General features: G+C 44.6%; 2 long non-coding RNA genes across 4 annotated transcripts; both read left to right on the plus strand.

Annotated features, from left to right (window-relative positions):
- The first annotated feature begins 653 nt into the window (after positions 1 to 653).
- Positions 654 to 28,208, plus strand: LOC139756940 (uncharacterized). Of its 3 annotated transcripts, XR_011714463.1 has the most exons (7): positions 654 to 926; positions 2,386 to 2,544; positions 7,576 to 7,734; positions 12,806 to 12,944; positions 16,542 to 16,704; positions 27,448 to 27,661; positions 27,865 to 28,208. It is a non-coding gene; the product is annotated as an uncharacterized lncRNA (long non-coding RNA). The 3 variants fall into 3 exon arrangements; XR_011714465.1 differs by lacking the exon at positions 12,806 to 12,944; XR_011714464.1 differs by lacking the exons at positions 12,806 to 12,944; positions 16,542 to 16,704.
- A 4,134-nt stretch (positions 28,209 to 32,342) lies between these two features.
- Positions 32,343 to 39,623, plus strand: LOC139756941 (uncharacterized). The gene is made up of 2 exons (XR_011714466.1): positions 32,343 to 32,420; positions 33,505 to 39,623. It is a non-coding gene; the product is annotated as an uncharacterized lncRNA (long non-coding RNA).
- The last annotated feature ends 32,466 nt before the right edge of the window (positions 39,624 to 72,089 follow it).

Raw genomic sequence — 72,089 nt, forward strand, 5'->3', positions numbered from 1 at the left:
ATATGTAAATCTATGTGTGGATATAGTGGTGACATACGTGTTGGGAAGTACTATAAATACATATGGGGTCATTGAAAACCATCGGCGAAATTCCACTTTCTATGGTGAGTGTGGTAAATGGTGATATATGTTGGTAGTCCTGGCTACGGTCGTCCTCGGAGATGTTCTATCTATAATCGCGATAAAAAATGTATTTCCAACGTCAAGAACAAAATGTATTCTTAAGATCACATTTTGTCTCAGTCGTGGTTTGCAGTAAAAAGACAAAAAGTAAAACATTATTTAGAATTTACTGACGTCAGAAGAGTTGGAATACATTATAAACGTGGACGATGTTTGAATCCGAATTGTTACATTGACTCTGACTCGGACAGACTCACGTTCAAAATATATACTTTATTATGCAACAAAAGTAATTTTCGTGCATAAACTTTTAGTAACATACGCATGTACCACAAGTACATGGAATATTAGTAAGTATATAGTCAAAAACGAAGGTTACAAAACGATAAAAGGCCATGCAAGTCATTTCACTGGATTAAGCCAACGCCTTGCCATGGAATGAATCCCCGCTTCTGCTTCGAGATGGCGGACGAGCGCGTTCGTTCCGAAACCGATGATTACTATATTTTTGGTTCAGACATTCATTTCCTGGATTGTTGTGTTGAGTGACAGTATCGCGTTAAGGGTTCCGGGAAGTGTAGCCGTGGAGGAGGCCTCAGGGTGTTAGAGAAGAGGCAAGAATCTGGTCACCGAGACACTCTGGGCAAAATTCAATTTGCTGACACAAGTCTTGTGGTGGTGGAAAGGTGGGGATATGTGACCACAGGTGTCAGGTCGCCGTCTCGGTAGCTGCCAGCTAGCTTTGTGCTTCCGGCTCGGAGTTGACTGATTTCTGCATAAACAAAGGTCTTATTTCTAGTCAGGTAAGAGTAACATTTGGAGATTTATGGTTGTAACCAATGTAGGGTGAGTGGTGAACTATATATAGTTAGGTGTACTTAATGTAATTACAACTGCTAGAAAATGTAGAGAACAGTAAACGCTGTAGACAGAGACATCGAAGTATATTGCTATTCACTCAGGTGACAGCTTATGATTGTTCATCCTGGAACGTGTAACCTGCCATACACATTATTACAGTTAACGTGGTTTTGGTAAGTTGATAGTTTAGCTCATCCGAATGACGTTCTTTGTTTAGGATTTGCAAAATACAGGCAGCAAAAGACCACCGGGTCCTTTTGAAGTTTCGTGTTGCCAGTGAAAGAAATTAGAAATTGTGGTAAGAGATCGCCCTACTGCCTAACCTCCCCTATACGTGGTCACTTCATCCGTTCTCGCACCAGCAGACCACAATAATAATGGCACATTTCCATTATAATTATCTGCTTCTTGGGAGGTTAGGTAAGATTTTCATAGGCTACGGTCAGGTGGACGGGTAGGTATTGCACTGGGTCAAGGTGAGGTAGGCTAGAATAGGTGGGTGAGTGGTGGCTACCAAACTGGATCATTGTGAGGTAGGTTTAGGTTCGGTGAGCCGCGAAGCGGTGATTACTATATTGGGTCGGGGTGAGGTAGCCCAGAAATGGCAGGTGAGTGGTGGCTTCTGTACTGAGTTATGGTGAGGTAGGTTGGGTCGGCTGCAATAGAAGTGGAATAGAAGAAGGTTGGAGAATGGTAACCTTGACGACTTAATGTAAGTTATGAGTGTGTGAAAAGGAATGGAACATGGCAGCAATGGTGAATGATGTATAGGGAATGAAATACCTGCATCGGTGTTTATTAGCAGCCAAATCCGAAGTGTCTGTTCGCGGGTAAATCTATATGGATATGGCTAAGTTTTGATAATGAAGTAGACAATATATTTGGAAATATTTCAATCATTACTGTAACCTCATTTTGATATCAAAGGTATTACGTAGATTATATAAGCTATGAAATTAGGCTTATAGGCCATATAGGTTATTACAGCTCTACTGTTATTTGCCTCAATTAGCAGTTTAGCTCAACATGGGAATAATGACTACTTAAGTTTGATGTTTGCAGTATACAAACAATAAGAGACTAGCTTTTGAAGCTCCTTTTGCTGGTAAATGATGACATCCAATTGCATCTTGTTTACCCTAAATTTTCACAGAACAAGAATAGTATGGATAACATTGCTAGTGAGAGGTTTTTGTCCCGGCAGTTGCCACCAATTTTAAGCAAATATTCAAAGATGGATGATAATAGATTAATCTATAATGTACCCATGACTTCAGCTCTATCATAACCCACACATATAGACTGGTAGATGTTATATACAACATGTCGTAATTCAACTTAATAAAATATGCCGTAATGTGTTCAAGTTGACATGGAAATTAAGATACCCCTCATTTCTAGAATTCCAGTCAAACAACGGGTTGGATATGATAAACTTCCGACCACCGTGGAGGACCACGTCACCCTCAGTCGCCTGCTGACATCGCAAGGGGGAGATAGGAAGCCGTCATGACAGCACTAAAGCGTCTTGCCTCAAGAAGGGTGGTACCTACTTCACGTGTAAGTTTGATGGTGGGGCAAACCTTCGTAGAGTGAAGGAGGGTGGTACCTCCTCCTCGTGTATGTTTGACAGGGGGATAAACTATCGAGTCAGTGAGGGTGGTACCTCCTTCACGTGTAAGTTTTGTAAGGGTTAAATCTTCGTCGAGTCGAGGCGTGAACCACCGACATAAATGATTGACATGACTGTGGCAGACGGGGACCCTCCCTCCGACTTATGTCAGGGTAGGGAGCATTTGGTTCCTCATGGAGCGTTATGCTCTCAGGATATTGTTAGCCAGGAAGCCACAGTTTTGTGTTAGGGAGTGATTCGCCGTAGCACATTAGAGAGAGAGAGAGAGAGAGAGAGAGAGAGAGAGAGAGAGAGAGAGAGAGAGAGAGAGAGAGAGAACCCAGCGCATGGCAGTAAGACACTGTTGTGTGTTAGGGAATGACTCGCTCGTTATGATGTGTCAGGCATCTTGGTCTGTCTTGGAGTGATCTGCGGCTATGTATCATGAAGGAAAGTGCCAATGCACCAGGATATGAGGTGGAGACGCATGTCAGCTGGTGAGAAGGTCGTTTGAAAGTGAACGGCTTTGATGTAAGGGGACGCGTTGGGCGTTGTTGTTTGTCATTGTTGAGGGGGGAGAGAATCTCTCGTCGTGTGCCAGAGAACAACAGTCCGCCGTGGTAAAATATCGTACATCGGGGCATAAGCCCACGACGTGTGGTCGAATCAAAGCCACTGACGTCTGTCAGGGAGTGAGTAGCGTTCCTCCACCGTCAGATAGGTAGCCGCCCTTGTGTGCCAGGGATATAGTGGGAATAGTGTGTCCTAGAGTGAGGTGCCAACATGTGCTAGAGACGGAGCCAGACAATCTGTCAGTGTGAGCAGCCATTCTTTGCCAGGGTAGTTTGTTAGGAAGTGAGCAGCAGTTTTGTGTTGTCGCCACTGTAGTAGTGTGAGGCAGAAAGCTAGCTCTTGTGCACCAGGGAGTTAGTCATGTATTGTGTCATGGTGTGAACTACCCACGTACGTTAGAAACAGAGCTACCGACGTGTTTTTGCTTCTGAAGCGTGTGTGTCATGCAGGAAGTAATCATAACGGAGTTAGGCAAAGCAGTGTTTCTTGGAGTGAGCTACCGATGTGTATCAGACGCGATGCCACAGGCGTCTGTTAGGGAGCGAGTAGTGTTTTTAGTGTGTCAGGTATGAAGCCATACCTTTGTGTGTCAGAGGGAGAATCGAATTTGGTTTGCCATGAAGTAAGCTACCGACACACGTGTGTTAGAGACGAAGCTCATCGATGACTGTTGGAGAGAGGAAAGTTTTCGAGTTCGTCGAAGTAATGTGTGGTGAAGTAAGCTACCGACGTGTATCAGAGACTGAGCCACCGACGCCTGTCGAGAGTGAGTAACTCTTCCTTTTCACCTTTACAGTGTGTCGCATAGGAATCCGCAATGTGTATGCATAAACGAATTAGTCGAAGTAGATTGTCGAGAAATGAACCAACGACGCTAAACTAAAGCGTCCCTTTAGGACATTTGATCCAGTTAATGCCAGACGATTATTTTCAACTTGGTTTATGGGTTGTGAAAATGAAGATTTACATTCGGACTTGTATTCAGGCTAACACTAGACGGTTTTATATAGGTTTTGTGGGACACATAGGTCATCATAGTAGAGTTTTACCTTGAGAATTTTCTTCTGGCCCAGCACTTGTGCGGGCTTCATGGGTCATCAAAATAAAGCTGCACGTTGGTAACTTTGGCTTAGCCAGACGATTTTATTTAGCTGTTGAGGGCACCACAGGTAATCAAAGTAAAGATTTACTCTAAGTTTATGCTGACAAATGCCAAACGATATTTTGCAGCTCTATCGAGCTCCAAGGGTCATCAAAATAGGCTTTACTTAGGGAATTATATATTTTTGGTCGATGACTGGCGATTATATTTAGCTTTTAGAGAGTGATATGAACTTTAGGTATTAGGCAGGAGGTTGTTTGTTAGGGAGCGAGTTGCCGGAGTCTCCCAAGGAGAGAGCCACTGCAGGGAGTAAAGCACCGACACGTGGCGGTGGCTGACACCCTACTGTCAGAGAGTGAATTGCCTGCATGTGTTTGGCGTAGTCGTCAGTCTTGCAGTGTGCTGACATTCTATATCAGGAGGAGATTGGCCAACACGCTCCAGGATATGAGTTGTTGACGTATGTCAGCTGGTTAGACGTCATTGGAAAAAGCGACTTTGATGCTTCAAGGAGTGAGCCGTTCTTGTTTAGCAGGAAGCGAAAACCTTATGTGTGTTAGAGAACAGGCCATCGTAGTGCACTGTCGTACATTAGGACGTATATGTATATACTCGCTAATAAGATGTTTTGAGTAGGGCATTCTGCCTCGGACACTCCACAAAAAAGGAAATCAATCAGGACAGTTGGCATACGTGGCTTGGAAATTTCCGTCTACAAAGGTTGTTTCAGGAAATACCACATTAAAAGCAGGACGAGTATATTGCTAATGTTTTAATGTGGTATGTTTACACTCTTCTGATGATTGTGTCCACCTCTCATTGCACGTTAGGGAAGTACTCTAAGCACATGTGTGGTTATTGAGAACCATCGACGCACTTCCACTTTCTATGGTGAGTGTGGTAAATGGTGAAATAGGTTGTTAGTCCTGGCTACGGCCGTCCTGGTAGATGTTCTATCTATAATCGTGATAAAGATGTCGTTGAATTTCCATAAAGGACAAAATGTGTTCTTATGATCACATTCTTTTTTTCAGTCGTGGTTAACCAAAGAAAGACAAACAAGTAAAACATTGTTCAGAAATTAACTGATGTCAGAAGAGTCGGAATACATTATGAACGTGGACCATGTCTGAATCCGAATTGTTACATTGGCACTGACATGGACGGACTCACGTTTACAATATACATTATTATGTAACAAAAGTGATTTTCCTGCATAGATTTTTAGTAACATGTGCATGTAGTACAAGTACATGGAATTTTAATAAGTGTATAGTCAAAAGCGAACGTTAGAAAATAAAAGGCCATGCAAGTCATTTCATTGGATTGAAACAACGCTTTGCGATACAATGAAGCCTCGCTTCTGCTTCGAGATGGCGGACCAGCGCGTTTATTGCGGAATTGAAGATTATTATGTTTCTGGTTCATACGTTCATCCTGGGTTGTTGTGGAGTGACAGCATCGCGTTAAGGGTTCCGGCAAGTGTAGTGGTAGAGGAGGTTTCAGGGTACTAGAGAAGAGGTAAGAATCTGGTCACTGAGACACTCGGGGTAAAGCTCAATTTGCTGACACAAGTCTTGTGGTGGTGGAAAGGTGAGGATATGTGACCACAGGTGACTGGTCTCCAGATCGGTAGGTGCCAGCTGGCTTCGTGCTCCCGGCTCGGAGTTGACTGATTTCTGCATAAACAAATGTTTTATTTCTAGTCAGGCAAGAGTAACATTTGGAGATTTATGGTTGTAACCAATGTAGACTGAGTGGCGGTGAACTATAGTTAGGTGTACTTAATGTAATTATAACTGCTAGAAAATGTAGAGAACAGTAAACGCTGTAGACAGAGACATCGAAGTATATTGCTATTCACTCAGGTGACAGCTTATGATTGTTCATCCTGGAACGTGTAACCTGCCATAGACGTTACTACAGTTAACATGATTTCGGTAAATTGATAGTTTAGCTCATCCGAATGACGTTCTTTGTTTTGGATTTGCAAAATACAGGCAGCAAAAGACCACCGGGTCCTTTTGAAGTTTCGTGTTGCCAGTGAAAGAAATTAGAAATTGTGGTAAGAGTTTGCCCTACTGCCTAACCTCCCCTATACGTGGTCACTTCATCCGTTCTCACACCAGCAGACCACAATAATAATGGCACATTTCCATTACAATTATCTGCTTCTTGGGAGGTTAGGTAAGATTTTCATAGGCTAAGGTCGGGTGGGCGGGGAGGTATTGCACTGGGTCAAGGTGAGGCAGGCTAGAATAGGTGGGTGAGTGGTGGCTACCAAACTGGATGATTGTGAAGTAGGTTTAGGTTCGGTGAGCCGCGAAACGGTGGTTACTATATTGGGTCGGGGTGAGGTAGCCCAGAAATGGCAGGTGAGTGGTGGCTTCTGTACTGAGTTATGTTGAGGTAGGTTGGGTCGGCTGGCCGGGGAACGGTAGCTCGTGTACTAGACCGCATCGAGGTAGGCTATCGTGAATCTGAGAGAGGAGAGGTTGGTGCTCAGATCACTCCTTGAAAATGTGTTCTCCATAATGGGCATCGCACATAAAGTTGTCCTGTCCTCCAACACCATGAAGTGGAATAGAAGAAGGTTGGAGAGCGGTAACCTTAACGACTTAATGTAAGTTATAAGAGTGTGTAAAAAGGAGTGGAACATGGCAGCAATGGTGAATGATGTATAGAGAATGAAATACCTGTATCGGAGTTTATTAGCAGCCAAGTCCGAAGTCTCTGTTCACGGTAACTATATATAGGTATGTAAGTTTTGATAAAAATGAAGTAGGCAATATATTTGGAAATGTCATTATTGTAACCTCATTTTCATATTAAAGGTATTACGCAGATTATAAAAGTTATGAAATTAGGCTTGTAGGCCATATAGGTTATTAGTTATATGGTTATTTGCCTCAATTAGCAGTTTAGCTCAACATGGGAATAATGACTAAAGTTTTATGTTTGCAGTATACAAGCAATGAGACCAGCTTTTGAAGCTCCTTTTGCTGGTAAATGACATACAATTGCGTCTTGTTTACCCTAAATTTTCACACAACAAGAATAGTAAGGGTAACATTGCTAGTGAGAGGTTTTTGTCCTCGCAGTTGCCACCAATTGTAAGCAAGTATTCAAAGATGAATGATAATAGATTAGTCTATAATGTACCCATGACTTCAGCTCTATCATAACCCACACATAAAGACTGGTAGACGTTATATACAACATGTCGTAATTTAACTTAATGTTGATAAAAAATATGCCCTAATGTGTTCGTTGAAATGGAAATTAAGACACCGTTCATTTCCAGAATTCCAGTCAAACAACGGGTTGGACATGATGACCATCCGTCCACCGTCGAGGACCACGTCACCCTCAGTCGCCTGCTGACATCGCAAGAGGGAGATAGGAAGCCGTCATGACAGCACTAAAGCGTCTTGCCTCAAGGAGGGTGGTACCTCCTTCACGTGTAAGTTTAATAGTGGGGTAAACCTTCGTCGAGTCAAGGATGGTGGTACCTCCTTCACGTGTAAATTTGATAGTCGGGGTAAACCTCCGTCGAGTCAAGGAGGGTGGTACCTCCTTCACGTGTAAGTTTTGTAGGGGTTAAAGCTTCGTCGAGTCGAGGCGTGAACCACCGACATAAATGATTTTGACATGACTATGTGGCAGACTGGGACCCTCCCTCCGACTTATGTCAGGATGGGGAGCATTTGGTTCCTCATGGAGCGCTATGCTCTCAGGGTATTGTTAGCCGGGAAGCCATAGTTTTGTCAGGGAGTGATTTGCCGTAGCACCTTAGAGAGAGAGAAAGAGAGAGAGAGAGAGAGAGAGAGAGAGAGAGAGAGAGAGAGAGAGAGAGAGAGAGAGAGAGAACCCAGCGCATGGTAGTAAGACACTGTTGTGTGTTAGGGAATGACTTGCTCGTTATGATGTGTCAGGCATCTTGGTCTGTCTTGGAGTGGTCTGCCGCCGTGTGTCAGGAAGGAAAGTGCCAATGCACCAGGATATGAGGTGGAGACGCATGTCAGCTGGTGAGATGGTCGTTTGAAAGTGAACGGCTTTGATGTAAGGGGACGCGTTGGGCGTTGTTGTTTGTCATTGTTGATGGGGGAGAGAATCTCTCGTCGTGTGCCAGAGAACAACAGTCCGCCGTGGCAAACTATCGTACATCGGGGCATAAGCCCACGACGTGTGGTCGAATCGAAGCCACTGACGTCTGTCAGGGAGTGAGTAGCGTTCCTCCACCGTCAGATAGGTAGCCGCCCTTGTGTGCCAGGGAGTTAGTGGGAATAGCGTGTCCTAGAGTGAAGTGCCAACATGTGCTAGAGACGGAGTCAGACAATGTCTGTGTGAGCAGCCATTCTTTGCCAGGGTAGTTTGTTAGGAAGTGAGCAGCAGTTTTGTGTTGTCGCCACTGTAGTAGTGTGAGGCAGAAAGCCAGCCTTGTGCATCAAGGAGTTAGTCATGTATTGTCATGGTGTGAACTACCCACGTACGTTAGAAACAGAGCTACCGACGTGTTTTTGCCTCTGAAGCGTGTGTGTCATGCAGGAAATAACGATAACGGAGTTAGGCAATGTAGTGTATCTTGGAGTGAGCTACCGATGTATAACAGACACGATGCCACTGACAGTCTGTCAGGGAGCGAGCAGTGTTTTTAGTGTGTCAGGTAGGAAGCCATACCTTTGTGTGTCAGAGAGAGAGAGAATCGAATTTGGTCTGCCATGAAGTGAGCTACCGACACACGTGTGTTAAAGACGAAGCTCATCGATGAGCGTTGGAGAGTGAGCAAAGTTTTTGAGTTCGTCGAAGTAATGTGTGGTGAAGTAAGCTACCGACGTGCATCAGAGACTGAGCCACCGACGCCTGTCGAGAGTGAGTAACGCTTCTTTTTCACCTTTATAGTGTGTCAGGTAGGAATCCGCAATGTGTGTGTTTAAACGAATTAGTCGAAGTAAATTGTCGAGAAATGAACCAACGACACCAAACTAAAGCGTCCCTTTAGGACATTTGATCCAGTTAATGCCAGACGATTATTTTCAACTTTGTTTATGGTTTGTGAAAGTAAAGATTTACATTCAGAATTATATTTAGGCTAACGCTAGACGGTTTTGTATAGATTTTGTGGGGCACATAGGTCATCAGAGTAGAGTTTTGCCTTGAGAATTTTCTTCTGGCCTAACACTTGTGCGGGCTTCATGGGTCATCAAAGTAAAGCTGCACATTGGGAACTTTACTCTGGCTTAGCCTGACGATTTTATTTAGCTGTTTAGGGCACCACAGGTAATAAAAGTAAAGCTTTACTCTAAGTTTATGCTGACCAATGCCAAACGATATTTTGTAGGTCTATCGAGCTCCAAGGGTCATCAAAATAGGCTTCACTTAGGGAATTATATATTTTTGGTCGATGACTTGCGATTTTATTTAGCTTTTAGAGAGTGATAAGAGCTTTAGGTATTAGGCAGGGGGTTGTTTGTTAGGGAGCGAGTTGCCGGAGTCTCATAGGGAGAGAGCAACTGCAGGGGGTAAAGCACCGACACGTGGCGGTGGCTGACACCCTACTGTCAGAGAGTGAATTGCCTGCATGTGTTTGGCGTAGTCGTCAGTCTTGCAGTGTGCTGACATTCTATATCAGGAGGAGATTGGCCAACACGCTCCAGGATATGAGTTGTTGACGTATGTCAGCTGGTTAGACGTCATTGGAAAAAGCGGCTTCGATGCTTCAGGGAGTGAGCCGTTCTTGTTTAGCAGGAAGCGAATACCTTATGTGTGTCAGAGAACAGGCCATCGTAGTGCACTATCGTACATTTGGACGTATATGTCCAATAAGATGCTTTGATTAGGGTATTCAGATGACCTTTCTGCCTCGGACACTACACTAAAAAGTAAATCAATCAGGACAGTTGGCATACGTGGCTTGGAAATTTCCCTCGGCAAATGTTGTTTTAGGAAATACCACATCAAAAGCAGGACGAGTATATTGCTCATGTTTTAGTGTGGTATATTTACACTCTTCTGTTGATTCTGTGTCCAAATCTCATTGAACGTTAGGGAAGTACTCAAAGAAGAATATATGTGGTTATTGAAAACCATCGACGCACTTCCACTTTCTATGGTGTGGTAAATGGTGAAATAGGTTGTTAGTCCTGGCTACGGCCGTCCTGGTAGATGTTCTGTCCATAATCGTGATAAAAATGTCGTTGAATTTCCATCATCAAGGACAAAATGTGTTCTTAAGATAATATTTTTTTTTCAGTCGTGGTTGACCAAAGAAAGACAAACAAGTAAAAATTGTTTAGAAATTGACTGATGTCAGAAGAGTCGGAATACATTATAAACGCGGACGATGTCTGAATCCGAATTGTCACATTGGCACTGACATGGACGGACTCACGTTTACAATATATACTCTTTATTATGCAACAAAACTAATTTTCCTGCATAGATTTTTTAGTAACATGTGCATGTGCACGAATACATGGGATATTAGTAAGTTTATAGTCAAAAGCGAATGTTACAAAATGACAAAAGGCCATGCAAGTCCTTTCACAGGATTGAGACAACGCTTTGCGATACAATTAAGCCTCGCTTCTGCTTCGAGATGGCGGACGAGCGCGTTTATTGCGGAATCGAAGATTATCATGTTTCTGGTTCATAAGTTCATTTCCTGGGTTGTTGTGGTGAGTGACAGTATCGCCTTAAGGTTTCCGGCAAGTGTAGTGGTGGAGGAGGTTTCAGGGTACTAGAAAAGAGGTAAGAATCTGGTCACTGAGACACTCGGGGTAAAACTCAATCTGCCGACACAAATCTTGTGGTGCTGGAAAGGTGAGGATATGTGACCACACGTGACTGGTCGCCAGCTCGGTAGTTGCTAGCTGGCTTCGTGCTCCCGGCTCGGAGTTGACTGATTTCTGCATAAATAAAGGTCTTATTTCTAGTCAGGTAAGAGTAACATTTGGAGATTTATGGTTGTAACCAATGTAGAGTGAGTGGTGAACTATAGTTGTGTACTAATGTAATTACAACAGCTAGAAAATGTAGAGAACAGTGAACTCGGTAGACAGAGACTTCGAAGTATATTTGCTATTCACTCAGGTGACAGCTTATGATTGTTCATCCTGGAACGTGTAACCCGCCATAGACGTTACTACAGTTAACATGGTTTTGGTAAAATGATAGTTTAGCTCATCCGAATGACGTTCTTTGTTTTGGATTTGCAAAATAAACAGTAACAGACCACCGGGTCCTTTTGAAGTTTCGTGTTGCCAGTGAAAGAAATTAGAAATTGCGGTAAGAGTTTGCCCCACTGCCTAACCTCCCCTATACGTGGTCATTTCATCCGTTCTCACACCAGCAGACCACAATAATAATGGCACATTTCCATTATAATTATCTTCTTGGGAGGTTAGGTAAGATTTTCATAGGCTACGGTCGGGTGGGTGGGGAGGTACTGCACTGAATCAAGGTGAGGCAGGCTAGAATAGGTGGGTGAGTGGTGGCTACCAAACTGGATGATTGTGAGGTAGTTTAGGTTCGGTGAGCCGCGAAACGGTGGTTACTACACTGGGTCGCGGTGAGGTAGCCCAGAAATGGCAGGTGAGTGGTGGCTTCTGTACTGAGTTATGGTGAGATAGGTTGGGTCGGCTTGCCGGGGAACGGTATCTCGTCCACTGGACCGCGTCGAGGTAGGCTAGGGTGAATCGGAGAGATGAGAGGTTGGTGCTCAGAGGTCGCATGATCACTCTCCTTGATAATGTGTTCTCCATACTGGGCATCGCCCATGAAGTTATCCTGTCCTCCAACACCATGAAGTGGAATAGAAGGTTGGAGAGTGGTAACCTGAACGACTTAATGTGTGTTATAAGAGTGTGTGAAAATTAGTGGAACATGGCAGCAATGGTGAATGATGTATAGAGAATGAAATACCTGCATCGGAGTTTATTATCAGCCAAATACGAAGTCTCTGTTCGCGGGTAACTATATATGGGTATGGCTGTTTTGATAAAAATGAAGTAGGCAGTATATTTGGAAATGTCATTATTGTAACCTCATTTTCATATTAAAGGTATTACGTAGATTATAAAAGTTATGAAATTAGGCTTATAGGCCATAAAGGTTATTAGTTATATGGTTATTTGCCCAATTAGCAGTTTAGCTCAACATGGTAATAATGACTACTTAAGTTCCATGTTTGCAGTATACAAACAATGAGACCACCTTTTGAAGCTCCTTTTGCTGGTAAATGGTGACATGCAATTGCACCTTGTTTACCCTAAATTTTCACAGAACAAGAATAGTAAGGATAACATTGCTAGTGAGAGGTTTTTGTCCTCGTAGTTGCCACCAATTTTAAGCAAATATTCAAAGATGAATGATAATAGATTAATCTATAATGTACCCATGACTTCCGCTCTATCATAACCCACACATGAACACTGGTAGATGATATATACAATATGTAATTTAAGTTAATCTTAATAGGAAATATACTGTAATGTGTTCAAGTTGAAATAGAAATTAAGACTGTTCATTTCCAGACTTCCAGTCAAACAACGGGTTGGATATGATGACCTTTCCCACCACCGTCGAGGACAACGTCTCCCTCAGACGCCTGCTGACATCGCAAGAGGGAGATAGGAAGCCGTCACGACAGCACTCAAGCGTTATCCGCAATGTGTGTGTATAAACGAATTAGTCGAAGTAGATTGTCGAGAAATGATCCAACTACGCCAAACTAAAGCGTCCCTTTAGGATATTTGATCCAGCTAATGCCAGACGATTATTTTCAAGTTACTGGGTTTATGGGTTGTGAAAGTAAAGATTTACTTTCAGACTTATATTTAGGCTAACGCGAGACGGTTTTATATAGATTTTGTGGGGCACATAGTTCATCAGAGTAGAGTTTTACCTTGAGAATTTTCTTCTGGCCTAACACTTGTGCGGGCTTCATGGGTCATCAAAATAAAACATTTGATAACATTACTCTGGCTTAGCCAGACGATTTTATTTAGCTGTTGAGGGAACCACAGGTGATCAAAGGTTTATTCTTGAGTTTACGCTGACAAGTGCCAAACGATATTTTGTAGCTCTATCGAGCTCCAAGGGTCATCAAAATAGGCTTCACTTAGGGAATTATATATTTTTGGTCGATGACTCGCGATTATGTTTAGCTATTAGAGGATGATATGAGCTTTAGGTATTAGGCAGAAGGATGTTTGTTAGGGAGCGAGTTGCCGGAGTCTCCCAAGGAGAGAGCCACTGCAGGGAGTAAAGCACCGACGTGTGGCGGTGGCTGACACCCTACTGTCAGAGAGTGAATTGCCTGCATGTGTTGGGCGTAGTCGTCAGTCTTGGAGTGTGCTGACATTCTGTATCTGTAGGAGAAGGACCAACACGCTCCAGGATACGAGTTGCTGACGTATATCAGCTGGTTAGACGTCATTGGAAAAAGCGGCTTCGATGCTTCAGGGAGTGAGCCGTTCTTGTTTAGCAGGGAGCGAATACCTTATGTGTGTCAGAGAACAGGCCATCGTAGTGCACTATCGTACATTTGGAAGTATATGTATATACTCTTTAATAAGATGCTTTGATTAGGGCATTCAGATGACCTCTCTGTCTCGGACAATCCACAAAAAAGTAAATCAACCAGGACAGTTGGTATACGTGGCTTGGAAATTTCCGTCTGCAAATGTTGTTTCAGGAAATACCACGTTAAAAGCAGGACGAGTATATTGCTCATGTTTTAGTGTGGTATGTTTACACTCTTCTGTTGATTCTGTGTCCACTTCTCATTGCACGTTAGGGAAGTACTCTTAAGAACATGTGCGGTTATTGAAAACCTTCGACGCAATTCCACTTTCTATGGTGAGTGTGGTAAATGGTGAAATAGGTTGTTAGTCCTGGCTACGGCCGTCCTGGCAGATGTTCTATCTATAATCGTGATTAAAATGTCGTTGAATTTCCATCATCAAGGAGAAAATGTGTTCTTAAGACTACATTTTTTTTTTGTCGTGGTTGACCAAGGAAAGACAAACAAGTAAAACATTTAGAAATTGACTGATGTCAGAAGAGTCGAAATACATTATAAACATAGACAATGTCTTAATCCGAATTGTTACATTGGCACTGACATGGACGGACTCACGTTTACAATATATACTCTTTATTATGCAACAAAAATAATTTTCCTGCATAGATTTTTCAGTAACGTGCATGTAGCACGAATACATGGAATATTAGTGTATAGTCAAAAACGAACGTTACAAAATGATAAAGGCCATGCAAGTCATTTCACTGGATTGAGACAACGCTTTGCGATACAATGAAGCCTCTCTTCTGCTTCGAGATTGTGGACGAGCGCATTTATTACGGAATCAAAGATTATTATGTTTCTGGTTCATACGTTCATTTCCTGGGTTGTTGTGGTGAGTGACTGTATCGCGTTAAGGGTTCCGGCAAGTGTAGTGGTGGAGGAGGTTTCAGGGTACTAGAGAAGAGGTAAGAATTTGCTCACTGAGACACTCGGGTTAAAACTCAATTTGCTGACATAAAAATTGTGGTGGTGGAAAGGTGAGGATATGTGACCACAGGTGACTGGTCGCCAGCTCGGTAATTGCCAGCTGGCTTCGTGCTCCCGGCTCGGAGTTGACTGAATTCTGCATAAACAAAGGTCTTATTTCTAATCAGGTAAGAGTAACTTTTGGAGATTTATGGTTGTAACCAATGTAGAGTGAGTGGTGAAATATAGTTAGGTGTACTTAATGTAATTACAACTGCTAGAAAATGTAGAGAACAATGAACTCGGTAGACATAGACTTCGAAATATATTGCTATTCACTCAGGTGACAGCTTATGATTGTTCATCCTGGAACGTGTAACTTGCCATAGACGTTACTACAGTTAACATGGTTTTGGTAAATTGATAGTTTAGCTCATCCGAATGACTTTCTTTGTTTTGGATTTGCAAAATACAAACAGTAACAGACCACCGGGCCCTTTTGAAGTTTCGTGTCGCTAGTGAAAGAAATTAGAAATTGTGGTAAGAGTTCGCCCCACTGCCTAACCTCCCCTATACGTGGTCATTTCATCCGTTCTCACACCAGCAGACCACAATAATAATGGCACATTTCCATTATAATTATCTGCTTCTTGGTAATTTAGGTAAGATTTTCATAGGCTACGGTCGGGTGGGCGGTGAGGTATTGCACTGGGTCAAGGTGAGGTAGGCTAGTATAGGTGGGTGAGTGGTGGCTACCAAACTGAATCATTGTGAGGTAGGTTTAGGTTCGATCAGCCGCGAAGCGGTGATTACTATACTGGGTCGCGGTGAGGTAGCCCAGAAATGGCAGGTGAGTGGTGGCTTCTGTACTGAGTTATGGTGAGGTAGGTTGGGTCGGCTGGCCGGGGAACAGTAGCTCGTCTACTGGACCGCATCGAGGTAGGCTAGGGTGAATCTGAGAGATGAGGTCGCATGATCACTCTCTTGATAATGTGTTCTCCATACTGGGCATCGCACTTGAAGTTGTCCTGTCCTCCAACACCATGAAGTGGAATAGAAGAAGGTGGGAGAGCGGTAACCTTAACGACATAATGTAAGTTATGAGAGTGTGTGAAAAGGAGTGTAACATGGCAGCAATGGTGAACGATGTATAGAGAATGAAATACCTGCATCGGAGTTTATTATCAGCCAAATACGAAGTCTCTGTTCGCGGGTAACTATATATGGGTATGGCTAAGTTATGATAAAAATGAAGTAGGCAATATATTTGGAAATATGTCATTATTGTAACCTCATTTTCATATTGAAGGTATTACGTAAATCATAAAAGTTTTGAAATTAGGCTTATAGGCCAAAAAGGATATTACGGTTATATAGTTATTTGCCTCAATTAGCACTTTAGCTCAACATGGTAATAATGACTACTTAAGTTCCATGTTTGCAGTATACAAACAATGAGACCAGCTTTTGAAGCTCCCTTTGCTGGTAAATGATGACATGCAGTTGCATCTTGTTTACCCTAAATTTTCAGAGAACAAGAATAGTAAGGGTAACATTGCTAGTGAGAGGTTTTTGTCCTCGTAGTTGCCACCAATTTTAAGCAAATATTCAAAGATGGATGATAATAGATTAATCTATAATGTACCCATGACTTCAGCTCTATCATAACCCACACATAAACACTGGTAGATGATATATACATGTAATTTAAGTTAATAGAAAATATGCCGTCATGTGTTCGTTGAAATGGAAATTAAGACATAGTTCATTTCCAGACTTCCAGTCAAACATCGGGTTGGATATGATGACCTTCCGACCACCGTCGAGGACCACGTCACCCCCAGTCGCCTGCTGACATCGCAAAAGGGAGATAGGAAGCCGTCATGAGAGCACTGAAGCGTCTTGCCTCAAGGAGGGTGGTACCTCCTTCACGTGCAAGTAAGTTTGGTAGTGGGGTAAACCTTCGTCGAGTCAAGGATGTCGGTACCTCCATCACGTCTAAGTTTGGTAGTGGGGTAAATCTTCGTCGAGTCAAGGAGGGTGGTACCAGTTCCTTCACGTGTAAGTTTGATAGGGGTAAACCTTCGTCGAGTCAAGGAGGGTGGTACCTCCTTCACGTGTAAGTTTAATAGGGGGATAAACCGTCGAGTCAAGGAGGGTGGTACCTCCCTCACGTGTAAGTTTGATAGGGGTAAACCTCCGTTGGGTCAAGGTTGGTGGTACCTACTTCACGTGTAAGTTTTGTGGGGGTTAAATCTTCGTCGAGTCAAGCGTGAACCACCGACATAAATGACTGACATGACGTTATATGGCAGACTGGGACCCTCCCTCCGACTTATGTCAGGATAGGGAGCATTTGGTTCCTCAGGGAGCTCTATACTATCAGGGTATTGTTAGCCGGGAAGCCATAGTTTTGTGTCAGGGAGTGATTTGCCGTAGCACCTTAGGGGGGGGGAGAGAGAGAGAGAGAGAGAGAGAGAGAGAGAGAGAGAGAGAGAGAGAGAGAGAGAGAGAGAGAACGAACCCAACGCGTGACAGTAAGACACTGTTGTGTGTCAGGGAATGACCCGCTCGTTATGATGTGTCAGGCATCTTGGTCTGTCTTGGAGTGATCTGCCGCCGTGTATCAGGAAGGAAAGCGCCAATGCGCCAGGATATCGGGTGGAGACGCATGTCAGCTGGTGAGATGGTCGTTTGAAAGTGAACGGCTTTGATGTTAGGGGACGCGTCGGGTGTTGTTTGTCATTGTTGAGGGGAGAGAGAACCTCTCGTCGTATGCCAGAGAACAACAATCCGCCGTGGTAAACTATCGTACATCGGGGCATAAGCCCATGACGTGTGGTCGAATCGAAGCCACGTTTGTCAAGGAGTGAGTAGCGTTCCTCCACCGTCATATAGGTAGCCTCCCTTGTGTGCCAGGGAGTTAGTGGGAATAGTGTGTCTTAGAGTGAAGTGCCAACATGTGGTAGAGACGAAGCCAGACGATCTGTCAGTGTGAGCAGCCATTCTTTGCCACGGTAGTTTGTTAGGAAGTAAGCAGCAGTTTTGTGTTGTCGCCACCGGAGTAGTGTAAGGCAGAAAGCCAGCCTTTTGCATCAGGGAGTTATTCAGGTATTGCGTCATGGTGTGAACTACACACGTACGTTAGAAACAGAGCTACCTACGTGATTTTGCCCCTGAAGCGTGTGTGTCAGGCAGGAAGTAATCATAACGGAGTTAGGCAATGTAGTGTATCTTGGAGTTAGCTACCGATGTATAACAGACACGATGCCACTGACGTCTGTCAGGGAGCGAGCAGTGTTTTTAGTGTGTCAGGTATGAAGCCATACTTTTGTGTGTCAGAGAGAGAGAGAATCGAATTTGGTCTGCCATGAAGTGAGCTACCGACACACGTGTGTTAGAGACGAAGCTCATCGATGACTGTTGGAGAGTGAGCAAAGTTTTTGAGTTCGTCGAGGTAATGTGTGGTGAAGTAAGCTACCGACGTGTATCAGAGACTGAGCCACCAACGCCTGTCGATAGTGAGTAACGCTTCCTTTTCACCTTTATAGTGTCACGTAGGAATCCGCAACGTGTGTGTATAAACGAATTAGTCGAAGGAGATTGTCGAGAAATGAACCATCGACGCCAAACTAAAGCGTCCCTTTAGGATATTTGATCCAGCTAATGCCAGACGATTATTTTCAACTTTCTTGGTTTATGGTTTGTGAAAGTAAAGATTCACATTCAGACTTATATTTAGGCTAATGCGAGACGGTTTTATATAGATTTTGTGGGGCACATTGGTCATCAGAGTAGAGTTTTACCTCGAGAATTTTCTTCTGGCCTAACACTTGTGCGGGCTTCATGGGTCATCAAAATAAAGCTGCAAACTGGTAACTTTACTCTGGATTAGCCAGACGATTCTATTTAGATGTTTAGGGCACCACAGGTGATCAAAGCAAAGCTTTACTCTTGAGTTCATGCTGACCAGTGCCAAACGATATTTTGCAGCTCTATCGAGCTCCAAGGGTCATAAAATAGGCTTTACTTAGGGAATTATATATTTTTGGTCGATGACTGGCGATTATATTTAGCTTTTAGAGAGTGATATGAGCTTTAGGTATTAGGCAGGAGGTTGTTTGTTAGGGAGCGAGTTGCCGGAGTCTCCCAAGGAGAGAGCCACTGCAGGGAGTAAAGCACCGACGCGTGGCGGTGGCTGACACCCTACTGTCAGAGAGTGAATTGCCTGCATGTGTTTGGCGTAGTCGTCAGTCTTGGAGTGCGCTGACAGCCTGTATCAGGAGGAAATGGGCCAACACGCTCCAGGATATGAGGTGCTGACGTATGTCATCTGGTGAAACGTAATTGGAAAAAACGGCTTTGGTGCTTCAGGGAGTGAGCCGTTCCTGTTTAGCATGGAGCGAATACCTTATGTGTGTCAGAGAACAGGCCATCGTAGTGCACTATCATTCATTTGGACGTATATGTATATACTCTTTAATAAGATGTTTTGATTAGGGCATTCAGATGACCTTTCTGCCTCGGACACACCACAAAAAAGTAAATCAATCAGGTCAGTTGGCATACGTGGCTTGGAAATTTCCATCGTCAAATGTTGTTTCAGGAAATACCACATTAACAGCAGGACGAGTATATTGCTCGTTTTAGTGTGGTATGTTTACACTCTTCTGTTGATTCTGTGTCCACCTCTCATTGCACGTTAGGGAAGTACTCTAAGAACATATGTAGTTATTGAAAACCATCGACGCAATTCCACTTTCTATGGTGAGTGTGGTAAATGGTGAAATAGGTTGTTGGTCCTGGCTACATCCGTCCTGGCAGATGTTCTATCCATAATCGTGATACAAATATCGTTGAATTTCCATCATCAATGAGAATGTTTTCTTAAGATTACATTTTTTTTCAGTCGTGATTGACCATAAGACAAAAAAGTAAAACATTGTTTAGAAATTGACTAATGTCAGAAGAGTCGGAATACATTATGAACGTGGACGATGTCTGAATCCGAATTGTTACATTGGCACTGACATGGACGGACTCGCGTTTACAATATACATCATTTACAAAAATAATTTTCCTGCATAGATATTTTAGTAACATGTGCATGTAGTACAATTTCATGGAATTTTAGTAAGTGTAGAGTCAAAAGCGAACGTTACAAAATGATAAAAGGCCATGCAAGTCATTTCGCTGGATTGAGACAGCGCTTTGCGATACAATGAATCCCTGCTCCTCTCTGGAGGTGGCGGACAAGCGCGTTTATTGCGGAATCGAAGATTATTATGTTTCTGGTTCACACGTTCATTCCTTGGGTTGTTGTGGTGAAATATCGCGTTAAGGGTTTCGGCAAGTGTAGTGGTGGAGGAGGTTTCAGGGTACTAGAGAAGAGTTAAGAATCTGGTCACTGAGACACTCGGGGTAAAACTCAATTTGCTGACACAAAAGTGAGGATATGTGACCACAGGTGACTGGTCTCCAGTTCGGTAGGTGCCAGCTGGCTTCGTGCTCCCGGATCGGAGTTGACTGATTTCTGCATGAACAAAGGTCTTATTTCTAGTCAGGTAAGAGTAACATTTGGAGATTTATGGTTGTAACCAATGTAGAGTGAGTGGTGAACTATAGTTGGGTGTACTTAATGTAATTACAACAGCTAGAAAATGTAGAGAACAATGAAATCGGTAGGCAGAGACTTTGAAGTATATTGCTATTCACTCAGGTGACAGCTTATGATTGTTCATCCTGGAATGTGTAACCCACCATGGACGTTATTACAGTGAACATGGTTTTGGTAAATTGATACATAGCTCATCCGAATGACGATCTTTGTTTTGGATTTGCAAAATACAAACAGTAACAGACCACCGGGTCCTTTTGAAGTTTCGTGTTGCCAGTGAAAGAAATTAGAAATTGTGGTAAGAGTTCGCCCCACTGCCTAACCTCCCCTATACGTGGTCACTTCATCCGTTCTCACACCAGCAGACCACAATTATAATGGCACACTTCCAGTATAATTATCTGCTTCTTAGGATTTTCATAGGCTAAGGTCGGGTGGGCGGGGAGGTATTGCACTGGGTCAAGGTGAGGTAGGCTAGAATAGGCGGGTGAGTGGTGGCTATCAAACTCGATGATTGTGAGGTAGGTTTAGTTTCGGTGAGCCGCGAAGCGGTGGTTACTATACTGGGTCGCGGTGAGGTAGCCCAGAAGTGGCAGGTGAGTGGTGGCTTCTGTACTGAGTTATGGTGAGGTAGGTTGGGTCGGCTGGCCGGGGAACGGTAACTCGTCTACTGGACCGCGGCGAGTTAGGCTATGGTGAATCTGAGAGATGAGAGGTTGGTGCTCAGAGGTCGCACGTTCACTCTCCTTGATAATGTGTTCTCCATACTGGGCATCGCACATGTTGTCCTGTCCTCCAACACCATGAAGTGGAATAGAAGAAGGTTGGAGTGCGGTAACATTAACGACTTAATGTAAGTTATAAAAGTGTGTGAAAAGGAGTGGAACATGGCAGCAATGTGAAGATGAAAAGAATGAAATACCCTCGGAGTTTTTTTACAGCCAAATCGAAGTTCTTTTTAAATATTGGGGATCTAATTTTTTATAAAATTTAATTTTTTTTTAAAAATTTTTATTGCCTATTTTTTTTAATATTCTAAAAATTTAAAAGTTTTAAATTGGTTTTAGGAAAAAGGGTTTTAGGTTAAAACCCTTGATTTTTTCCCCGGTAAAATGAAACAATTCCCTTTTGGTATAAAAAAAAGGGAAAGGGAACTCCCCTTTTTGGGTTTTCGCAAATTGCACTTTTTTCCCCAAATTTTTTTTAAAAAAAATGTAAGGGAACATTGTAAGATTTTTTTTTTTCTATTCCCCAATTTTTTAAAAAAATTTTGTTTATAAAAGTTAATTTAAACCCTTTCTTTTTAAACCCCCCAAAAAAAAAATGGTAGATGATTTATTAATTTAAATTAAAAAAAAAGGAGGGCTTAAAAAAAAAAAATATTCACCGATTTTAGCCTCATTTGCCCCACACCCCCGGGCCCCCCCCCCACCCGTAATCCAAAAAAAAATTTACTTACTAAACCACCCCAGGGCCCCAAACCTTTTTTCTCCCCCGGCCCTCCTTCCCCCCCTTTTTTTTTCCCCTCCACTTTCACCATGCCCCCCCTCCCCACCACCCTTGTCCCACCTTTATTCACGACCCCCCCCCATATTCCCTTAATATTTGCAAAACTCCCCCAAACCTCCCACCCCAAATCCCCCCCACCCTCCCCACCCCCCCCCTCCCCCCCACTTTTTTACCCTCCCCCCCCCCCACCCCTCCCTACTCCCCCTTTTTTCTCTCCCCCCCAAACCCCATTACCTCCCCCCCTCCCCGTTATCCGCCCTAAAATCCCCCCTGGGACCCCCCACCCCCGCCCCCTTCCCCACTTCCCCGGTCCACAACCCCACCCCCCCCTTTACCACACCCCCCCTTTTACCCCCACGTTTTTCCCCCCTTCCCCCCCCCCCCCCCCCCCCCCCCCCCCCCCCCCCCCCCCCCCCCCCCCCCCCCCCCCCCCCCCCCCCCCCCCCCCCCCCCCCCCCCCCCCCCCCCCCCCCCCCCCCCCCCCCCCCCCCCCCCCCCCCCCCCCCCCCCCCCCCCCCCCCCCCCCCCCCCCCCCCCCCCCCCCCTTTTTTTTTTTTTTTTTTTTTTTTTTTTTTTTTTTTTTTTTTTTTTTTTTTTATGAGAGCACTGAAGCGTCTTGCCTCAAGGAGGGTGGTACCTCCTTCACGTGCAAGTAAGTTTGGTAGTGGGGTAAACCTTCGTCGAGTCAAGGATGTCGGTACCTCCATCACGTCTAAGTTTGGTAGTGGGGTAAATCTTCGTCGAGTCAAGGAGGGTGGTACCAGTTCCTTCACGTGTAAGTTTGATAGGGGTAAACCTTCGTCGAGTCAAGGAGGGTGGTACCTCCTTCACGTGTAAGTTTAATAGGGGGATAAACCGTCGAGTCAAGGAGGGTGGTACCTCCCTCACGTGTAAGTTTGATAGGGGTAAACCTCCGTTGGGTCAAGGTTGGTGGTACCTCCTTCACGTGTAAGTTTTGTGGGGGTTAAATCTTCGTCGAGTCGAGGCGTGAACCACCGACATAATGATTGACATGACGGTATGTGGCAGACTGGGACCCTCCCTCCGACGTATGTCACGATAGGGAGCATTTGCTTCGTCATGGAGCGCTATGTTCTCAGGGTATTGTTAGTCGGGAAGCCATAGTTTTATCAGGGAGTGATTTGCCGTAGCACCTTAGAGAGAGAGAGAGAGAGAGAGAGAGAGAGAGAGAGAGAGAGAGAGAGAGAGAGAGAGAGAGAGAACGAACCCAGCGTGTGGCAGTAAGACACTGTTGTGTGTTAGGGAATGACTCGCTCGATATGATGTGTTAGGCATCTTGGTCTGTCTTGGAGTGATCTGCCGCCGTGTATCAGGAAGGAAAGCGCCAATGCGCCAGGATATTAGGTGGAGACGCATGTCAGCTGGTGAGATGGTCGTTTGAAAGTGAACGGCTTTGATGTTAGGGGACGCGTTGGGCGTTGTTGTTTGTCATTGTTGAGGTGGGGGGAGAGAACCTCTCGTCGTGTGCTAGAGAACAACAGTCCGCCGTGGTAAACTATCGTACATCGGGGCCACGACGTGTGGTCGAATCGAAGCCACTGACGTCTGTCAGGGAGTGAGTAGCGTTCCTCCACCGTCAGATAGGTAGCCGCCCTTGTGTGCCAGGGAGTTAGTGGGAATAGTGTGTCCTAGAGTGAGGTGCCAACATGTGCTAGAGACGGAGCCAGACAATCTGTCAGTGTGAGCAGCCATTCTTTGCCACGGTAGTTTGTTAGGAAGTGAGCAGCAGTTTTGTGTTGTCGCCACTGGAGTAGTGTGAGGCAGAAAGCCAGCCTTTTGCATCAGGGAGTTAGTCATGTATTGTGTCATGGTGTGAACTACCCACGTACGTTAGAAACAGAGCTACCGACGTGTTTTTGCCTCTGAAGCGTGTGTGTCAGGCAGGAAGTAATGATAACGGAGTTAGGCAATGTAGTGTATCTTGGAGTGAGCTACCGATGTGTAACAGACACGATGCCACTGACGTCTGTCAGGGAGCGAGCAGTGTTTTTAGTGTGTCAGGTAGGAAGCCATACCTTTGTGTGTCAGAGAGAGAGAGAGAATCGAATTTGGTCTGCCATGAAGTGAGCTACCGACACACGTGTGTTAGAGACGAAGCTCATCGATGACTGTTGGAGAGTGAGCAAAGTTTTTGAGTTCGTCGAAGTAATGTGTGGTGAAGTAAGCTACCGACGTGTATCAGAGACTGAGCCACCAACGCCTGTCGATAGTGAGTAACGCTTCCTTTTCACCTTTATAGTGTGTCAGGTAGGAATCCGCAATGTGTGTGTATAAACGAATTAGTCGAAGTAGATTGTCGAGAAATGAACCAACGACGCCAAACTAAAGCGTCCCTTTAGGATATTTGATCCAGCTAATGCCAGACGATTATTTTCAACTTGGTTTATGGGTTGTGAAAGTAAAGATTTACATTCAGACTTATATTTAGGCTAACGCGAGACGGTTTTATATAGATTTTGTGGGGCACATAGGTCATCAGAGTAGAGTTTTACCTTGAGAATTTTCTTCTGGCCTAACACTTGTGCGGGCTTCATGGGTCATCAAAATAAAGCTGCACATTGGTAACTTTACTCTGGCTTAGCCAGACGATTTTATTTAGATGTTGAGGGCACCACAGGTGATCAAAGCAAAGCTTTACTCTTGAGTTCATGCTGACCAGTGCCAAACGATATTTTGTAGCTCTATCGAGCTCCAAGGGTCATAAAATAGGCTTCACTTAGGGAATTATATATTTTTGGTCGATGACTGGCGATTATATTTAGCTTTTAGAGAGTGATATGAGCTTTAGGTATGAGGTTGTTTGTTAGGGAGCGAGTTGCCGGAGTCTCCCAGGGAGAGAGCCACTGCAGGGAGTAAAGCACCGACGCGTGGCGGTGGCTGACACCCTACTGTCAGGGAGTGAATTGCCTGCATGTGTTGGGCGTAGTCGTCAGTCTTGGAGTGTGCTGACATCCTGTATCAGGAGGAGACGGACCAACACGCTCCAGGATATGAGTTGCTGACGTATGTCAGCTGGTTAGACGTCATTGGAAAAAACGGCTTTGATGCTTCAGGGAGTGAGCCGTTCTTGTTTAGCAGGGAGCGAATACCTTATGTGTGTCAGAGAACAGGCCATCGTAGTGCACTATCGTACATTTGGACGTATATGTATATACTCTTTAATAAGATGTTTTGATTAGGGCATTCAGATGACCTTTCTGCCTCGGACACTCCACAAAAAAGTAAATCAATCAGGACAGTTGGTATACGTGGCTTGGAAATTTCCGTCGGCAAATGTTGTTTCAGGAAATACATCAAAAGCAGGACGAGTATATTGCTCATGTTTTAATGTGGTACGTTTACACTCTTCTGTTGTTTCTGTGTCCGCCTCTCATTGTACGTTAGGGAAGTACTCTAAGAACATATGTGGTTATTGAAAACCATCGACGCAATTCCACTTGCTATGGTGAGTGTGGTAAATGGTGAAATAGGTTGTTAGTCCTGGCTACGGCCGTCCAGGCAGATGTTCTATCTATAGTCGTGATAAAAATGTTGAATTTCCATCATCAAGGACAAAATGTGTTCTTAAGATTATATATTTTTTTTCAGTCGTGGTTGACCAAAGGAAGACAAACAAGTAAAACATTTAGAAATTGACTGATGTCAGAAGAGCCGGAATACATTATAAACGTGGACAATGTCTGAATCCGAATTGTTACATTGGCACTGACATGGACGGACTCACGTTTACAATATATATTATTTATGCAACACAAATAATTTTTCTGCATAGATTTTTCAGTAACGTGCATGTAGCACGAATACATGGAATATTAGCAAGTGTATAGTCAAAAACGAACGTTACAAAATGATAAAAGGCCATGCAAGTCATTTCACTGGATTGAGACAACGCTTTGCGATACAATGAAGCCTCGCTTGTGCTTCGAGATGGTGGACGAGCGCATTTATTGCGGAATCAAAGATTATTATGTTTCTGGTTCATACGTTCATTTCCTGGGTTGTTGTGTAGAGTGACAGTATCGCGTTAAGGTCTCCGGTAAGTGTAGTGGTGGAGGAGGTTTCAGGGTACTAGAGAAGAGGTAAGAATCTGGTCACTGAGACACTCGGGGTAAAACTCAATTTGCTGACACAAATCTTGTGGTGGTGGAAAGGTGAGGATATGTGACCACAGGTGACTGGTAGCCAGTTCGGTAGCTGCCAGCTGGCTTCGTGCTCCCGGTTCTGAGTTGTCCGATTTCTGCATAAACAAAGGTTTTATTTCTAGTCAGGTAAGAGTAAAATTTGGAGATTTATGGTTGTAGCCAATGTAGAGTGAGTGGTGAACTATAGTTGGGTGTACTTAATGTAATTACAACAGCTAGAAAATGTAGAGAACAATGAACTCGGTAGACAGAGACTTCGAAGTATATTGCTATTCACTCAGGTGACAGCTTATGATTGTTCATCCTGGAATGTGTAACCCGCCATAGACGTTATTACAGTGAACATGGTTTTGGTAAATTGATAGTTTAGCTCATCCGAATGACGTTCTTTGTTTTGGATTTGCAAAATACAAACAGTAACAGACCACCGGGTCCTTTTGAAGTTTCGTGTTGCCAGTGAAAGAAATTAGAAATTGTGGTAAGAGTTCGCCCCACTGCCTAACCTCCCCTATACGTGGTCACTTCATCCGTTCTCGCACCAGCAGACCACAATTATAATGGCACATTTCCATTATAATTATCTGCTTCTTAGGAGGTTAGGTAAGATTTTCATAGGCTACGGTCGGGTGGGCGAGGAGGTACTGCACTGGGTCAAGGTGAGGTAGGCTAGAATAGGCGGGTGAGTGGTGGCTACCAAACTGGATGATTGTGAGGTAGGTTTAGGTTCGGTGAGCCGCGAAGCGGTGGTTACTATACTGGGTCGCGGTGAGGTAGCCCAGAAATGGCAGGTGAGTGGTGGCTTCTGTACTGAGTTATGGTGAGGTAGGTTTGGTCGGCTGGCCGGGGAACGGTAGCTCGTCTACTGGACCGCGGTGAGTTAGGCTATGGTGAATCTGAGAGATGAGAGGTTGGTGCTCAGAGGTCGCATGATCACTCTCCTTGATAATGTGTTGTCCATACTGGGCATCGCACATGAAGTTGTCCTGTCCTCCAACACCATGAAGTGGAATAGAAGGTTGGAGAGCGGTAACCTTAACGACTTAATGTAAGTTATAAAGTGTGTGAAAAGGAGTGGAACATGGCAGCAATGGTGAATGATGTATAGAGAATGAAATACCTGCATCGGAGTTTATTATCAGCCAAATCCGAAGTGTCTGTTAGCGGGTAACTATATATGGGTATGCGTAAGTTTTGATACAATGAAGTAGGCAATATATTTGAAAATATTTGTCATTATTGTAACCTCATTTTCATATTAAAGGTATTACGTAGATTGTAAGTTATGAAATTAGGCTTATAACTATCTAAACTTGATAATTGAAATTTAGATTTTCAATTCAGGGAACTGAGTGTCCATTCTTTGTGAACATGGTTGTGTTTTATTGTTGGCAGAGAGAACATGAGCGGCAGAGGCAACCCCCTCCAGCGAACGTGATGGGCATAAGACGTTTTTCCGTTGAGCCGCAGGTGAATTTTGCACGACAAAGGAACACACCACAGAACTCCCGCGAGGAATGAACGCCTGAGGGAACAGCACATTCTGAGTGAAACAGAATCTGGTCTGAAGCAGTGTTCACGGAGGAGATGTGTATATCCAACTCTCATGGTAAGGTTCACTGCTGGAGGAGGAACTGTAACCGATATGACGTTGAGAACTTGTTGTTGTTCAAAGACTTAGAACGGCATAGTTATAGTAACCAGAAATTCATGTTGGTAACCAAAAGTTAATGATATACTGTTTATAAACCACTATTGATATAAATCTTGCCGAATCACTACAATAAGCGTTAAAATCATAATGTTTCGCAGGCACATATGACCGAGCCAGCATGAGCGAGGAGGCCCGTTCATATCACTTTACCTTTTCATGTAGAGGAGAGTGACATTACATGGCCTGGGTGACGTTTTCCACATTGGAGGTTGCTTTACTGCAACGACTGTTGCAGTAAGTGCTGGAGGAACGTTTCTACCGTCTCTGCGGGCGAGGAGTTTACCTCTCCATGCCGGGCCTGTCATTTCTATTAACGATAGGTGCCCCGTCCACACTGCTCGTGCCGTTCAACGCTGGTACTTAGGAACAAGACACCCTGTAGCTCCTGGACAAGCCAGCAATGAACAGACCAAATTATCATTGAACATGTTTGGGCAAAAATGGTGTACACCTGGCAACCAGGAGACAAGATGACTAGCCATCAACTACTGAATCCCGTCCACGCCTTTCAGGAACTCTGTAGCCTGGGCGGTGTATTAAACTAACTAAAAAGTGGGTTTCATTTGTCTTTATAAATTGATTGGTTTATTATTGCTTAATACATATGTGTCAATAATAAGCATAAGACAATGTTTACTTTTACGATATGTAGAGGAAAATGTATGTATGTTTGATTTATTCACGTTGTTTTGAAGGTTGTTCATGTCGCCAATATATTCTGTTTTGTCTTTCCAGCTGTAAGGAACGATTAACGTTTGATAACGATTGCAATAAGATATTTGAATGGTTGATTGTGTTTGATTATGTATATTGTTTTCATGATGTATTGAATGTCGAACCTCCCACAACAACGCATCAGTGTGATACGAAAGGAGAGTCGTCAGTGAAGAGAGAGAAGTTAATAATTTCAGTATCGGCCAACTTTACCGCTGACGAATGATGGAGTGTATCAATATCCTGCTTACGAGAAGGACAGGCAGGAGTGTTCATGCAAATATCGTATTATAACGGGGAAATCGTGTGGCATAATTGTAACCTATTTGCAGAATTGATATCACCAGTGTTCAGTTAAGAATATATCTTGCTGCTCAGATACTTAACCGTACTACTGCAGCACTTGGTTCAGTGGTTTGCATTAACCACTTGCAGCCTTCACCTACCTCGGCTTTATAGATATCACACCCTCTCCAACTGAAATGTCCGAGGTACATTTTGATTGATAGGATAATGAATGAGGATGAATGTCACAGTCGATCATCGTAGAAGTTGATGGTTTGGAAATGATTTTTTTTTTTTTTTATCCACGAAGGATAATGACACTATAATGTATACATTTTTTTATTTTATTTTGCTTTGTCGCTGTCTCCCGCGTTAGCGAGGTAGCGCAAGGAAACAGACGAAAGAATGGCCCAACCCACCCACATACACATGTATATACATACACGTCCACACACGCAAATATACATACCTATACATCTCAACGTATACATATATATACACAGACATATACATATATACACATGTACATAATTCATACTGTCTGCCTTTATAATTTCCATCGCCACCTCGCCACACATGAGATAACAACCCCCTCCCCCCTCATGTGTGCGAGGTAGCGCTAGGAAAAGACAACAAAGGCCACATTCGTTCACACTCAGTCTCTAGCTGTCATGTAATAATGCACCGAAACCACAGCTCCCTTTCCACATCCAGGCCCCACAGAACTTTCCATGGTTTACCCCAGATGCTTCACATGCCCTGGTTCAATCCATTGACAGCACGTCGACCCCGGTATACCACATCGTTCCAATTCACTCTATTCCTTGCACGCCTTTCACCCTCCTGTATGTTCAGGCCCCGATCACTCAAAAGCTTTTTCACTCCATCTTTCCACCTCCAATTTGGTCTCACTTCTCCTAGTTCCCTCCACCTCTGACACATATATCCTCTTGGTCAATCTTTCCTCACTCATTCTCTCCATGTGACCAAACCATTTCAAAACACCCTCTTCTGCTCTCTCAACCACACTCTTTTTATTGCCACACATCTCTCTTACCCTTGCATTACTTACTCGATCAAACCACCTCACACCACATATTGTCCTCAAACATCTCATTTTCAGCACATCCACCCTCCTCCGCACAACTCTATCCATAGCCCACGCCTCGCAACCATATAACATTGGTGGAACCACTATTCCTTCAAACGTACCCATTTTTGCTTTCCGAGATGATGTTCTCGACTTCCACACATTCTTCAAGGCTCCCAGAATTTTCGCCCCCTCCCCCACCCTATGATTCACTTCCGCTTCCATGGTTCCATCCGCTGCCAAATCCACTCCCAGATATCTAAAAACACTTCACTTCCTCCAGTTTTTCTCCATTCAAACTTACCTCCCAATTGACTTGACTCCTCAACCCTACTGTACCTAATAACCTTGCTCTTATTCACGTTTACTCTCAACTTTCTTCTTTCATACACTTTACCAAACTCAGTCACCAGCTTCTGCAGTTTCTCGCATGAATCAGCCACCAGCGCTGTATCATCAGCGAACAACAACTGACTCACTTCCCAAGCTCTCTCATCCACAACAGACTGCATACTCGCCCCTCTTTCCAAAACTCTTGCATTCACCTCCCTAACAACCCCATCCATAAACAAGTTAAACAACCATGGAGACATCACATACCCCTGTCGCAAACCTACATTCACTGAGAACCAATCACTTTCCTCTCTTCCTACACGTACACATGCCTTACATCCTCGATAAAACTTTTCACTGCATCTAACAACTTGCCTCCTACACCATATAGTCTTAATACTTTCCACAGAGCATCTCTATCAACTCTATCATATGCCTTCTCCAGATCCATAAATGTTACATACAAATCCATTTGCTTTTCTAAGTATTTCTCACAAACATTCTTCAAAGCAAACACCTGATCCACACATCCTCTACCACTTCTGAAACCACACTGCTCTTCCCCAATCTGATGCTCTGTACATGCCTTCACCCTCTTAATATATACCACAAATATAGAAAAAAAACATTGTTCTGTTTCACAAGCCTTCAGCATAAAAGTATGGGTATATAGAAAGGAGAAAGTATGGGTAACTTCGGTGGACTTACTGTACCACAAAAGTAATAATGGTTTATATGAAGGAATTGGAAGGAAATATTTCGGTAAAATATGGTAACTGGTTATAAAAGGGATAATTTGTGCTAATATGAAATTTTGCAAAAGAAAAACGTACAAAGATAGACCTGTGTTCCCAATAGTACGAAGCATATTAATTTTCATTAGAATGAGGGTATCACAAAACATCTAAAATGCAGAAGCTTAAACATTTCTGCAGATACGAAAGAAAAGTATATTTATTTCCGTACGTTCTCAACAATGCACTATTGTATGTTTACAAGCAATGGCTTGATACTTTTTTCATCACCATGTAGGTCTTATTTGAGTTGTTTTGATATACATTTTTGCACCGTTTTTGATGTTATTAACAGGTGTTGTATTTGGCAATCATTAAATTCATTTACTGTGAGGCAGACATTATAAGATTGATTTACCTCAATTTGAACCCTATTCTAATAATTGCGTATATTCTCTTTTTTTCATCTTTGTGTGTTTGTTCGCAAGATCCTGTATTTCACTTTACAAAATTATATAAAATATAAACTGACTCTGCATATTACTACCTGTGTTTTCGTTTTCAACGAGTATGACTGAATATATTTCCATGTAGATAGAAATACTCTTGCACATCAGTTTGTTATACTTTGAAAGAATTATCTTAATCTGTAAGACTTGATAACTATATTACATCCATGTACAATGCACTATTGAATTCTTTAAAGACTATAATATATTACTGTCTGTGTTTATATTTTAAGCAGATTTATGACTGCTTGTGATTATATGTGAATTTCGATATGCATGCATGTCACACAGTTACACTTTGATATCCTATTTTGTATTACTGCATGCATGTGTGTACGCATGTACATACAGTCCATCACACGGTGAAAAAAATGTTCTGATATATATTTATCAATACTGTATTGCACCAAATGAATATCACACGATAATTTGTTTCCTTTTATCACAATATTCAAGAATAAGGTGAAATGTAAGAGTATTAGGGAAAGAAATCTAGATTACCATAAATTACCAGCACAAACCGAAGATAGGATCATGACATGTATACATAATTACTAATTCATATCAGCACTAGCAAAGAATTTTGTATAAGTTAACATAATGTCAATTTGTATTAAGTCTTATCATTGTTAAGGCCAAACATAACATTTATACCACACAAAGTACAATAAAGGACTTTATTCCCTGCAGAAATTACGGCAGATTTATATATCTTGCAATTACTTTTAAGGTCCTCGTTTTCTTTGATAGTTAAGCTCTGTTTCCCGTTTTCTAATAGTTCTTGATTCGCCCCCAGATGGCGTTACTGCAAGCATCACAAAAATTAGTATGTCAAATCTGAAATTGCGCTTCTTTATATATGTTTCTTGCTGCTGAGCTCGGCCGCCGTTTTCAGTCTTCTCTGTGTCGGTGCCAAAGACGGATGTGTTCTTACGTTCTGTATTTCAAGTCTGTGTAGCCTGATGTCTCGGTGTCTACTCTTATTTTTGGTAAGTCAGACCTTCCTTAGCACTATGGCAATGTTTCTATGCATTTTCCTTGAGAAGTGAGGCTTTCTTGAGCTTTTATTCGATGTATCAATTCGTAGGAAGGATTGCACAGCTCCTAGTTAGGACGCCATTTTGGTTTCGTTTAGAATGCCATGATCAACACTCTTCTTTCAGCCCTCCTATCTTCCGTTAACCTTCACTGCTTTCTTTGGATTATTCACTTATATTCAAATTTTGTGTGTGTTTATTGAACATATGTGAAGTGCTGTCTGGTAGACATACATGTTTATTGCTTTTTAAGTGTGGAACAATGCTTATAGGGGTGTTTTTCCCTCGGTGAAGTGTTTACAAGGAAGTGTTTTTTAAACTTGGTGCAATTCGTTTTGTTTCCGTGTGCTCAGTGTGAAAAGGTGTGGAACATGGCAGCAATGGTGAATGATGTATAGAGAATGAAATACTTGCATCGGAGTTTATTAGCAGCCAAATCCGAAGTGTCTGTTCGCGGGTAACTATATATGGGTATGGCTAAGTTTTGATAACAATGAAGTAGGCAATATATTTGGAAATATTTCAGACATTATTATAACCTCATTTTCATATTAAAGGTATTACGTAGATTATAAAAGTTATGAAATTAGGCTTATAGGCCATATAGGTTGTTAGTTATATGGTTACTTGCCTCAATTAGCAGTTTAGCTCAACATGGGAATAATGACTACTTAAGTTTTATGTCTGCAGTATACAAACAATAAGAGACCAGCTTTTGAAGCTCCTTTTGCTGGTAAATGATGACATCCGATTGCATTTTGTTTACCCTAGATTTTCACAGAACAAGAATAGTAAGGATAACATTGCTAGTGAGGTTTTTGTCCTCGTAGTTGCCACCCATTTTAAGCAAATATTCAAAGATGGATGATAATAGATTAATCTATAATGTACCCATGACTTCAGCTCTATCATAACCCACAAATAAAGACTGGTAGATGTTATATACAACATGTTGTAATTCAACTTATTCAAAATATGCCGTAATGTGTTCAAGTTGAAATAGAAATTAAGACACCGTTCATTTCCATAATTCCAGTCAAACAACGGGTTGGATATGATGACCTTCCCACCACCGTCGAGGACCACGTCACCCTCAGTCGTCTACTGACATCGCAAGAGGGAGGGAGGAAGCCGTCATGACAGCACTCGTCTTGCCTCAAGGAGGGTTGTACCTCCTTCACGTGGGGTAAACCTTCGTCGGTTCAAGGTGGGTGGTACCTACTTCACGTGCAATTTTGATAGTGGAGTAAACCTTCATCGAGTCAAGGAGGGTGGTACCTCCTTCACGTGCAAGTTTGATAGTGGGGTAAACCTTCGTCGAGTCAAGGAGGGTTGTACCTCCTTCACGTGCAAGTTTGATAGTGAGGTAAACCTTCGTCGAGTCAAGGAGGGTTGTACCTCCTTCACGTGTAAGGTTGATAGTGGGGTAAACCTTCGTCGAGTCAAGGAGGTTTGTACCTCCTTCACGTGCAAGGTTGATAGGGCGATAAACCGTCGAGTCAAGGAGGGTGGTACCTCCTTCACGTGTATGAAAAACATCACAAAAATTAGTATGTCAAAGTCTGAAATTGCGCTTCTTTGTATATGTTTCTTGCTGCTGAGCTCGGCCGCCATTTTTAGTCTTCTCTGTGTCTGTTCCAAAGACTGATGTGTTCTTACGCTCTGTATTTCCAGTCTGTGTTGCCTGATGTCTTGGTGTCTACTCGTTTTTTTTGGTAAGTCAGACTTTCCTTAGCACTAAGGCAATGTTTCTGTGCATTTTTCCTTGACAAGTGGGGCTTGCTTGAGCTTTTATTCGACGTATCAATACGTAGGAAGATTACACAGCTCCTAACTAGGACGCCATTTTGGTTTCGTTTAGAAAGCCATGATCAACACTCTTCTTTCAGCCCTCCTATCTTCCGTTAACCTTCACTGCTTTCTTTGGATTATTCACTTATAATCAAATTTTGTGTGTGTTTATGGAGCATATGCGAAGTGCTGCGTCTGGTAGACATACATATTTATTGCTTTTTAAGTGTGGAACAGCGCTTACAGGGGTGTTTTTCACTCAGTGAAGTGTTTACAAGGAAGTGATTTTTAAACTTAGTGCAATGCGTTCTTATGTTTCAGTGTGCTCAGGACTGGGATCAAAGTAAAGTGTATTATCTTCAGTGGCTCACTCTGATTATTGTTAGAGACCAGCCCCGCAGCAGTCGCAAAGGCGCGGACACCGTTGCTTCGCTGCCAGCGAGCTTCATTGGGTCGTGGGTTCTGAAACTTAGTTCTATCGTTCTAATTTACCTTTCGAAGGGGTCAAAATTGGCAGCCAGCATCTTGAGAGCCCGAACAACAAGCTCTTTTTATTTTGTGGGCCAGTAACCAGTGTTAAGCGGGAGGGTTTCCTCTAGTGCGTCTGCCTAGTTCATAGTTAGACAAAGCTAATGAGATTCGCTGACCCTTGCGTTCTGCTTGGCTTTCAAACCTTAGAATTGGGCTTCGCAAATTCTGGTAAATGTTGGGTTCTTTGCTGTTTTATGATTTGCCAATTTTAGGTGCTTGGTGCCTTAGTTGTGTAAAACGCTTCAATTCTCTAAGACAGTTTCAAAACGGCAAGTTTTGAACATTATTGAGGCCAATAAAACATCGTTATATTCGTCTCACTAATAAAACTTTGCATATATGGAGTTTAGCTAAATAAAATATGAATTCCAAAGGATCAACATGCTCGAATACGTCAGTTAGGCAAGCCATCACTGCTCCGTAGCGGTGGTAGCCATAACTACATGCGCAGCGACATTGCGCAGGACAATGTGCAATCGTTGGTGTTCCGACTCGGTCGCGTGCCAGCTACTGACATGTTCGGAGCTGTAGTCGTTCTTTCAGAGCTAGTTGTTACTGCTCTTCCCTGCGTTGTCGCTACCCTTGCTTTGTTTTGAAGGGTTTTGAAATTTATTGTTCAATATATTTCATGATGTATTGAATGTCGAACCTCCCACAACACACAACAACGCATCAGTGTGATACGAACGAAGTCTTCAGTGAAGAGAAATTGATAATTTCGGTATCGGCCAACTTTATCGCTGACGAATGGAGTGTATCAATATCCTGCTTACGAGAAGGACAGGTAGGAGTGTTCATGCAAATATCGTATTATAACGGGGAAATCGTGTGGCATAATTGTAACCTATTTGCAGAATTGATATCACCAGTGTTCAGTTAAGAATATATCTTGCTGCTCAGATACTTAACCGTACTATTGCAGCACTTGGTTCAGTGGTTTGGATTAACCACTTGCAGCCTTCACGTACCTCAACTTGGTAGATATCACACCCTCTTCAAGTGAAATGTTCGAGGTACATTTTGATTGTTAGGATAATGAATGAGGATGAATGTCACAAGTCGATCATCGTAGAAGTTGATGGTTTGGAAATAAGATTTTTTTTTTTATCCGCGAAGGATAATGACGCTATAATTGTATACATATACCACAAATATAGAAAAAAAAAGAAATTGTTCTGTTTCACAAGCCTTCAGCACAAAATTACGGGTATATATAAAGGAGAAAGTATGGGTAACTTCGGTAGACTTAATGTACCAAAAAAAGTAATAATGGTTTACATGAAGGAATTGGAAGGAAATATTTCGATACATTATGGAAACTGGTTATAAAAGGGATACTTTGTGCCAATATTAAATTTTGCAAAGGAAAAACATACAAAGATAGACCTATTTTCCCAATAGTACGAAGCATATTTTTTTTTATTAGAATGAGGGTATCGCATAACATCTAAAATGCAAAAGCTTAAACATTTTTGCAGATACAAAAGAAAAGTATATTAATTTCCGTACGTTCTCAACAATGCACTATTGTATGTTTACAAGCTATGTCTTTATACTTTTTTCATCACCATGTAGGTCTTATTTGAATTTTGATATAAATTTTTGCACCGTTTTTATCAACAGGTGGTGTATTTGGCAATCATTATATTCATTCACTTTACAGATTGCCAGATATTATAAGATTAATTTACCTCAATTTGAGCCTTATTCTAATAATTAATGTTCTCTTGTTTCATCTTTGTGTGTTTGTTCGCGGTGCTGCGTCTGGTAGACTTACATGTTTATTGCTTTTTAAGTGTGGAACAGCGCTTATAGGGGTGTTTTTCACTCGGTGAAGTTTTTACTAGGAAGTGTTTTTTAAACTTAGTGCAATGCGTTCTTATGATTCCATGTGCTCAGGGCTGGGATCAAAGTAAAGTGAATTATCTTCAGTGGCTCACTCTGATTATTGTTAGAGACCAGCCCCGCAGCAGTCTCAAAGGCGCGGACACCGTTGCTTCGTTGCCAGCGAACTTCATTGGGTCGTGGGTTCTGAAACTTAGTTCCAGCGTTCTAATTTGCCTTTCGAAGGGGCCAAAATTGGCAGCCAGCCTCTTGAGAGCCCGAACAACAAGCACTTTTTATTTTGTGGGCCAGTAACCAGTGGTAAGAGGGAGGGTTTCCTCTAGTGCCCTGCCTAGTTCACAGACAAAGCTAATGAGATTCGCTGACCCTTGCGTTCTGCTTGGCTTTCAAACCTTTGAACTGGGCTTCGCAAATTCTGGTAAATGTTGGGTTCTTTGCTGTTTTATGATTTGCCAATTTTAGGTGCTTGGCGCCTTAGTTGTGTAAAACGCTTCAGTTCTCTAAGTTTAAAAACGGCAAGTTTTGAACATTATTGAGGCCAATAAAACAGTTATATTCGTCTCACTAATAAAACTTTGCATATATGGAGTTTAGCTAAATAAGATATGAATTCCAAAGGATCAACATGCTCGAATACGTCAGTCAGGCAAGCCATCACTGCTCCGTAGCGGTGGTAGCCATAACTACATGCGCAGCGACATTGCGCAGGACAATGTACAATCGTTGGTGTTCCGACTCGGTCGCGTGCCAGCTACTGACATGTTCGGAGCTGTAGTCGTTCTTTCAGAGCTAGTTGTTACTGCTCTTCCCTGCGTTGTCGCTACCCTTGCTTTGTTTTGAAGGGTTTTGAAATTTATTGTTCAATATATTTCATGATGTATTGAATGTCGAACCTCGCACAACAACGCATCAGTGTGATACGAACGAAGAGTCGTCAGTGAAGAGAAATTGATAATTTCGGTATCGGCCAACTTTATCCGCTGACGAATGATGGAGTGTATCAATATCCTGCTTACGAGAAGGACAGGCAGGAGTGTTCATGCAAATATCGTATTATAACGGGGAAATCGTGTGGCATAATTGTAACCTATTTGCAGAATTGATATCACCAGTGTTCAGTTAAGAATATATCTTGCTGCTCAGATACTTAACCGTACTACTGCAGCACTTGGTTCAGTGGTTTGGATTAACCACTTGCAGCCTTCACCTACCTCGGCTTTATAGATGTCACACCCTCTCCAACTGAAATGTTCGAGGTACATTTTGATTGTAGGATAATGAATGAGGATGAATGTCACAAGTCGATCATCGTAGAAGTTGATGGTTTGGAAATAAGATTTTTTTTTTTTATCCGCGAAGGAGAATGACACTATAATTGTATACATGTACCACAAATATAGAAAGAAAAAAAACATTGTTCAGTTTCACAAGCCTTCAGCATAAGATTATGGGTATATGTGAAGGAGAAAGTATGGGTAACTTTGGTAGACTTACTGTACCAAAAAAGTAATGATTTATATGAAGGAATTGGAAGGAAATATTTCGGTACAATATGGAAACAGTGGTTATAAAAGGGATACTTTGTGCTAATATGAAATTTTGCAAAAGAAAAACGTACAAAGATAGACCTGTTTTCCCAATAGTACGAAGCATATCTTTATTAGAATGAAGGTATCGCATAACATCTAAAATGCAGAAGCTTAAACATTTTTTTTCCAGATACAAAAAAGTATATTAATTTCCGTAAGTTCTCAAAAATGCACGATTTTGTTTACAAGCAATGACTTTATACTTTTTTCATCACCATGTAGGTCTTATTTGAGTTTTTGATTTCAATTTTTGCACCGTTTTTGATGTTAACAGGTGTTGTATTTGGCATTCATTTTATTCATTCACTTTACTCTCAGGCAAACATTTTAAGATTAATTTACCTCAATTTGAGCCATATTCTAATAATTGCATATGTTCTCTTGTTTCATCTTTGTGTGTTCGCAAGATCCTGTATTCGCTTTAAAAAATTATATGAAATATTAACTGTGCATATTACTGCATGTATTTTCGTTTTCAACGAGTATGACTGAATATATTCAAATTTAGTGTGTTTATTGAACATATGTGAAGTGCTGTCTGGTAGACATACATTTTTATTCCTTAAGTGTGGAACAGTGCTTATAGAGGTGTTTTTCACTCGGTGAAGTGTTTACAAGGAAGTGTTTTTTAAACTTAGTGCAATGCGTTCTTATGTTTCCGTGTGCTCAGGGCTGGGATCAAAGTAGTGTATTACCTTCAGTGGCTCAATCTGAACATTGTTAGAGACCAGCCCCGTCGCTGTCGCAAAGGCGCGGACACCGTTGCTTCGTTGCCAGCGAACTTCATTGGATCGTGGGTTCTGAACCTTGGTTCTACCGTTCTAATTTGCGTTTCGAAGGGGCCAAAATTGGCAGCCAGCCTCTTGAGAGCCCGAACAACAAGCCTTTTTCATTTTGTGGGCCAGTAACCAGTGTTAAGCGGGAGGGTTTCCTCTAGTGCGTCTGCCTAGTTCATAGTTAGACAAAGCTAATGAGATTCGCTGACCCTTGCGTTCTGCTTGGCTTTCAAACCTTAGAATTGGGCTTCGCAAATTCTGGTAAATGTTGGGTTCTTTGCTGTTTTATGATTTGCCAATTTTAGGTGCTTGGCGCCTTATTTGTGTAAAACGCTTCAATTCTCTAAGAGTTTCAAAACGGCAAGTTTTGAACATTATTGAGGCCAATAAAACATCCTTATATTCGTCTCGCTAATAAAACTTTGCATATATGGAGTTTAGCTAAATAAGACAAGAATTCCAAAGGATCAACATGCTCGAATACGTCAGTTAGGCAAGCCATCACTGCTCCGTAGCGGTGGTAGCCATAACTACATGCGCAGCGACATTGCGCAGGACAATGTGCAATCGTTGATGTTCCGACTCTATCGCGTGCCAGCTACTGACATGTTCGGAGCTGTAGTCGTTCTTTCAAAGCTAGTTGTTACTGCTCTTTCCTGCGTTGTTGCTACCCTTGCTTTGTTTTGAAGGGTTTTTGAAATCTATTGTTCAATGTATTTCATATATTGAAAGTAGAACCTCCCACAACAACGCATCAGTGTGATACGTCAGTGAAGTCGTCAGTGAAGAGAGATTGATAATTTCGGTATCGGCCAACTTTATCGCTGACGAATGATGGAGTGTATCCATATCCTGCTTACGAGAAGGACAGGCAGGAGTGTTCATGCAAATATCGTATTATAACGGAGAAATCGTGTGGCATAATTGTAACCTATTTGCAGAATTAATATCACCAGTGTTCAGTTAAAAATATATCTTGCTGCTCAGATACTTAACCGTACTACTGCAGCACTTGGTTTAGTAGTTTGCATTAACCACTTGCAGCCTTCACCTACCTCAGCTTTATAGATATCACACCCTCTCCAACTGAAATGTCCGAGGTACATTTTGATTGATAATGAATGACGATGAATGTCACAAGTCGATCATCGTGGATGTTGATGGTTTGGAAATAAGATTTTTTCTTTTATCCGCGAAGGATAATGACACTATAATTGTATACATATACCACAAATATAGAAAGAAAAAAAACATTGTTTCACAAGCCTTCAGCATAAGATTATGGGTATATATGAATGAGAAAGTATGGGTAACTTCGGTAGACTTACCGTACCAAAAAAAGTAATAATGGTTTATATGAAGGAATTTGAAGGAAATATTTCGGTACAATATGGAAACAGTGGTTATAAAAGGGATAATTTGTGCTAATGTTAAATTTTGCAAAGGAAAAACGTACAAAGATAGACCTGTTTTCCCAATAGTACGCAGCATATTTTTATTAGAATGAAGGTATCGCATAACATCTAAAATGCAGAAGCTTAAACATTTTTGCAGATACCAAAGAAAGTATATTAATTTCCGTACGTTCTCAACAATGCACTATTGTATGTTTACAAGCAATGTCTTGATACTTTTTTCATCACCATGTAGGTCTTATTTGAATTTTGATATAAATTTTTGCACCGTTTTTGATATTAACATGTTGTATTTGGCAATCATTATATTCATTCACTTTACTGTCAAGCAGACATTATGAGATTAATTTACCTCAATTTGAGCCTTATTCTAATAATATGTTCTCTTGTTTCATCTTTGTGTGTTTGTTCGCAGTGCTGCGTCTGGTAGACTTGCATGTTTATTGCTTTTTAAGTGTGGAACAGCGCTTATAGGGGTGTTTTTCACTCAAAGTGTTTACAAGGAAGTGTTTTTTAAACTTGGTGCAATGCGTTCTTTTGATTCCTTGTGCTCAGGGCTGGGATCAAAGTAAAGTGTATTACCTTCAGTGGCTCACTCTGATTATTGTTAGAGACCAGCCCCGCAGCAGTCGCAAAGGCGCGAACACCGTTGCTTCGTTGCCAGCGAGCTTCATTGGGTCGTGGGTTCTGAACCTTAGTTCTACCGTTCTGATTTGCCTTTCGAAGAGGCCAAAATTGGCAGCCAGCCTCTTGAGAGCCCGAACAACAAGCTTTTTTTCTTTTGTGGGCCAGTAACTAGTGCTAAGCGGGAGGGTTTCTTCTTGTGCGCCTGCCTAGTTCATAGTTAGACGTAGCTAATGAGATTCGCTGACCCTTGCGTTCTGCTTGGCTTTCAAACCTTAGAATTGGGCTTCGCAAATTCTGGTAAATGTTGGATTCTTTGCTGTTTTATGATTTGCCAATTTTAGGTGCTTGGCGGCCTTAGTTGTGTAAAACGCTTCAATTCTCTAAGACTGTTTCAAAACGGCAAGTTTAAACATCGTTATATTCGTCTCGCTAATAAAACTTTGCATATATGGAGTTAAGCTAAATAAAATAAGAATTCCAAAGGATCAACATGCTCGAATGCGTCAGTTAGGCAAGCCATCACTGCTCCGTAGCGGTGGTAGCCATAACTACATGCGCAGCGACATTGCGCAGGACAATATGCAATCGTTGGTGTTCCGACTCTGTCGCGTGCCAGCTACTGACATGTTCGGAGCTGTAGTCGTTCTTTCAGAGCTAGTTGTTACTGCTCTTCCCTGCGTTGTCGCTACCCTTGCTTTTTGAAAGTTTTTTAGAATTTGTTCAATATATTTCATGATGTATTGAATGTCGAACCTCGCACAACAACGCATCAGTGATACGAACAAAGAGGCGTCAGTGAAGAGAGACTGATAATTTCGGTATCGGCCAACTTTACCGCTGACGAATGATGGAGTGTATCAATATCCTGCTTACGAGAAGGACAGGCAGGAGTGTTCATGCAAATATCGTATCATAACGGAGAAATTCTGTGGCATAATTGTAACCTATTTGCAGAATTATCACCAGTGTTCAGTAAAAATATATATCTTGCTGCTCAGATACTTAACCGTACTACTGCAGCACTTGGTTTAGTGGTTTGCATTAACCACTTGCAGCCTTCACCTACCTCAGCTTTATAGATATCACACCCTCTCCAACTGAAATGTCCGAGGTACATTTTGACTGATAGAATAATGAATGAGGATGAATGTCACAAGTCGATCATCGTGGAAGTTGATGGTTTGGAAATAAGATTATTTTATCCGCGCAGGATAATGACATTATAATTGTATGCATATACCACAAATATAGAAAGAAAAAAAACATTCAGTTTCACAAGCCTTCAGCATAAGATTATGGGTATATATGAATGAGAATGTATGGGTAACTTCGGTAGACTTACCGTACCAAAAAAAGTAATAATGGTTTACATGAAGGAATTGGAAGGAAATTTTTCGGTACAATATGGAAACAGTGGCTATAAAAGGGATAATTTGTACTAATGTTAAATTTTGCAAAGGAAAAACGTACAAAGATAGACCTGTTTTCCCAATAGTACAAAGCATATTTTTATTAGAATGAAGATATAGCATAACATCTAAAATGCAGAAGCTTAAACATTTTTTTTGGAGATACCAAAGAAAAGTATATTAATTTCCGTAAGTTCTCAAAAATGCACGATTGTATGTTTACAAGCAATGGCTTTATACTTTTTTCATCACCATGTAGGTCTTATTTGAGTTTTTGATATCAATTTTTGCATCGTTTTCGATGTTATGAACATGTGTTGTATTTGGCAATCATTTTATTAATTCACTTTACTCTCAGGCAAACATTATAAGATTAATTTACCTCAATTTGAGCCTTATTCTAATAACTGCATATGTTCTCTTGTCTCATCTTTGTGTTTGTTCGCAAGATCCTGTATTTTGCTTTAAAAAATTATATGAAATATTAACTGACTCTGCATATTACTGCATGTATTTTCGTTTTCAACGAGTATGACTGAATATATTCAAATTTAGTGTGTGTTTATTGAACATATGTTAAGTGCTGTGTCTGGTAGACATGCATGTTTATTCCTTTTTAAGTGTGGAACAGTGCTTATAGAGGTGTTTTTCACTCGGTGAAGTGTTTACAAGGAAGTGTTTTTTAAACTTAGTGCAATGCGTTATGTTTCCGTGTGCTCAGGGCTGGGATCAAAGTAGTGCATTACCTTCAGTGGTTCAATCTGAACATTGCTAGAGACCAGCCCCGGAGCAGTCGCAAAGGCGCGGACACTATTGCTTCGTTGCCAGCGAACTTCATTGGATCGTGGTTCTGAACCTTAGTTCTATCGTTCTAATTTGCCTTTCGAAGGGGCCAAAATTGGCAGCCAGCCTCTTGAGAGCCCGAACAACAAGCTCTTTTCATTTTGTGGGCCAGTAACCATTGTTAAGCGGGAGGGTGTCCTCTAGTGCGTCTGCCTAGTTCATAGTTAGACAAAGCTAATGAGATTCGCTGACCCTTGCGTTCTGCTTGGCTTTCAAACCTTAGAATTGGGCTTCGCAAATTCTGGTAAATGTTGGGTTCTTTGCTGTTTTATGATTTGCCAATTTTAGGTGCTTGGCGGCCTTAGTTGTGTAAAACGCTTCAATTCTCTGTTTCAAAACAGCAGGTTTTGAACATTATTGAGGCCAATAAAACATCGTTATATTCGTCTCACTAATATAACCTTGCATATATGGAGTTTAGCTAAAAGAAAATAAGAATTCCAAAGGATCAACATGCTCGAATACGTTAGTTAGGCAAGCCATCACTGCTCCCTTGCGGTGGTAGCCATAACTACATGCGCAGCGACATTGCGCAGGACAATGTGCAATCGTTGGTGTTCCGACTCTGTCGCGTGCCAGCTACTGACATGTTCGGAGCTGTAGTCGTTCTTTCAAAGCTGGTTGTTACTGCTCCTCCCTACGTTGTCGCTACCCTTGCCTTGTTTTGAAAGGTTTTTGAAAGTTATCGTTCATCAATATATTTCATAAGGTTGTTTTATGCAGAATAGATCTTTTATTGACCGTAAACGATGATGACCAGCGATCAGTCAGTTATTTCCATGGCCCGGTGGGCAGCTTCCGGGAAACCAAAGTCTTTGGGTTCCGGGGGAAGTATGGTTGCAAAACTGAATCTTAAAGGAACTGGCGGAAGGAAACCACCAGGAGTGGAGCCTGCGGCTTAATTTGACTCAACACGGGGAAACTCGCCAGGCCCAGACACAGGAAGGATTGACAGATTGAGTGCTCGTTCTCGATTCGGTAAAACTCAAACAACGACACGCGGCTATCTTTCGGGTAATTGTTTCTCTGTATTATCCCATGGAACATACACATCAATGTATGCATGCCATCGGATTCTTTTTTGTTGCCTTCGTTTTTGACTCGTTGAGGAGGAGGTTGCATTGAAAGAGGCTGCTGCTGCATTGGGGCAGTTCACTAATACTAAGATTAGCACGCGCAAGGCCAAGCGACATGATGTATGTACTTGCCGAGGTAGAAACTCTGGTCCCCCCGTACTTTCACAAACCTTCTTAAGCAAACGACCGACCGACCTCACCTCACCTCAAACAAATCGGCCATGATTTATTCACTTTCTGTCCATCAACTTCTATGCCTCTATGGTAACATAATTCAACTTTATATTGTTTTTGCACACACGTGACAAGTATTTGCAACGCCCAATAATTGCGATATAACCATTGGAGAACAACAAACAGTTCATTTGCTGCTCGCTCAGAAGACTCCTTTTCGTTACTGTCGTCGCCCAAGAGAGGCATTTGCTCTTGGCGCGCCGAAGGAGTCAGAATCCGTGGGTAGATATAGGAAAAAAAGAGGAATTCCCTCTTTGGGGACTCCTTCGGAGAAGACTAAGAACGATTCCCATGACATGCAAAAATGTGCTACATTGAAGGCGACGGGGGAAGGCAGGCTGCGCTCACACTAGGAAGAGCCTTACACGACTAATTAGTTCCACGTTGAGACGTCATCACCCCGTGTTTCAGCACTTATTGCTATTCACACTGCTGCACTACTCTGATTTATCCTCTGACCGACCCACATGCACCGCCCCTAAGTGCATGGCTTGTCTTTGGGTCTGGCCAACACCAACAACAGTAGGTTTCAAGACCGTAATCATCATCATAGAATCAATGCATGGCTTATCCTCTGACCGACCCACATGTACCGCCCCTAAGTGCATGGTTTGTCTTTGGGTCTGGCCAACAACAGTAGGTTTCAAGACCGTAATCATCATCATAGAATCGATGCATGGCTTATCCTCTGACCGGCCCACGAGCACTGCCCCTAAGTGCATCTTCTTTGGTATATGGGCCTGGCCAACAGTTTGGGGTAGAGCAGTAAGACCTATGATCCGCAGAAACGCTCACAGTCAAGCGACATGACATGATGTATGCATGCAGTTGCCGAGGCGGCGAGGTAAAAACTTAGATCTCCCTGTACAATATCAGGCTAGAGTAAAGCTCAACAGGATCTTCTTTCCCCGTTCTTTGGCGAAGGCCCTAAGTTCTCCTGCCTGTGGGTTCGCTAGATAGTAGATAGTGACATTGGGAATCACTTTAACTCGTTCATAAGCGTCGCTATTTAGATGACGAGGCATTTGTTAACAGTACACATACAAAGCAGAGCATGTGCATTGAAGGAGGATGCTTGTACTTACACTTGCATGGTTTAATCTTTGAGACAAGCATATGAATATGCTCATGTAAGACCCGTGAAATGCATGTCTTATCCTGTGACCGACCCACATGCATGCACCCACCCAAATGTGCATACATGCTTTGTCTTTCTGGGTCTGGCCAACACCAACCTGACTTCCTTCTACCACCAAGTCATAATAATCATTTGGGCGGCAGCTGCTGCACCGGTGTAAGACGCTCGAGGCTGGATGACGCCACCGAACCTCTCGTAGCATACATGCACCCACTACAACACCAACCACCACCAGTCAGGCTTGACTGACTGCCTGCTTCGACTGAAGCAGAGGCGCGTGTTAGGTGAGAAAGCGAAGAACCCAAACAACGACACGCGCCTGTGTGGTATCTTTCGGGTAATGGTTTCTCTGCATTACCCCATGGAACATACACACCAATGTATGCATGCCATCGGATTCTTTTTTGTTGCCTTCGTTTTTGACTCGTTGAGGATGAGGTTGCATTGAAGGAGGCTGCTGCGATTTTGGGGCAGTTCAATAATACTACGATTAGCACGAGAAAGGCCAAGCGACATGATGTATGTACTTACTGAGGCTCCGAGGTAGAAACTCAGGTCTCCCCCATACTTTCACAAACCTTAAGCAAACGACCGACCGACCTCGCCTCACCTCAAACAAATCAGCCATGCTTTATTCACTTTCTGTCCATCCACTTCTATGCTTCTATAGTAACAGAATTCAACTTCATATTGCTTTTGCACACACCTGACAAGTATTTGCAACGCCCAAGGATTGCGATATTACCATTGGGGAACAACAAACATTTCATTTGCTGCTCGCTCAGAAGACTCCTTTTCGTTACTGTCGTCGCTCAAGAGAGAGGCATTTGCTCTTGGCGCGCCGAAGGAGTCGGAAGCCGTGGGAAGATGTAGGAAAAAGAGGAATTCCCTCTTTGGGGACTCCCTCGGAGAAGACTAAGAACGATTTCCATGACAACCAAAAATGTGCTGCATTGAAGGCGACGGGGGAAGGCAGGCTGCGCTCACACCAGGAAGAGCCTTACAAGACTTGTTACTTTCATGGTGAGGCGTCGTCTACCACGTGCCGCAGCATGTGCCGTAACGGTTCCATATGGAGAAGGATGTCTTCGAAAAGACCAAGGATATCATCCGGCAATCTTCTTAACTTGCTCCGTGTTTCAGCAGCTATTGCTATTCACACTGCTGCACCACTCTCTAATTTATCCTCTGACCGACCCACATGCACCGCCCCTAAGTACATGGTTTGTCTTTGGGTCTAGCCAACAACAGTAGGTTTCAAGATCGTAATCATCATTACAGAATCAATGCATGGCTTATCCTCTGACCGACCCACATGCACCGGCCCTAAGTGCATGGTTTGATACTGGGTCTGCCCAACACCAACAACAGTAGTTTTCAAGACCGCAATCATCATCATAGAATCATTGCATGGCTTATCCTCTGACCGACCCACATGCACCGCCCCTAAGTGCATCTTCTTTGGGTCTGGCCAACACCAACAGCAGCTTGGGGTAGAAAACCAAGACCTACGATTCGCAGAAACGCGCACAGTCAAGCGACATGACATGATTCATGCATGCAGTTGCCGAGGCGGCGAGGTAGAAACTTAGATCTCTCGGTACAATATCAAACTAAGGCTCAACAGGATCTTCTTTCCCCCCTCTTTGGCGCAGGCCCTACGTTCTCCTGCCTGTGGGTTCGCTAGATAGTAGATAAGGACATTGGGAATCACTTTAACTCATTCATAAGCGTCACTATTTAGACGACGAGGCATTTGTTAACAGTACGCATACTAAGCAGAGCATGTGTATTGAAGGAGGATGCTTGTACTTACACTTGCATGGCTTAATCTTTGAGACAAGCATATGAGTATGCTCATGCACGGCCCGTGAAATGCATGGCTTATCCTGTGACCGACCCGCATGCACCCCGCCCCAAAGATGCATGAATGTTTTGTCTCTGGGTCTGGCCAACACCAGCCTCACCAGCTTGACTTGCTACTACCACCAAGAGTCATCATAATCATTTGGGCGGCTGCTGCTGCACCGATGTAAGACGCTCGAGGCTGAATGACCCCGCCGAACCTCTCGCAGCATACATGCACCCACTGCAACACCAACCACCACCAGTCAGGCTTGACTGACTGCCCGCTTCGACTGAGGCAGAGGAGCGTGTTCGGTGAGAAAGCGAAAAACTCAACGACACGCGCCTATGTGTGGTTTTGCTACCTCTGTATTATCCCATGGAACATACACACCAATGTATGCATGCCATCGGATTCTTTTTTGTTGCTTTCCTTTTTGACTTGTTCAGGAGGGGGAGGTTGCATTGAAGGAGGCTGCTGCTGCATTGGAGCAGTTTACTGATACTACGATTCGCACCTGCAAGGCCAAGCGACATGATGTATGTACTTGCCGAGGTAGAAACTCGGGTCCCCCCGTACTTTCACAAACCTTCTTAAGCAAACGACCGTCCGACCGACCTCAACTCGCCTCAAACAAATAAGCCATGCTTTATTCACTTTCTGTCCATCAACTTCTATGCCTCTATAGTAACATAATTCAACTTCATATTGCTTTTGCACACACGTGACAAGTATTGCAATGCTCAAGGAGTGTGATATTAGCATTGGAGAACAACAAACATTTAATTTGCTGCTCGCTCAGAAGACTCCTTTTTGTTACGGTCGTCGCTCAAGAAAGAGGCATATGCTCTTGGCGCGCCGAAGGAGTCAGAAGTCGTGTGTAGATATTGGAAAAAAGAGGAATTCCCTCTATGGGGACTCCTTCGGAGAAGACTAAGAACGACTCTCATGACGTCCAAATATGTGCTGCAGTGAAGGCGACGGGGTAAGGCAGGCCGCACTCGCACCAGGAAAAGACTTACAAGACTTATTACTTCCGCAGTCAGGCGTCGTCCACCCCGTCCCTCAGCAAATGTTCCGTTAAGGTTCCATACGGAGAAGGTCTTCAAAAAGAGAGAACAATGATGTCATTAGACTGGGTCTAATGGCACTGAAGAAGGCTCCTGAAGCTTCGTCGGTGGCATTGGGTTCGAACACAAATACTAAGATTCGCACGCACACGGCCAAGCCACATGTACATGTACTTGCCGAGGCGCAAGTACATGTACATGTGGCCGTCATCTCGCAAACCAATAATGTCTTCGAAAAGACCAAGCTACCTAGTTAGGTTTGCATTTGGCGGATATTTTCTCGACGTCGACCACTTCTTCTTGGCGTTGAGTACTAGGCAAGTAGCGTAGGGCCAGGCGGTACACGTTACCTATGGACCATCGAACGCTCCTCCGACACATTTGCCTCTTTAGAACGTCCTCGGATCTATTAGAGAGCAATTACCATGAAACCAAGAAAGGCGATCCATTGAAGGCAACGGAGGCAGGCAGGTCGCACTGACACCAGGAAAAGCCTTACAAGACTTCTTATTACTTCCGCAGTCAGGCGTCGTCTACCCCGTCCCAAAGCAAATGATCCATGACTGTTCAATATGGAGAAGGTCTTCAAAAAGAGACAACAATGATGTCATTAGACTGGGTCTAATGGCATTGAAGAAGGCTCCTGCTGCTTTTTCGGCGGCATTGGGGTCGAACACTTATACTACGATTCGCACGCGCACGGCCAAGCGACATGATGCATGTACTTGCCGAGTCGCAGAGGTAGAAACTTAGGTTACCCCGTACCATCATCTCGCAAACCAATAATGTCTTCGAAAAGACCAAGCTACCTAGATAGGTTTGAATTTGGCGGAAATTTTCTCGACGTCGACCACTTCTTGGCGTTGAGTATTAGGCAAGTAGCGTAGGGCCAGGCGCTACACATTACCTATGGACCATCGATCGCTCCTCCGATACATGTGGCCCTTTAGAACGTCCTGGGAACTATTAGAGAGCGATTCCCATGAAACCAAGAAAGGCGTTGCTTGAAAGACGACGGAGGAAGGGAGGCTGCACTACAGGAAAAGCCTTACAAGACTTAGTACTTTGCAGTCAGACGTCGTGTACCCCGTCCCACAGCAAATGTTCTGCTAAGGCTCCATGCGGAGAAGGTCTTCAAAAAGAGACAACAATGATGTCATTAGACTGGGTCTAATGGCATTGAAGAAGGCTCCTGCTGCTTCTTCGGCGGCATTGGGTCTAACACTAATACTACGATTCCCACGCGCACGGCCAAGCGACATGGTGCATGTACTTGCCGAGGCGCAGAGGTAGAATCTTGGGTTTCCCTGTAACCTCATCTCACAAACCAATGTCATCGAAAAGACCAAGCTACCTAGCTAGGTTTGCATTTGGCGGATCTTTTCTCGACGTCGACCACTTCTTCTTGGCATTGAGTACTAGGCAAATAGCGTAGGACTAGGAGGTACACATGACCTATGGACCATCGATCGCTCCTCCGATACATTTGCCCTTTTAGAACGTCCTGGGATCTATTAGAGAGCGATTACCATGAAACCAAGAAAAGCGCTGCATTGAAGGCGACGGGAGAAGGCGGGCCGCACTCACACCAGGAAAAGCCTTACAAGACTTATTACTTACGCAGTCAGGCGCCGTCTACCCCGTCCTACTGCAAATGTTCCGTGACTGTTCCATACGGAGAATGTCTTCAAAAAGACAACAATGATGTCATTGGAATGGGTCTAATGGCATTGAAGAAGGCTCCTGCTGCTTTTTCGGCGGCATTGGGGTCGAACACTAATACTACGATTCGCAAGCGCACGGACAAACGACATGATGCATGTACTTGCCGAGGCGCAGAGGTAGAAACTTAGGTTTCCCCGTACCGTCATCTCACAAACCAATAATTTCTTCGAAAAGACCAAGCTACCTAGATGGGTTTAAATTTGGCGGCACTTTTCTCGACGTCGACCACTTCTTCTTGGCTTTCGAGCACTAGGCAAGTAGCGTAGGGCCAGGCGCTACACATTACCTATGGACCATGGATCGCTCCTCCGATACATTTGCCCCTTTAGAACGTCCTGTGAACTATTAGAGAGCAATTCCCATGAAACCAAGAAAGGCGTTGCATGGAAGGCGACGGGGGAAGGCAGGCCGCACTCACACCAGGAAAAGCCTTACAAGACTTATTACTTCCGCAGTCAGGCGTCGTGTACATCGTGCCACAGAAAATGTTCCGTTAAGGTTCCATACGGAGAAGGTCTTCAAAAAGAGACAACAATGATGTCATTAGACTGGGTCTAATGGCATTGAAGAAGGCTCCTGCTGCTTCTTCGGTGGCATTGGGGTCGAACACAAATACGACGATTCGCACGCGCACGACCAAGTAACATGATGCATATACTTGCCGAGGCGCAGAGGTAGAAACTTAGGTTTCCACGTACCGCCATCTCGCAAACCAATAATGTCTTCGAAAAGACCAAGCTACCTAGCTAGGTTTGCATTTGACGGAACTTTTCTCGATGTCGACCACTTCTTCTTGGCGTTGAGTAGAAGGCAAATAGCGTATGGCCAGGCGGTACACATTACCTATGGACCATCGATCGCTCCTTCGATACATTTGCCCCTTTAGAACGTCCTGGGATATATTAGAGAACAATTACCATGAAACCAAGAAAGGCGCTGCATGGAAGGCGACGGAGTAAGGCACGCCGCACTCACACCAGGAAAAGCCTTACAAGACTTCTTATTACTTCCGCAGTCAGGCTTCGTCTACCCCGTGCCACAGCAAATGTGCGGTGATTGTTCCATACAGAGAAGGTCTTCAAAAAGACACAACAGTGATGTCATTAGATTGGGGCTAATGGCATTGAAGAAGGCTCCTGCTGCTTCTTCGGTGGCATTGGGGTCGAATACAAATACTACGATTCGCACGCGCACGGCCAAGCGACATGATGCATTTACTTGCCGAGGCGCAGAGGTAGAAACTTAGGTTTCACCGTACCGTCATCTCACAAAACAATAATGTCTTCGAAAAGACCAAGCTACCTAGCTAGGTTTGTATTTGGCGGAACTTTTCTTGACGTCGATCACTTCTTCTTGGCGTTGAGTACTAGGCAAGTAGCGTAGGGCCAGGCGCTACACATTACCTATGGACCATCGATCGCTCCTCCGATACATTTGCCCCTTTAGAACATCCTTTGATCTATTAGAGGGAAATTACCTTGAAACCAAGAAAGGCGTTGCACTGAAGGCGACGGAGGAAGGCAGGCCGCACTCACACCAGGAAAAGCCTTACAAGACTTATTACTTCCGCAGTCAGGCGTCGTGTACATCGTGCCACAGAAAATGTTCCGTTAAGGCTCCATACGGAGAAGGTCTTCAAAAAGAGACAACAATGATGTCATTAGACTGGGTCTAATGGCATTGAAGAAGGCTCCTGCTGCTTCTTCGGTGGCATTGGGGTCGAACACAAATACGACGATTCGCACGCGCACGCCCAAGTAACATGATGCATGTACTTGCCGAGGCGCAGAGGTAGAAACTTAGGTTTCCACGTACCGCCATCTCGCAAACCAATAATGTCTTCGAAAAGACCAAGCTACCTAGCTAGGTTTGCATTTGACGGAACTTTTCTCGATGTCGACCACTTCTTCTTGGCGTTGAGTAGAAGGCAAATAGCGTATGGCCAAGCGGTACACATTACCTATGGACCATCGATCGCTCCTTCGATACATTTGCCCCTTTAGAACGTCCTGGGATATATTAGAGAACAATTACCATGAAACCAAGAAAGGCGCTGCATGGAAGGCGACGGAGTAAGGCACGCCGCACTCACACCAGGAAAAGCCTTACAAGACTTCTTATTACTTCCGCAGTCAGGCTTCGTCTACCCCGTGCCACAGCAAATGTGCGGTGATTGTTCCATACAGAGAAGGTCTTCAAAAAGACACAACAGTGATGTCATTAGATTGGGGCTAATGGCATTGAAGAAGGCTCCTGCTGCTTCTTCGGTGGCATTGGGGTCGAATACAAATACTACGATTCGCACGCGCACGGCCAAGCGACATGATGCATTTACTTGCCGAGGCGCAGAGGTAGAAACTTCGGTTTCACCGTACCGTCATCTCACAAAACAATAATGTCTTCGAAAAGACCAAGCTACCTAGCTAGGTTTGTATTTGGCGGAACTTTTCTTGACGTCGATCACTTCTTCTTGGCGTTGAGTACTAGGCAAGTAGCGTAGGGCCAGGCGCTACACATTACCTATGGACCATCGATCGCTCCTCCGATACATTTGCCCCTTTAGAACATCCTTTGATCTATTAGAGGGAAATTACCTTGAAACCAAGAAAGGCGTTGCACTGAAGGCGACGGAGGAAGGCAGGCCGCACTCACACCAGGAAAAGCCTTACAAGACTTATTACTTCCGCAGTCAGGCGTCGTGTACATCGTGCCACAGAAAATGTTCCGTTAAGGCTCCATACGGAGAAGGTCTTCAAAAAGAGACAACAATGATGTCATTAGACTGGGTCTAATGGCATTGAAGAAGGCTCCTGCTGCTTCTTCGGTGGCATTGGGGTCGAACACAAATACGACGATTCGCACGCGCACGCCCAAGTAACATGATGCATGTACTTGCCGAGGCGCAGAGGTAGAAACTTAGGTTTCCACGTACCGCCATCTCGCAAACCAATAATGTCTTCGAAAAGACCAAGCTACCTAGCTAGGTTTGCATTTGACGGAACTTTTCTCGATGTCGACCACTTCTTCTTGGCGATGAGTAGAAAGCAAATAGCGTATGGCCAGGCGGTACACATTACCTATGGACCATCGATCGCTCCTTCGATACATTTGCCCCTTTAGAACGTCCTGGGATATATTAGAGAACAATTACCATGAAACCAAGAAAGGCGCTGCATGGAAGGCGACGGAGTAAGGCACGCCGCACTCACACCAGGAAAAGCCTTACAAGACTTCTTATTACTTCCGCAGTCAGGCTTCGTCTACCCCGTGCCACAGCAAATGTGCGGTGATTGTTCCATACAGAGAAGGTCTTCAAAAAGACACAACAGTGATGTCATTAGATTGGGGCTAATGGCATTGAAGAAGGCTCCTGCTGCTTCTTCGGTGGCATTGGGGTCAAACACAAATACTACGATTCGCACGCGCACGGCCAAGCGACATGATGCATTTACTTGCCGAGGCGCAGAGGTAGAAACTTCGGTTTCACCGTACCGTCATCTCACAAAACAATAATGTCTTCGAAAAGACCAAGCTACCTAGCTAGGTTTGTATTTGGCGGAACTTTTCTTGACGTCGATCACTTCTTCTTGGCGTTGAGTACTAGGCAAGTAGCGTAGGGCCAGGCGCTACACATTACCTATGGACCATCGATCGCTCCTCCGATACATTTGCCCCTTTAGAACATCCTTTGATCTATTAGAGGGAAATTACCTTGAAACCAAGAAAGGCGTTGCACTGAAGGCGACGGAGGAAGGCAGGCCGCACTCACACCAGGAAAAGCCTTACAAGACTTCTTATTACTTACGTAGTCAGGCGTAGTCTGCCCGGTGCTACAGGAAATGTTCCATGACTGTTCCATACGGAGAAAATCTTCAAAAAGAGACAACAATGATGTCATTAGACTGGATCTAATGACATTGAAGAAGGCTCTTGCTGCTTCTTCGGCGTCATTTGGGTCGAACCCTAATACTACGATTCGCACGCTCACGGCCAAGCGACATGATGCATGTACTTACCGAGGCGTAGAAGTAGAAACTTAGGACTCCCCGCACCGTCATCTCAGAAACCAACAATGTCTTCGAAAAGACCAAGCTACCTAGCTAGGTTTGCATTTGGCGGAACTTTTCTCGACGTCGACCACTTCTTGGCGTTGAGTACTAGGCAAGTAGCGTAGGGCCAAGCGCTACACATTACCTATGGACCATCAATAGCTCTTCTGATACATGTCGCCCTTTAGAACTTCCTGGGAACTATTAGAGAATTTCCCACGAAACCAAGAAAGGCGCTGCATTGAAGGCGACGGAGGAAGGCAGGCCTGCACTCAAACCACGAAGCGCCTGACAAGACTTCTTATTACTTCCGCAGTCAAGCGTCGTCTACCGTCCCACAGCAAATGTGCCGTGACGGTTCCGTACAGAGAAGATCTTCAAAAGGACACAACAATGATGTCATTAGACTGGGTCTTATGGCAGTGAAGAAGGCTCTTGCTGCTTCTTCGTCGGCATTTGGGTCGAACACTAATACTACGATTCGCACGCGCACGGCCAAGCGACATTATGCATGTACTTGCCGAGGCGCAGAAGTAGAAACTTCGGTTTCCCCGTACCGTCATCTCGCAAACCAATGATGCCTTCAAAATGACCAAGCTACCGCTAGGTTTGCATTTGGTGGAACTTTTCTCGACGTTGACCACTTCTTCTCGTCGTTGAGTACTAGGCAAGTAGCGTAGCGCCAGGCGCTACACATTGCATATGGACCATCGATCGCTCATCCGATACATTTGTCCCTTTAGAACGTCCTGGGAACTATTAGAGAGCGATTACCATGAAACCAAGAAAGGTGCTGCATTGAAGGCGACGGTGGAAGGCAGGCGGCACTCACACCAGTAAAAGCCTTACAAGATTTCATATAACTTTCGTGGTCAGGCGTCGTGTCCCCCGTCGCCTTCAATGCAGAACATTTCCTGAAAATTCCCCAAGATGGGATTTTCTCCTTGTTTTAAGAATTGGCGGGATGTTGTGATGAGACCCGCCCCAGGCAATTTTTATGATGATGATGATGAGACGTTAAGGGGGGGACTTCTGCCTCGGCAACTGCATGTATCATGTTATTTCGCTTGACCGTGCGCGTGCGATTCGTAGGTCTTCCTCCACCAGGAAAAAGCCTTACAAGACTTATTACTTCAGCTGTTAGGCGTAGTCTCTCTCGTAGCACAGCAAATGTGCCGTGACGGTTCCATACGGAGAAGGTCTTCAAAAAGAGACAACAGTGATATCATTAGACTGGGTCTAATGGCATTGAAGAAGGCTCCTGCAGCTTCGTCGGTGGCATTGGGGTCGAACACTAATACTGCGATTCGCACACGCACGGCCAAACGACATGAGATATGTACTTGCCGAGGTAGAAACTTAGGTCTCCCCGTACAGTTATCTCGCAAAACAATAATGTCTTCGGAAAGACCAAGCTACCTAGATAGGTTTGCATTTGGCGGAACTTTTCTCGACGTCGACCACTTCTTCTTGGCGTTGAGTACTAGGCAAGTAGCGTAGGGCCATGCGCTACACATTACCTATGGACCATCGATCGCTCCTCCGATACATTTGCCCCTTTAGAACATCCTTTGATCTATTAGAGAGAAATTACCATGAAACCAAGAAAGGAGTTGCACTGAAGGCGACGGAGGAAGGCAGGCCGCACTCACACCAGGAAAAGCCTTACAAGACTTCTTATTACTTACGTAGTCAGGCGTAGTCTGCCCGGTGCTACAGGAAATGTTCCATGACTGTTCCATACGGAGAAAATCTTCAAAAAGAGACAACAATGATGTCATTAGACTGGATCTAATGACATTGAAGAAGGCTCCTGCTGCTTCTTCGGCGGCATTTGAGTCGAACACTAATACTACGATTCGCACGCGCACGGCCAAGCGACATGATGCATGTACTTACCGAGGCGTAGAAGTAGAAACTTAGGACTCCCCGCACCGTCATCTCACAAACCAACAATGTCTTCGAAAAGACCAAGCTACCTAGCTAGGTTTGCATTTGGCGGAACTTTTCTCGACGTCGACCACTTCTTGGCGTTGAGTACTAGGCAAGTAGCGTAGGGCCAAGCGCTACACATTACCTATGGACCATCAATAGCTCTTCCGATACATGTCGCCCTTTAGAACGTCCTGGGAACTATTAGAGAGCGATTCCCACGAAACCAAGAAAGGCGCTGCATTGATGGCGACGGAGGAAGGCAGGCCGCACTCAAACCACGAAGCGCCTTACAAGACTTCTTATTACTTCCGCAGTCAAACGCTCGTCTACCTCGTCTAACAGCAAATGTGCCGTGACGGTTCCGTACGGAGAAGGTCTTCAAAAGGACACAACAATAATGTCATTAGACTGGGTCTTATGGCAGTGAAGAAGGCTCCTGCTGCTTCTTCGTCGGCATTTGGGTCGAACACTAATACTACGATTCGCACGCGCACGGCCAAGCGACATTATGCATGTACTTGCCGAGGCGCAGAAGTAGAAAATTCGGTTTCCCCGTACCGGTATCTCGCAAACCAATGATGCCTTCAAAATGACCAAACTACCGCTAGGTTTGCATTTGGCGGAACTTTTCTCGACGTTGACCACTTCTCGGCGTTGAGTACTAGGCAAGTAGGGTAGGGCCAGGCGCTACACATTGCATATGGACCATCGATCGCTCATCCGATACATTTGTCCCTTTAGAACGTCCTGGGAACTATTAGAGAGCGATTACCATGAAACCAAGAAAGGTGCTGTATTGAAGGCGACGGTGGAAGGCAGGCGGCACTCACACCAGTAAAAGCCTTACAAGATTTCATATAACCTTCGCGGTCAGGCGTAGTGTCCCCCGTCGCCTTCAACGCAGAACATTTCCTGAAAATTCCCCAAGATGGGATTTTCTCGTTTTAAGAATAGGCGGGATGTTGTGATGACACCTGCCCCAGCCAGTTTCTATGATGATGATGAGACGTTAAGGGGGGACATCTGCCTCAGCAACTGCATGCATCATGTCATTTCGCTTGACCGTGCGCGTGCGATTCGCTGGTCTGCCTCCACCAGGAAAAAGCCTTACAAGACTTATTACTTCAGCGTTCAGGCGTCGTCTCCCTCGTAGCACAGCAAATGTGCCGTGACGGTTCCATACGGAGAAGGTCTTCAAAAAGAGACAACAATTATGTCATTAGACTGGGTCTAATGGCATTGAAGAAGGCTCCTGCAGCTTCGTCGGTGGCATTGGGGTCGAACACTAATACTACGATTCGCACACGCACCGCTAAGCTACATGATTTATGTACTTGCCGAGGTAGAAACTTAGGTCTCCCCGTACAGTATTCTCGCAAAACAATAATGTCTTCGAAAAGACCAAGCTACCTAGATAGGTTTGCATTTGGCGTAACTTTTCTGTACGTCGACCACTTCTTCTTGGCGTTGAGTACCAGGCAAGTAGCGTAGGGCCATGCGCTACACATTACCTATGGACCATCGATCGCTCCTCCGATACATTTGCCCCTTTAGAACGTCCTGGGAACTATTAGAGAGCGATTACTACGAAACCAAGAAAGGCGTTGCATTGAAGGCGACGGAGGAAGGCAGGCCGCACTCACACCAGGAAAAGCCTTACAAGACTTCTTATTACTTACGCAGTCAAGCGTCGTCTACCCCGTGCCACAGCAAATGTTCCATGACTGTTCCATACGGAGAAGGTCTTCAAAAAGAGACAACAATGATGTCATTAGACTGGATGTAATGGCATTGAAGAAGGCTCCTGCTTCTTCGGCGGCATTTGGGTCGAACACTAATACTACGATTCGCACGCGCACGGCCAAGCGACATGATGCAAGTACTTGCCGAGGCGCAGAAGTAGAAACTTAGGTCTCCCCGTACCGTCATCTCAGAAACCAACAATGTCTTCGAAAAGACCAAGCTACCTAGCTGGGTTTGTATTTGGCGGAACTTTCCTTGACGTCGACCACTTCTTGGCGTTGAGTACTAGGCAAGTAGGGTAGGGCCAGGCGCTACACATTGCATATGGACCATCGATCGCTCCTCCGATACATTTGTCCCTTTAGAACGTCCTGGGAACTATTAGAGAGCGATTACCATGAAACCAAGAAAGGTGCTGCATTGAAGGCGACGGAGGAAGGCAGGCGGCACTCACACCAGTAAAAGCCTTACAAGATTTCATATTACTTCCACGGTTAGGCGTCGTGTTCCCCGTCGCCTTCAACGCAGAACATTTCCTGAAAATTCCCCAAGATGGGATTTTCTCCTTGTTTTAAGAATTGGCGGGATGTTGTGATGACACCTGCCCCAGCCAATTTCTATGATGATGATGATGTTGAGACGTTAAGGAGGGACATCTGCCTCAGCAACTGCATGCATCATGTCATTTCGCTTGACCGTGCGCGTGCGATTCGCTGGTCTGCCTCCACCAGGAAAAAGCCTTACAAGACTTATTACTTCAGCGTTCAGGCGTCGTCTCCCTCGTAGCACAGCAAATGTGCCGTGACGGTTCCATACGGAGAAGGTCTTCAAAAAGAGACAATTATGTCATTAGACTGGGTCTAATGGCATTGAAGAAGGCTCTTGCAGCTTCGTCGGTGGCATTGGGGTCGAACACTAATACTACGATTCGCACACGCACGGCTAAGCTACATGATGTATGTACTTGCCGAGGTAGAAACTTAGGTCTCCCCGTGCAGTTATCTCACAAAACAATAATGTCTTCGAAAAGACCAAGCTACCTAGATAGGCTTGCATTTGGCGGAACTTTTCTCGACGTCGACCACTTCTTCTTGGCGTTGAGTACTAGGCAAGTAGCGTAGGGCCAAGCGCTACACATTACCTATGGACCATCAATAGCTCTTCCGATACATGTTGCCCCTTTAGAACGTCCTGGGAACTATTAGAGAGCGATTCCCACGAAACCAAGAAAGGCGCTGCATTGATGGCGACGGAGGAAGGCAGGCCGCACTCAAACCACGAAGCGCCTTACAAGACTTCTTATTACTTCCGCAGTCAAATGCTCGTCTACCTCGTCCAACAGCAAATGTGCCGTGACGGTTCCGTACGGAGAAGGTCTTCAAAAGGACACAACAATAATGTCATTAGACTGGGTCTTATGGCAGTGAAGAAGGCTCCTGCTGCTTCTTCGTCGGCATTTGGGTCGAACACTAATACTACGATTCGCACGCGCACGGCCAAGCGACATTATGCATGTACTTGCCGAGGCGCAGAAGTAGAAACTTCGGTTTCCCCGTACCGTCATCTCGCAAACCAATGATGCCTTCAAAATGACCAAGCTACCGCTAGGTTTGCATTTGGTGGAACTTTTCTCGACGTTGACCACTTCTTCTCGTCGTTGAGTACTAGGCAAGTAGCGTAGCGCCAGGCGCTACACATTGCATATGGACCATCGATCGCTCATCCGATACATTTGTCCCTTTAGAACGTCCTGGGAACTATTAGAGAGCGATTACCATGAAACCAAGAAAGGTGCTGCATTGAAGGCGACGGTGGAAGGCAGGCGGCACTCACACCAGTAAAAGCCTTACAAGATTTCATATAACTTTCGTGGTCAGGCGTCGTGTCCCCCGTCGCCTTCAATGCAGAACATTTCCTGAAAATTCCCCAAGATGGGATTTTCTCCTTGTTTTAAGAATTGGCGGGATGTTGTGATGAGACCCGCCCCAGGCAATTTTTATGATGATGATGATGAGACGTTAAGGGGGGGACTTCTGCCTCGGCAACTGCATGTATCATGTTATTTCGCTTGACCGTGCGCGTGCGATTCGTAGGTCTTCCTCCACCAGGAAAAAGCCTTACAAGACTTATTACTTCAGCGGTTAGGCGTAGTCTCTCTCGTAGCACAGCAAATGTGCCGTGACGGTTCCATACGGAGAAGGTCTTCAAAAAGAGACAACAATTATGTCATTAGACTGGGTCTAATGGCATTGAAGAAGGCTCCTGCAGCTTCGTCGGTGGCATTGGGGTCGAACACTAATACTACGATTCGCACACGCACCGCTAAGCTACATGATTTATGTACTTGCCGAGGTAGAAACTTAGGTCTCCCCGTACAGTATTCTCGCAAAACAATAATGTCTTCGAAAAGACCAAGCTACCTAGATAGGTTTGCATTTGGCGTAACTTTTCTGTACGTCGACCACTTCTTCTTGGCGTTGAGTACCAGGCAAGTAGCGTAGGGCCATGCGCTACACATTACCTATGGACCATCGATCGCTCCTCCGATACATTTGCCCCTTTAGAACGTCCTGGGAACTATTAGAGAGCGATTACTACGAAACCAAGAAAGGCGTTGCATTGAAGGCGACGGAGGAAGGCAGGCCGCACTCACACCAGGAAAATCCTTACAAGACTTCTTATTACTTACGCAGTCAAGCGTCGTCTACCCCGTGCCACAGAAACCAAGAAACCAAGAAAGGCTCTTTTTGGATGTCATGGGAATCTTTCTTAGTCTTCTCCGAAGGAGTCCCCAGAGAGGGGATTTTTTGTTTTATTTTTTCATTTTTTTACTATGTATCCACGGCTTCTGACTCCTTCGGCGCGCCAAGAGCAATTGCCTCTCTCCTGAGCGATTACAGGAACGAAAAGAAGCCTTATGAGCGAGCAGCAAATGAAATGTTTGCCGTTTCCAACGGTAATATCGCAATCCTTGGGCGTTGTAAATGCTTAGCAGGTGTGTGCAAAAGCAATATAGAGTTGAATTCTGTTACCACAGAGGCATAGAAGTTGATGGATAGAGAAAGAAGCTTGGCTGATTTGTTTGAGGTGACGTGAGGTCGGTCGGGCGTTTGCTTAAGGTTTGTGAAAGTATGGGGGGACCTGAATTTCTACCTGCAAATTCCTCCTCCTCAATGAGTCAAAAAGGAAGGTAACATAAAAGAATCCGAAGGCATGCATACATTTTTGTGTATGTTCCATGGGATAATAGAAATAGTAAAACCCGAAAGATGACCACAAATAGGCGCGTGTCGTTGTTTGAGGTTTTCGCTTTCTCAGACAGCATGCGTCCCTGCTTCAATCGAAGCAGGCAGCCAAAATCTGGTGGCATGCATACATTGGTGTGTATGTTCCTTGTGATGATACAGAGAAACCATTATTCGAAAGATGACCACACATAGGCGCGTGTCGTTGTTTGAGTTTTTCGCTTTCTCAGACAGCATGCGTCCCTGCTTCAATCGAAGCAGGCAGCCAAAATCTGGTGGCATGCATACATTGGTGTGTATGTTCCTTGTGATGATACAGAGAAACCATTATTCGAAAGATGACCACACATAGGCGCGTGTCGTTGTTTGAGGTTTTCGCTTTCTCAGACAGCATGCGTCCCTGCTTCAATCGAAGCAGGCAGCCAAAATCTGGTGGCATGCATACATTGGTGTGTATGTTCCTTGTGATGATACAGAGAAACCATTATTCGAAAGATGACCACACATAGGCGCGTGTCGTTGTTTGAGGTTTTCGCTTTCTCAGACAGCATGCGTCCCTGCTTCAATCGAAGCAGGCAGCCAAAATCTGGTGGCATGCATACATTGGTGTGTATGTTCCTTGTGATGATACAGAGAAACCATTATTCGAAAGATGACCACACATAGGCGCGTGTCGTTGTTTGAGGTTTTCGCTTTCTCAGACAGCATGCGTCCCTGCTTCAATCGAAGCAGGCAGCCAAAATCTGGTGGCATGCATACATTGGTGTGTATGTTCCTTGTGATGATACAGAGAAACCATTATTCGAAAGATGACCACACATAGGCGCGTGTCGTTGTTTGAGGTTTTCGCTTTCTCAGACAGCATGCGTCCCTGCTTCAATCGAAGCAGGCAGCCAAAATCTGGTGGCATGCATACATTGGTGTGTATGTTCCTTGTGATGATACAGAGAAACCATTATTCGAAAGATGACCACACATAGGCGCGTGTCGTTGTTTGAGGTTTTCGCTTTCTCAGACAGCATGCGTCCCTGCTTCAATCGAAGCAGGCAGCCAAAATCTGGTGGCATGCATACATTGGTGTGTATGTTCCTTGTGATGATACAGAGAAACCATTATTCGAAAGATGACCACACATAGGCGCGTGTCGTTGTTTGAGGTTTTCGCTTTCTCAGACAGCATGCGTCCCTGCTTCAATCGAAGCAGGCAGCCAAAATCTGGTGGCATGCATACATTGGTGTGTATGTTCCTTGTGATGATACAGAGAAACCATTATTCGAAAGATGACCACACATAGGCGCGTGTCGTTGTTTGAGGTTTTCGCTTTCTCAGACAGCATGCGTCCCTGCTTCAATCGAAGCAGGCAGCCAAAATCTGGTGGCATGCATACATTGGTGTGTATGTTCCTTGTGATGATACAGAGAAACCATTATTCGAAAGATGACCACACATAGGCGCGTGTCGTTGTTTGAGGTTTTCGCTTTCTCAGACAGCATGCGTCCCTGCTTCAATCGAAGCAGGCAGCCAAAATCTGGTGGCATGCATACATTGGTGTGTATGTTCCTTGTGATGATACAGAGAAACCATTATTCGAAAGATGACCACACATAGGCGCGTGTCGTTGTTTGAGGTTTTCGCTTTCTCAGACAGCATGCGTCCCTGCTTCAATCGAAGCAGGCAGCCAAAATCTGGTGGCATGCATACATTGGTGTGTATGTTCCTTGTGATGATACAGAGAAACCATTATTCGAAAGATGACCACACATAGGCGCGTGTCGTTGTTTGAGGTTTTCGCTTTCTCAGACAGCATGCGTCCCTGCTTCAATCGAAGCAGGCAGCCAAAATCTGGTGGCATGCATACATTGGTGTGTATGTTCCTTGTGATGATACAGAGAAACCATTATTCGAAAGATGACCACACATAGGCGCGTGTCGTTGTTTGAGGTTTTCGCTTTCTCAGACAGCATGCGTCCCTGCTTCAATCGAAGCAGGCAGCCAAAATCTGGTGGCATGCATACATTGGTGTGTATGTTCCTTGTGATGATACAGAGAAACCATTATTCGAAAGATGACCACACATAGGCGCGTGTCGTTGTTTGAGGTTTTCGCTTTCTCAGACAGCATGCGTCCCTGCTTCAATCGAAGCAGGCAGCCAAAATCTGGTGGCATGCATACATTGGTGTGTATGTTCCTTGTGATGATACAGAGAAACCATTATTCGAAAGATGACCACACATAGGCGCGTGTCGTTGTTTGAGGTTTTCGCTTTCTCAGACAGCATGCGTCCCTGCTTCAATCGAAGCAGGCAGCCAAAATCTGGTGGCATGCATACATTGGTGTGTATGTTCCTTGTGATGATACAGAGAAACCATTATTCGAAAGATGACCACACATAGGCGCGTGTCGTTGTTTGAGGTTTTCGCTTTCTCAGACAGCATGCGTCCCTGCTTCAATCGAAGCAGGCAGCCAAAATCTGGTGGCATGCATACATTGGTGTGTATGTTCCTTGTGATGATACAGAGAAACCATTATTCGAAAGATGACCACACATAGGCGCGTGTCGTTGTTTGAGGTTTTCGCTTTCTCAGACAGCATGCGTCCCTGCTTCAATCGAAGCAGGCAGCCAAAATCTGGTGGCATGCATACATTGGTGTGTATGTTCCTTGTGATGATACAGAGAAACCATTATTCGAAAGATGACCACACATAGGCGCGTGTCGTTGTTTGAGGTTTTCGCTTTCTCAGACAGCATGCGTCCCTGCTTCAATCGAAGCAGGCAGCCAAAATCTGGTGGCATGCATACATTGGTGTGTATGTTCCTTGTGATGATACAGAGAAACCATTATTCGAAAGATGACCACACATAGGCGCGTGTCGTTGTTTGAGGTTTTCGCTTTCTCAGACAGCATGCGTCCCTGCTTCAATCGAAGCAGGCAGCCAAAATCTGGTGGCATGCATACATTGGTGTGTATGTTCCTTGTGATGATACAGAGAAACCATTATTCGAAAGATGACCACACATAGGCGCGTGTCGTTGTTTGAGGTTTTCGCTTTCTCAGACAGCATGCGTCCCTGCTTCAATCGAAGCAGGCAGCCAAAATCTGGTGGCATGCATACATTGGTGTGTATGTTCCTTGTGATGATACAGAGAAACCATTATTCGAAAGATGACCACACATAGGCGCGTGTCGTTGTTTGAGGTTTTCGCTTTCTCAGACAGCATGCGTCCCTGCTTCAATCGAAGCAGGCAGCCAAAATCTGGTGGCATGCATACATTGGTGTGTATGTTCCTTGTGATGATACAGAGAAACCATTATTCGAAAGATGACCACACATAGGCGCGTGTCGTTGTTTGAGGTTTTCGCTTTCTCAGACAGCATGCGTCCCTGCTTCAATCGAAGCAGGCAGCCAAAATCTGGTGGCATGCATACATTGGTGTGTATGTTCCTTGTGATGATACAGAGAAACCATTATTCGAAAGATGACCACACATAGGCGCGTGTCGTTGTTTGAGGTTTTCGCTTTCTCAGACAGCATGCGTCCCTGCTTCAATCGAAGCAGGCAGCCAAAATCTGGTGGCATGCATACATTGGTGTGTATGTTCCTTGTGATGATACAGAGAAACCATTATTCGAAAGATGACCACACATAGGCGCGTGTCGTTGTTTGAGGTTTTCGCTTTCTCAGACAGCATGCGTCCCTGCTTCAATCGAAGCAGGCAGCCAAAATCTGGTGGCATGCATACATTGGTGTGTATGTTCCTTGTGATGATACAGAGAAACCATTATTCGAAAGATGACCACACATAGGCGCGTGTCGTTGTTTGAGGTTTTCGCTTTCTCAGACAGCATGCGTCCCTGCTTCAATCGAAGCAGGCAGCCAAAATCTGGTGGCATGCATACATTGGTGTGTATGTTCCTTGTGATGATACAGAGAAACCATTATTCGAAAGATGACCACACATAGGCGCGTGTCGTTGTTTGAGGTTTTCGCTTTCTCAGACAGCATGCGTCCCTGCTTCAATCGAAGCAGGCAGCCAAAATCTGGTGGCATGCATACATTGGTGTGTATGTTCCTTGTGATGATACAGAGAAACCATTATTCGAAAGATGACCACACATAGGCGCGTGTCGTTGTTTGAGGTTTTCGCTTTCTCAGACAGCATGCGTCCCTGCTTCAATCGAAGCAGGCAGCCAAAATCTGGTGGCATGCATACATTGGTGTGTATGTTCCTTGTGATGATACAGAGAAACCATTATTCGAAAGATGACCACACATAGGCGCGTGTCGTTGTTTGAGGTTTTCGCTTTCTCAGACAGCATGCGTCCCTGCTTCAATCGAAGCAGGCAGCCAAAATCTGGTGGCATGCATACATTGGTGTGTATGTTCCTTGTGATGATACAGAGAAACCATTATTCGAAAGATGACCACACATAGGCGCGTGTCGTTGTTTGAGGTTTTCGCTTTCTCAGACAGCATGCGTCCCTGCTTCAATCGAAGCAGGCAGCCAAAATCTGGTGGCATGCATACATTGGTGTGTATGTTCCTTGTGATGATACAGAGAAACCATTATTCGAAAGATGACCACACATAGGCGCGTGTCGTTGTTTGAGGTTTTCGCTTTCTCAGACAGCATGCGTCCCTGCTTCAATCGAAGCAGGCAGCCAAAATCTGGTGGCATGCATACATTGGTGTGTATGTTCCTTGTGATGATACAGAGAAACCATTATTCGAAAGATGACCACACATAGGCGCGTGTCGTTGTTTGAGGTTTTCGCTTTCTCAGACAGCATGCGTCCCTGCTTCAATCGAAGCAGGCAGCCAAAATCTGGTGGCATGCATACATTGGTGTGTATGTTCCTTGTGATGATACAGAGAAACCATTATTCGAAAGATGACCACACATAGGCGCGTGTCGTTGTTTGAGGTTTTCGCTTTCTCAGACAGCATGCGTCCCTGCTTCAATCGAAGCAGGCAGCCAAAATCTGGTGGCATGCATACATTGGTGTGTATGTTCCTTGTGATGATACAGAGAAACCATTATTCGAAAGATGACCACACATAGGCGCGTGTCGTTGTTTGAGGTTTTCGCTTTCTCAGACAGCATGCGTCCCTGCTTCAATCGAAGCAGGCAGCCAAAATCTGGTGGCATGCATACATTGGTGTGTATGTTCCTTGTGATGATACAGAGAAACCATTATTCGAAAGATGACCACACATAGGCGCGTGTCGTTGTTTGAGGTTTTCGCTTTCTCAGACAGCATGCGTCCCTGCTTCAATCGAAGCAGGCAGCCAAAATCTGGTGGCATGCATACATTGGTGTGTATGTTCCTTGTGATGATACAGAGAAACCATTATTCGAAAGATGACCACACATAGGCGCGTGTCGTTGTTTGAGGTTTTCGCTTTCTCAGACAGCATGCGTCCCTGCTTCAATCGAAGCAGGCAGCCAAAATCTGGTGGCATGCATACATTGGTGTGTATGTTCCTTGTGATGATACAGAGAAACCATTATTCGAAAGATGACCACACATAGGCGCGTGTCGTTGTTTGAGGTTTTCGCTTTCTCAGACAGCATGCGTCCCTGCTTCAATCGAAGCAGGCAGCCAAAATCTGGTGGCATGCATACATTGGTGTGTATGTTCCTTGTGATGATACAGAGAAACCATTATTCGAAAGATGACCACACATAGGCGCGTGTCGTTGTTTGAGGTTTTCGCTTTCTCAGACAGCATGCGTCCCTGCTTCAATCGAAGCAGGCAGCCAAAATCTGGTGGCATGCATACATTGGTGTGTATGTTCCTTGTGATGATACAGAGAAACCATTATTCGAAAGATGACCACACATAGGCGCGTGTCGTTGTTTGAGGTTTTCGCTTTCTCAGACAGCATGCGTCCCTGCTTCAATCGAAGCAGGCAGCCAAAATCTGGTGGCATGCATACATTGGTGTGTATGTTCCTTGTGATGATACAGAGAAACCATTATTCGAAAGATGACCACACATAGGCGCGTGTCGTTGTTTGAGGTTTTCGCTTTCTCAGACAGCATGCGTCCCTGCTTCAATCGAAGCAGGCAGCCAAAATCTGGTGGCATGCATACATTGGTGTGTATGTTCCTTGTGATGATACAGAGAAACCATTATTCGAAAGATGACCACACATAGGCGCGTGTCGTTGTTTGAGGTTTTCGCTTTCTCAGACAGCATGCGTCCCTGCTTCAATCGAAGCAGGCAGCCAAAATCTGGTGGCATGCATACATTGGTGTGTATGTTCCTTGTGATGATACAGAGAAACCATTATTCGAAAGATGACCACACATAGGCGCGTGTCGTTGTTTGAGGTTTTCGCTTTCTCAGACAGCATGCGTCCCTGCTTCAATCGAAGCAGGCAGCCAAAATCTGGTGGCATGCATACATTGGTGTGTATGTTCCTTGTGATGATACAGAGAAACCATTATTCGAAAGATGACCACACATAGGCGCGTGTCGTTGTTTGAGGTTTTCGCTTTCTCAGACAGCATGCGTCCCTGCTTCAATCGAAGCAGGCAGCCAAAATCTGGTGGCATGCATACATTGGTGTGTATGTTCCTTGTGATGATACAGAGAAACCATTATTCGAAAGATGACCACACATAGGCGCGTGTCGTTGTTTGAGGTTTTCGCTTTCTCAGACAGCATGCGTCCCTGCTTCAATCGAAGCAGGCAGCCAAAATCTGGTGGCATGCATACATTGGTGTGTATGTTCCTTGTGATGATACAGAGAAACCATTATTCGAAAGATGACCACACATAGGCGCGTGTCGTTGTTTGAGGTTTTCGCTTTCTCAGACAGCATGCGTCCCTGCTTCAATCGAAGCAGGCAGCCAAAATCTGGTGGCATGCATACATTGGTGTGTATGTTCCTTGTGATGATACAGAGAAACCATTATTCGAAAGATGACCACACATAGGCGCGTGTCGTTGTTTGAGGTTTTCGCTTTCTCAGACAGCATGCGTCCCTGCTTCAATCGAAGCAGGCAGCCAAAATCTGGTGGCATGCATACATTGGTGTGTATGTTCCTTGTGATGATACAGAGAAACCATTATTCGAAAGATGACCACACATAGGCGCGTGTCGTTGTTTGAGGTTTTCGCTTTCTCAGACAGCATGCGTCCCTGCTTCAATCGAAGCAGGCAGCCAAAATCTGGTGGCATGCATACATTGGTGTGTATGTTCCTTGTGATGATACAGAGAAACCATTATTCGAAAGATGACCACACATAGGCGCGTGTCGTTGTTTGAGGTTTTCGCTTTCTCAGACAGCATGCGTCCCTGCTTCAATCGAAGCAGGCAGCCAAAATCTGGTGGCATGCATACATTGGTGTGTATGTTCCTTGTGATGATACAGAGAAACCATTATTCGAAAGATGACCACACATAGGCGCGTGTCGTTGTTTGAGGTTTTCGCTTTCTCAGACAGCATGCGTCCCTGCTTCAATCGAAGCAGGCAGCCAAAATCTGGTGGCATGCATACATTGGTGTGTATGTTCCTTGTGATGATACAGAGAAACCATTATTCGAAAGATGACCACACATAGGCGCGTGTCGTTGTTTGAGGTTTTCGCTTTCTCAGACAGCATGCGTCCCTGCTTCAATCGAAGCAGGCAGCCAAAATCTGGTGGCATGCATACATTGGTGTGTATGTTCCTTGTGATGATACAGAGAAACCATTATTCGAAAGATGACCACACATAGGCGCGTGTCGTTGTTTGAGGTTTTCGCTTTCTCAGACAGCATGCGTCCCTGCTTCAATCGAAGCAGGCAGCCAAAATCTGGTGGCATGCATACATTGGTGTGTATGTTCCTTGTGATGATACAGAGAAACCATTATTCGAAAGATGACCACACATAGGCGCGTGTCGTTGTTTGAGGTTTTCGCTTTCTCAGACAGCATGCGTCCCTGCTTCAATCGAAGCAGGCAGCGACGGGATGTCGGATAAAATAAATACGACTCGTGGGGTCAAACAGGGTGACCCATTATCACCGATTCTCTTCAACCTTGTGATTGACGAGGGAATCGCAAGGGTGAAGGAGACCGGTGTAGGGGTTAAGTTGGGTGACCAAAAAGTATCAGCATTGGCTTTTGCCGATGGTTTGGTCCTGGTTGCGCAGACGCCCACTGGCTTACAGAAGGCAATGGACGTGAAGGCCGCCACCCTCGCGGGGGGTGGGCTTCAAGTCAATCCAGAGAAATGTCGTACCCTCAGCATGGAGGTCGGCGGCAAGCGCAAGACTTGGTGCGTCAATAAGAACAGGACGTTCCAGGTCTTGGGCAGCGCTGTCGGATCCATGAGTGCTGAGGACGAATGCAAGTACCTCTTGATTCTTGTCGGGGCCGGGGGTCGGCTTAAGTCATACGGGGCTCTGCTAGAAGAGGGGCTCCGAAATATCACCAGAGCCCCTCTCAAACCTCAACAGCGGATTGCGTTGCTTGTGGAGCATCTGATGCCCAAGCTCATGCATCGACTGGTGTTGGGGGAAGTATATAAGACTTCAGTTAGCACGTATGGACAGGCAAGTGCGAGTGGCGGTCCGCCGCTGGCTGCGCCTAGCCCATGACGTGCCCTGTACATTCTTCCACTCTGCAACTGGAGATGGTAGGCTGGGTATACCAAAGTTGTTTTAACCGTCCGGCTAAATAAATAAGCGCGGTTCGAGAAACTACTTACCTCGACCGACCCAGTGATTCAGATGGCTGTCCGGGAGCCTGCAGTGTTGAGCAAGCTGCAGCGCTGGACTAGACTCTCATGCATTGCTGGTCGACAGGCGGGTAGTAAATCCGAAAGTCAGCACGTATGGAGGGCCAACCTGGTGAGCACCGTCGACGGTGCGGCACTTGCTCCATCTGCTGCTGTGCCTCAGGTGAGCAGATGGGTGAATAACGGGAACAGTTTCCTGTCCGGCGCTGACTATGTGAAGGCCGTCCAAGTGCGGATAGGCGCGTTACCCATCCCTGCCAGGGCGTCCAGAGGCCGGCCCGAGATTAACGGCCTTTGTGACACCTGTCAGAAGCCAGGTACGCTCGGGCACATCGCACAGATGTGCCCTCGTACTCACGGCGGGAGTGTAACGAGGCACGACAACATCCGTGCCTATTTGGCCGGGCGACTGAGACAAAGGGGTTATGAGATGTTCTGCGAGCCGCGCATTACGATTGTGGGGTCCTTTCGGAAGCCGGACATCGTGGCTTCGAAAGGCACAGAGGCCTATATCATGGGTACACAGGTCTCTGGGGTTCACTTCCCGCTTTCAGCTGCACACCAACACAAGTGCAGCTACTACGGTACCCCGGAAGTCTTACAAGGCGTACGGGAATACACCGGGAAAGACACCGTGCATGTAACATCTGCCACTTTAAGTTGGCGTGGTGCATGGTGTCAAGAAAGCGCGAGTGCTCTCAGAGGGTTAGGGCTGACATACCGGGACCTTGAGGTTTGCACGGTCAAAGCCCTAACCTGGACTCTCTCCCTTTACAGGATGTGGTCCAAGAGCACAGGTTAATAATCGGAGCCTGCCTTGTACATGTGGTGTCGGTCACCGGGAAGGCTGAAGGTCATCTCCCCTTTGTTGGCTTGGGGTGTGCGGGATTAGGCTGTTCTCCCGTGGCTCCAAATGGCATGTACCAGTTCCTGAGGTCGGGTTGTCGGGCGGGATGGTGGACGTCTTGGCGGGGTTGCCCATTGCTCCCGTGCGAAAGGCCGCACTGGAAGGTGAGCGGTGCTGGAAGGTCGCTGTGTTTAAGTCGGTAATGTAAATGTATCGAACCATCATCTAACTGCCATCTCCTAACTTATTTCTATCTATGCTGTCAGCAATCTGATCTTTAATCTTCCTCTTATAGCGTCCATACACTTTTTCCCAATTAACAACTTCTTTCACTATCAACATGTAGATAGGTCGCTTTGCCGACAAACATCCTAGCACAGCACCTGGAGATGGACCTTCCCTCACTGCACATTATCAACTGGCAATAGTAAAAAAAAAAAAAAAAAAAAAAAAAAAGCCGGTTCCTCCGCGCCACCACCCACTCGTTCCCGTACTACAACGGTACTAAAACACAACTGCCATTCCAGTGAGTGATGTCAAACTCCGCTGAGGGAATGTGGGTCCATCGATAATGGGCCACTGATGTTCACCACCACCACCGTGTGTAAGGGAGAGAGGTGGGTCAGCCGCGCGTCATCGAAAGTGAGTGAGGTGGAGGAGGTGGCTGGCTGGCTCGGTGTGTGTGTGTGTGTGTGTGTGGTATGTGAGCCGGGAGGGAGGAGGGTTGGCCGCCGCCGCCGTTCCCTCGCTCCCGTACCTTCTCGCCTCAGAGGTGAGATTGCTCGAGAACAACTGCCGACCTAGTGATCGATAATGGTTCACTGATGTTCACCACCAACCCTTACCTCTCATGCGAGGAGGGTGCAAGGGCCTTTGGCACGTTTTTGCCCTCCGACTCTGTGCCCGCTACCCAGAGACATATGGAGAGAGGCCTTGGTTGATGGAGGAAAAACTTAGACGTTTTTTCAGAATTTCCCGGTATCCAACTCCTGTCACAGATGAGGTTGCTGGGTGGTTGGGTCCCTCCCTACCTTCTCACATTACAGAGGGTTCATTGCTCTGTCGCAATTAGGCCTAAAAATATCGTCCCTTATCTCTGACATAAGAGGAAATATTAATCGGACACTCCACCAGGCATAAAAGTGGGTTCCC

This window comes from Panulirus ornatus, chromosome 23 (assembly GCF_036320965.1).
Source record: "Panulirus ornatus isolate Po-2019 chromosome 23, ASM3632096v1, whole genome shotgun sequence".
Taxonomy (NCBI): domain Eukaryota; kingdom Metazoa; phylum Arthropoda; class Malacostraca; order Decapoda; family Palinuridae; genus Panulirus; species Panulirus ornatus.